At 37.4% G+C, this 72,089-nt stretch overlaps 3 protein-coding genes across 3 annotated transcripts; all 3 read left to right on the top strand.

Annotated features, from left to right (window-relative positions):
• The first annotated feature begins 17,637 nt into the window (after positions 1-17,637).
• Positions 17,638-21,500, top strand: LOC140016762 (uncharacterized). Its single transcript, XM_072070546.1, has 4 exons — positions 17,638-17,643; positions 17,881-17,979; positions 20,280-20,370; positions 20,416-21,500. Exons 1-4 carry the CDS (start codon positions 17,638-17,640, stop codon positions 21,498-21,500), a joined length of 1,281 nt encoding a protein of 426 aa, XP_071926647.1.
• A 23,761-nt stretch (positions 21,501-45,261) lies between these two features.
• LOC113693336 (acetylajmalan esterase-like) lies at positions 45,262-45,711 on the top strand. Its single transcript, XM_027211894.1, has one exon. The coding sequence runs from the start codon at positions 45,262-45,264 to the stop codon at positions 45,709-45,711; it is 450 nt and encodes a 149-aa protein (XP_027067695.1).
• Positions 45,712-45,786: 75 nt separating this feature from the next.
• On the top strand, positions 45,787-46,401 carry LOC113693331 (GDSL esterase/lipase At5g03980-like). The gene is made up of 2 exons (XM_027211887.1): positions 45,787-46,125; positions 46,168-46,401. Exons 1-2 carry the CDS (start codon positions 45,787-45,789, stop codon positions 46,399-46,401), a joined length of 573 nt encoding a protein of 190 aa, XP_027067688.1.
• The last annotated feature ends 25,688 nt before the right edge of the window (positions 46,402-72,089 follow it).

Below are 72,089 nucleotides of genomic sequence, written 5' to 3'. Positions count from 1 at the left end.
TTTTTAGTGCAGCCTTGACTTATATGAGTAGTATTTGTTCTACTCAAACTTATGAAACTATTTGTACTATGATGTTGCACTTATTTATGACATTTGAATATTTAATATATTATTTTGGCATATTCTATTGTAACGGGTGCCTACATTTGTTATTTATTAAACATTGCTGATATTTTCATTTTTTAGATATTATTGTAGTAGGAAAGTCATGTGTAAGGTGTTGTAAATGAGTAGTATTTTTCTAGGCAGGAGGTCTTTATTGACAATTGTTATTGTCACTCAATCAAAACTGTCTATTGATAAGGGATTGTTGCCACAGTTGATCAGGGGTTTATTGACAACAAAGTTGTCACTAATTCCCCTATGCCTTCACTATCGTGCCTTCATGCATCACTTGCATCACTGACAAGAGAAGGTGTTGTCACTAGATTTATAGATTTTACTGATGACATATATTGTCATAAAAAGTTTCATTCAGTGACGACTCTAAGGTCGTCACTGTATACTTTCATCTTTTACTGACGACATAGATTGTCATAAAAAAGGTTCTATTTACTGACGACTTTAAAGTCGTCACTGTATACTTTTACCGACGGAGATTCAGTGACGACCTTGCGACAACTGAAATGTTGTCAATAATGGTCATCAGTGACGACTTTTTGATTATTTGTGACGAAAAGTAGTTATCACTGATGACCAAAATTCTTGTAGTGTATGTTCCACTTGCACGATCAATAACCTTCACGAGTTGACACTCCGCCACTCGGGTAGGTTTGGTCCGTAGAATTTCACTTAACCTGTCCCCTTTCGCCTTACATACCCTTGTTTCGGGCCAGCCTGTCATTTGTTTAAGGCAATACTACTCGAGTATGCCAAGTAAGATCTCTTACTAGATCAAGCTTTTCAATTTTTTTTCCCATGGTTTACCAAGGAGCCCGACCAGGCCCATGCCGGCTCGAGTCCAAGGTTAGCCAATGAGAAGTGGGCGTCCCCCAAGCATGTTCGAGTTTTGAGGAGATTCACTCCAACGACGTATGCAGCCATAGCATACTATTTCAAGTCAAGTAAGCAAGTAACATGTGCAAGCAATTGAGATATTCGAGTATTTCAAGTGCGAGTCATTTATTTCAAGCGAGAATGGGTGCGATAAAGTACCACCCCGTCTCGAATTTTAAAATCTCAAGTATCAATAACAAGTAAATATGTATCTAGTTCACAGGAGTTCAAGTAACACACACTTGACACTCACCAAGTAAATAAGAAAAAACGGCACTCGAAGTTCAAGCGTCCACCGTGAGATCCTCTTGAAGTTCCTCTTGTGTGCCTGAGCAATTAATAAGGATTTATCACTCAAAATCCCCAATTATTACAAAGATTGTACTTAATGCACAATATAAGAAAATCCCAAAGAAAACGAATCCCAACCACTCGTAAATCGGGGTTCAAAGATGGGATTTTAAAACACAAAAGCAATTGAGATTTCATCTTGGAAATCAAGTTTAATACGTTCAAGTAACATCAAAGAAATAAGGAGAATTAAAAAATCCCCATTTCCTTAAGATTCGGAAATTTCAGTTTTGGTACGAGATCTTTGAAAAACCGTATCTCATTCTTTACAAGTCCAAAATTCTAAAACTCAATACCGTTGGAAACCTCTTTCAAAGTACTAAAAGTTCCTAGAATACACTTCTCTAAGATTCCAAATAGAAAACATTCAAAAATGAGCTCAAAGTCGCTGTTTTGGTTGATAAGGCAGATTTAAGTTGGTTTTTGGCCAACTTTGAAAATTCGACAAAATTCACTTGATTGGAACTAACCTTTGATTTGTAACTCTAGTGGTGTTATAATCCAAGTTTACAACAAAACAAGCAGAACGAGAAACGGAGTTTTGAATACCAAGATACGGTAGCTCAAAGTTATCCAAATTTCCTTGTTAAACAAGGGTTTTCCAAAATCAAGTCTTGAACTTTGGAAATTTATTTGAGCTATGAAACGGTCTCAGAATAACACCAAAATTAGCAGTATCATACCACCATATAAGGTTTGTCCCTCTAACAAATTTCATGGAAAAATACCTTCGGGAAGGTAGTCAACCAAATATCCAAAGTTTCGAAAAATCCTAAGGCAGAACTGCCTTGAGCTTTTTGTTTTCCATTCCAAACATTTGACCAGGGAAAATCCTTCAAACATGGTTCATTTGTGTAGGAAAAGCCTAAGGAACATTCATGGTACATTTGGTAAGTGTTTTAACTCCAAGAAATTCAATTGGCAAGTCCATACCAAGTCTAGCATCAATTTTGCCCAACATTTAGGGTTTTCAAGAACATGGCAGGTTTCGTATTTTGATCACAAATCACTCAATTCAACTTGGAATTAAGCATGGTTGGTGGCGTTAGAAAATACATTCATAAAATTATAATTTCACAGAAGAAATCATTTTGAAATTTAGCACAAAACTAGCTCAAATTCGAGCCTCAAGGTGTAGCTTGTGAACTTCGTTCCAGGAAAATAGAGAAACAGGACAGACATCTTTAAACGGTTGGTACGGAATACTCGGGTGGAATTAGGGGTTTCATTTTACACCATTGTAAATTTGGGAATGTGTATTTTCAAATGCCACCAACAGCACTTGATTTCGAATTCGGAGCAAAGAGTTATGGACGAAACAAGAAAGCTATCTGAGCATTACGGGAAAAATTTTCCAGGTTTACCAGCTTTGCAAGATTAATCTATTTGACCAACCAAACCTCAATATTTTTCGATGAAACTTTATACACCATCTATACAACATATAAACATCATATACAAGCCATCAAAACTTTAGAATTTCGCAAAAAGAGGCACGATCAAAACAGCGGCAGAATTGGAAACTTTTCTAGCCATGCAATCCTTGAAGTTTATACTAGTTAGGCACCATTAATCTACCAATTTGAGCACTAAACCAACATTAAATCCATCATCAAGCATCACATCAGCTATCAATCCAAGAGTGGGAATTCATAGAGTCCACCTTCAAAATTTTTAAACAATAACAAGCCACCCACATGAATAACTAAACTCATAAGTGTAAATCAACTTCTATAAACCAAGTTTCTAGGTTTAGATCATCACTTACTCTAGTTGATGTCCAAGGCAGTGATTTTTTGTCCTTTTTTCTCCAGCAAAACAGTGAATGTTAGCTCCTTTTTGCAGCTTAATAAGGTCTCCAAGTGTAGAGCTAAGTGTGTGTGAAATTTGGTGTGAGTTGGATGAAGATTGGTGAAGTTTTGTGAAGAAAATTTGAAGAACAATGGTGTTCTTTTCCCTTGAGTTGGCCGGCCAAAGAGAGATGAGGAGAGAGAGTATTTTGATCAAATTTAGCTTCCTAAGGAAGATTCATTTGTGTGGCCTATATTTGTGCAAAAGTCAACTCTCTAATAGTGCGTGTATGCGCGCATTTTGTGCTCGATTCCTTTCGAATTTATTTCACTAGTACACTAAACCTCTAATGCACTTATATTCATATAAATATTATTCACTCTTAATTGTCCCAAAATAATGGTCTAAAGTCCTTCAATTAATCACACGCATGAAAACGCGTATTTCCAATTTAGGCCCGATAGAGTGAAACTTTCGAGAAATTCTTATAACGATCGTACCACTAACTATCACTTGAGTATTTAAACCTAAAATTACCTATTTTAGAACCATTGTACATGTCTCCAATTTTTCGAGTTTATTGTACTTCCAATGGTTAAAATTTTCAAACATGTTTTCACTATTTTCCATTAATCGAGATTTCAAAAATTAATTTTTGAAACGATTCACTTTAAAACTATAATGAAGTCATAATTTCATGTATTTAAATCTAATAAGGTTAGAAAATGATAATCGGAGCAAATATTCAGATAAATAATTAAATAAACAAAAATAGGAGTCGAAAAAAATAATTTTTACGAGTCCTCACATCCTCTCCCCCTTAAGAAAATTTCGTCCTCGAAATTTACATTGATTGGTGAACAGGGCTGGATACTTTTCTCAAATTGCTTCCTCGACCTCCCAAGTTGCTTCCTCCAACCCATGGTTCTTCCAGAGGACTTTTACTAATGGTATCTGTTTATTCCCCAATTCCTTCACCTTCCTATCCATAAGCTTAACCGGTTTCTCCTCATAGGTTAAGGTCTCATCAATCTCAATATTCTCTGGTTGTAAGACATGTGAAGGGTTTGGGTGGTACTTCTTAAGCACAGACAAATGGAATACATTATGGATTCGAGATAAACTCGGCAGCAATTCCAATTTGTATGCTACAATCCCCACATGCTGAATAACCTTATAAGGCCCTACAAACCTTGGTTGTAATTTCTTTCCCTTTCCAGACAGCAAACTTGCTTTCAACGGTGTGATCTTGATAAATACTAGATCTCCAACCGCGAATTCTAAATCTTTTCTCCGATTATCGGCATAACTCTTTTGACAGCTCTGGGCAGTCTGGATTCTCTGGCATATCAACTTTACATTCTCATTAGTTTTCTCAATCCATGACACTGTGGTCGGATCTAAAATCTTCCGTTCACCTACTTCCTCCCAACAAATCGGAGATCTACACTTTCGACCATAAAGCGCTTCATACGGAGCCATTTGAATAGAAGAGTGAAAACTGTTGTTATAGGCAAATTTTACTAAAGTCAAAAACTTACTTCAACTCTCCCCAAAATCCAGAACACAAGTTCTCAACATATCTTCAAGGGTTTGAATTGTCCTTTCAGACTGTCTATCGGTTTGGGGATGATAAATAGTACTAAAGTTCAATTTAATCCCTAAAACTTCTTGCATCTTTTGCCAGAACCTCGAAACAAATCTTGGATCTCTATCTGACACGATACTGACAAGGATTCCATATAACCTAATGATCTCATCCAAATACAACGTGGCCAACTTCTCCAATGGGTACTTCATGTTAATCGGCAGAAAATGAGCCGATTTGGTCAATCTATCCACTATCACCTAGATCGCATCATAGCCTCTCTGCATTCTTGGTAATCCCGATACAAAATCCATGGTGATATTCTCCCATTTCCACTCAGGTATTTCTAGAGGTTACAAAAGTCTCGATGGTTTCTGATACTCGGATTTAACCTGTTGACAAATTAAGCATGTTTGGACAAATTGAGCAATCACCTTCTTCATGTTTTCCCACCAATACAGACTCTTTAAGTCTTGGTACATTTTATTCCCTCTTGGATGTACCGTAAACTTTGATCGGTGTGCCTCTTCTAAAATTTCCTTTTTAAGCCCTTCATCCTTTGGCACAACTACCCGATTCCGAAATCTCAATACACCATTCGATCCCAAGTTAAAGTCTGACTTGTCTCCCCATTTAACCTTTTCCAACCACTTCTACACTTCAGTGTCCTTTCCTTGAGATTCCTTGATACGTTCCATCAAAGTGGAATTCAATACAATATTCCCCAAAATTACTTTCCTCGATTCCAGTCGAGAATTCCAATAACTAATCATTTCCAACAAATGAAGTTCCTTAATCATCATCCCCGCCATTTGCATTTGACGACTCAAAGCATCGGCCACTACATTAGCCTTTCCTGGATGGTATTTAATCGTACAGTCATAGTCTTCCAAAAATTCCATCTATCTACACTGCCTCAAATTCAGCTCCTTTTAAAAAAATAAGTATTTAAGGCTTTTGTGGTCTGTAAAATCCTCAAATGTCACTCCGTACAGATAATGTCTTCATTTCTTTAAAGCAAAGACCACAGCCGCTAACTTCAAATCATGAGTCAGGTAATTCCCTTCATGCGATTTCAATTTCCTAGAGGCATATGCTATCATTTTGTCATTTTGCATTAAAACGCATCCCAATCTTTCCTTAGATGCATCTGTGAACACAACAAAACTATCCTTCCCATTAGGTAGAGCTAACACTGGGGCTTTGGTTAAACGTCTTTTCAATTTTTGGAAACTCTTTTAGCACTTAGGACTCCAAATAAACTTCCCACTCTTCTTGGTTAGCTCAGTCATTGGTCCAGCAATTCTAGAAAAATCTTGGATAAATCTCCGGTAATACCCTGCTAATCCAATAAAACTCCGAACTTTGGTAGGATTTTCTGGTCGTTTCCATTTCGAAACAGCTTCAACTTTAGCTGGATCCACTTTAATCCCCCCCTTAGAAATTATGTGTCCCAAAAAAGTCACTTCTTTTAACCAGAACTCACACTTGTTAAATTTAGCATATAATTGATGTTCCCTCAAAGTTTGCAAAATAATTCTCAAATGCTTCTCATGATCCTTCACATTCTTATAATACACCAATATGTCATCAATAAAGACCACCACAAATTGATCTAAATAAGGTTTAAAGACCCTATGCATTAAATCCATGAAAACAGCAGGTGCATTCGTTAATCCAAACGGCGTCACGGCAAATTCAAAATGCCCATATCTCGAATTAAAAGCAGTCTTGGGTATGTCCTTCTCCAAAATCCTCAACTGATAGTAATCCTGTCTCAAATCCAACTTCGAGAATACTACAGCCCCTTGCAATTGGTCAAATAATTCATCAATGTGGGGCAGTGGGTATTTATTCTTAATAGTGACCTCATTCAAACCTCTATAGTCTATACATAGACTTAAACTCCCGTCCTTTTTCTTAACGAACAAAATTGGGGCTCCCCACGGAGAATCACTCTCTTTTATAAAACCCCTTTCCAGCAAGTCTTGCAGTTGCAATTTCAACTCATTCAATTCCGCTGGAGCCATCCGATATGGTGTCTTAGAGATTGGTGTCACTCCCGGAAGTACATCAATCTTAAAAGTTATTTCCCGTTCTGGAGGTAGAGACTCTAACTCTTCGGAAAAAATATCTGGAAAGTCTTTCACTACTGGCATGTCCTTCAAATTCAGCTTATCACTAGGGGTGTTAATAAGAAAAGCCAAATACCCTTGAACTCCTTTACTTAATAATTTTCTAACCCGAATTCCTGAAATAAGTGCAGATAAAGCCAATTTACCCCTTACATCCAATTTCAGGGTTGCCTCCCCTGAAATACGCAATTCTACAATTTTCGTCGTACAATTCAACTGGGCATTGTAATGGGCTAGCCAATCCATTCCTAAAATCACATCATATCCCTTAATTGTTAAATCTACCAGGTCGGCCAATAGTTTTCGTTCCCCGACACAGACTTCACAATCTCTATACACCAAGTTAGCAATTAAACTTTGATCTCCAGTAGGTGTTTTAACTTCCAAGTCATACGGTAACTTAATTGATTTCAAGTCTATCCCACTCATAAAGTTAGGGTTTACAAAAGAATGTATTGCACCCGAATCAATGAAAACCCTAACTAAGCGATGAAAGATTGGAATTGTACCTTCAACCACTTCAGTCGCCTTAGGAACCTACTGATAGTCCAGGGCATAAACTCTAGCCGGCACTTTCGGTCGACTTTTTCCAGCACTGGTCTGTTTAGAAGTTGACTTTTCTGGCCTTTGAGTGTTACTTCCCATTTTTGGTGCCTTCAGACAATTCACGACTTGATGTTCGGCACTACCACAAAATAAGCACTTCCCCGACTTTCTCCAACAGTCATTCTCGGAGTGATTGGGTTTCCCACAGTATCCACAAATAACTTTGTAGACACCAAATTTTAAATAATTTTATCCTAATTTTTATTTTTATTTTTAGTAATAATTCTCTCAATTCCATGATTTTAAGTTCTTAGACTTTTAGCTTTTGTATAAGCATTTTAGTATTTTTTTTATTATTATTATCTATCATTTTTATTTTTAGTTTTATTTTGTATTCATTTTTACTCCTTTAGCTATTTATTTTTTTTAGCATAAATTTTGCCAAAAAAGAGAAAATTAAGGAAAAATATGTTTTATTTCTTTTTATTGAAAAAAAAGAAGAAAAAAAAGAAAAAAAGGAAAAAGAGGAAAATCTTAGCTTTTTATTTTTTATCTTTTGGGTACTAATTTTGTACATTTTACTTAAGTTTGTTTAAATTGTTATTTTGGTATTGTTGTTATTTATTTAAGTAATTTTAAAAAAAAAACCACGTTTTGTTTCGGCTGCAGCAGAAAATGATTGCAGCCGCAGTTCTCGCCCATTTTTGGCCTTGGGTTGGCTCCGTTCGATGGGGACAGTACAAACCAGTTGGCTTGATCCAAACCATCGGGGATAGGGCTCAGTTTTGGTTCCCATATAAAAGCAAAAGGGACGGCAGGAAGAGAGGGGGTAGAGCATGACGGCTAAAAGATAGAGAGTGATAGACAGGATTGGCGGCTGCATGAGTGAAAAACAGAGAGCACCTAGTAACGGCGGAAAATCTGAAAAAGGAGACGAGGGAGCTAGGCTAGTGACGGCTGAGAGGTTGGAGCGAAAAGAAACCGAGGGCTGGACAGGATAAGGAGTGTGGCGGTTAAGTAGAGAGTAAAACTTGGAAAAGGGAGAGCTTCGAAGGTAGAAAAGAGAAGGACTGAGAGTTAGGACTGAAAGTGGAAACTACGGGCTAGGATCCGAAGAGAAGAAACCAAGCAAGAGGAAGCCAAAAAAAAAGAGAGGAGCTGCTACTCAAGTCTTCTTTTCATCAGTGCTAAAAATCCATCGGAAAACAGCACTATAAGGTTCCCTTCCCTTTTCTATAGATAATTTTTATCAATAAATCATGAATCTATGCTGAATCATGAGTCGGTGAATGTGGTTAAGGGTTGCAATGTTGGTTTATGGTTATAGCTCAAAGATGGTGCCTTTTTGTTGTTATTATGTATGATGGGTATTCTAGGGTCTGAAATTCGTTTGGCGATTGATTTTCGTTCCTAGGCTGTAGTTTAGTAGCAAGATCCTAGCCTTGAAAAGAAAGGACATTTACATGGATTGTCCGTTTGAAATGCTGGATAGGTTGTGAAGAAAAAATGACTCGTTCCGTTTCCATTTTTGAATCTGTCTTGGTTTGTTCAGGTTTTGTTGCTGAAGCTTTTAATTTGATTGGAATCTGGGGTTTGTTGTCCAGTTAATACGCCATATGCATGATCAAACCAAGTTTCATCCTTTTGTATCTTCGCTGCATATCTTTAAGGTGACTGCATTTGTGAGTTTGCTGAGAAGAAGTAAATGTTTTCGAGCAAAAATTGAAGTTTCTTGCACTTATTTTCGATTTGTCGAAGTTGGTAGATTTGGCTCGAGCTTCTTCACACACAAACACATTTAGGTGAATAACTACAAGCTGTTTTGCTGAAGTTCAAACCATTAGGAAACCAGATTTCTGCTAAGAAGATGCATGAACTGTCAAACCTTTTAGCCGTTGGTTTATTGAACTTGTTACATAGCCTTATCATGTTTACTCTTGGATGTTTCTTTTGCCATTGTTTCTTTTCCCTGTCCTGTGTAACTGAGACGTTAGTTTTGAAGTGAAAACATCATATACATGATGAGTTGCTTTCTTGAATATTGTAGCTTAACGTTTTCAAACAAAAAATATATAATAAAGTTTCTTGCTGCATTTTAGTGGTTGTTCTCGATTTCTTGGCTTGGTTTCTCTCAGTTGATCAATGAGTGAGGATTATGTGGTTTGGGGCTGATGAGATAACAGGTTGTTAGAGTTTTATAAAGACCCAACCGCATGAAATGAGCTGCAAAGTTCACAGTAGAAACTCTTCTGCAGTTTGGTCTATTCGGCCAAGACCACATTTTCTTCTTGTTGCTGTTGCTTTTTGAACTACCATGGCTATGGTTTTTTAGCTTAGGAAATGTCCAGTCTTGTGCTACTTTGCATGAATACTTCTGAACTGGGTAAGGAAGAAATGAAACTGTCTGTTGCCGAAATTTTTTGTTTGTTACCCAAAATTTGCATGCTCGAATGTCGAATCTCTGTGTTTTTGATGTTTGAAACCATAGCTTTGCTGTTTGGTTAATGATGCTGGGAGATGTGTGTGGGTTTGGTAACTAAATGATGAATTAGTGTGCAATCTTTCACTTGCGTGAGTTGAGCTGCAAAGTTGCAGCAGAAAAATTGCAGAAGCTGGTTCCGCCGTTGTTGCTTGCATGAAAGGTTTCTGTGAATTGCATTTGCAAGAAACGTTAGCCATGTTTGGTTGGGATTAGTCCAAAAGGTGCTGTGCGAAATTGCCTGCCGAAAGTTTGTTTGATTGCAGAAAGCTTTCATTAGTAATGTTTTGTTGCAGAGAGTGTTTTCGGTGGCTGCATGAATTTGCATGAAAATATGTCCAAAAATTGCACTTTGACCCCTTGGCTTCTAACTCATGCTGCTATGACCCAATCAATTGAATAATCTCCTCAATTTGGACCTTGGTAGTTTTAATTTTACAACTTCATTGCTTGTTTGCTTCAATTAATTACTATGCTTTGTTTCAATTGCACTTAAGTCATGACTTTAGGGGCTTTATGATCAAGTGAGCTTTGTTTTGCACATTTCTTTTAATTTTTCTTAATTAAAGTGGTACCTTGACCTTTTTTATTGTTTTGAAGGCATTTTTCCTTCATTTGATTACCATTGCGAGGGTGGTACACTCTATCCTCTATTTTTTACTTTATTTGACCCTACGTGTGTATATGTGTCTTATGTGTGCAATTGCATGACTTTAAATGTTTATTTCATTTTCACCTTATTTATTTCTTTAGTTGCTTAGTTTTCGCTTTAATTTTAGTTCAATTTTATCATTTGGGAGGCACTCGAATGCCAAAATTGTAATAGTTAGGGATTTAATTGTTTTTATTCCTTCTTATTTCCCCATTTAGATTGTAGTAGGCCTTCCCCCCTAAAAATGTAATAGTTAGGGTCTTAATCGCCTTGTGTGTTTTGCATGTCTATGTGCTATGTGTTTAATCGCTTTCTTAGGTTTTTGCATTTAGATATGCATGCTTATGTGTTATGTGAATTACGTGCTCACATGTCTACTTGCTTTAATTATGCATATTACTTATATACGTGTATGATGGATGCAAATGCACGTAACCGTGGCTAGTCCAATGCTAGTCATGGTTGTCCACTCGATCTCTTGCAAGTCCAATGCTTGCGAGAGAGCGCAGATGTGGGCTAGTCCAACGCTAGCCCTTAGGAGCCCTTCGCGCGTTAGATCATGATTGCATGATAAAATCACTCCATCTCGTGCATGTTTTCACTTTTTAGGGCGTTACATTTTGCATGACCCTTCACTCCCTTTCCCTTACATATTTAGGATTACATTTTCATTTAGATTAGCTCATTTGTTTGTATAGGTTAGGGAGTCACTCTTTTGGTAAGGGGGATGGACGAGTTTGGTTATACATTGCCTTAGCACGCTCATTCTTTTTCTAACCAAAAGGAAAATTAAGTCATGAACATTAGTCCCCCGTACCCGTCTTGCTTGCATTCCTCTAGGGTTCATGCATTTCATTTATCCACTATCATTTTGCACTCTTACTTCATATTCTATCCATTTTTTCACATTTTCACTTCACAACTCTTATTTTGCACATTTTCACTCTACCACTCGCACTTTATGTACTATCACTTGCACACATGCACTTTATGTTATCACACATACATTTTCACATTATCACTTTACATACCTCACATTGCACACTCATTTGCACACTCCCACTTATACACCATTATCTTTTATTACTTTTTTTCACTTCACACAAGCTCATGTTTTCACATTACATACATTCATTCCACTCATTCTTACGTCATTAGCATTACTCGTGACCTCTTGGAGGGCTCATCCTTGGCTATCACAACTCATGTGATTTAGTCCAATCGAACCTCTAAGAGATATTTGTCCCATTCCATTCATCATTAGATCTAGGTTTTGCATTCATATAGTACATCCAAATGCAATAAATTTTTAGGCTAAAAAATAAGAAAATCCTTGACTAAATCACGCAACTAGCCTTGGCTAGGTTGAGAGGGTGCCTTGGACTTCGTCCTTGCCTTCCCTCTCTTCAAATGTGACTCCCGAACCTTTTTCTTTGATTTACGTAGACTTGGAGTCGTTTAAAAAGGGTTTTTTCTATTTTTTTTCTTTAAAATTCATTCTTTAGGTGACTTGGTACACCTTAACTCAATACCAAGTGGCGACTCCGATTTTTATTTCAAAACCCTTTTTTAAACTATTATTTTGGGTCAAATCGTCACATTTTCAAGTCCCATTTAGACCTATTTTTTCTTCATTTCCTTTGTAAATTAAAATTTATTTTTCAAATAAAAAATTCACTTTTTAAATCATTTATTTTTCTTATAAAAAATGGGGCGCGACAGCTGGCGACTCCACTGGGGAGTTAGAGAGTCCGAGCATTTGATTTAGTCAATTATTTTCTTCTTCTAACCTTCTTATATATTACATTTGGATGTTTAGGATTGCATCTTTTCCTTTTATTAGTATTTTTGCATTTCGTGCGTATCAACTCACTCACTCACCCATTTGGCGTACGATTGTTTTGATGGATGGATAGTTATGTATGTGATTCCGCGCTTTGCATTGCATTTGGGTGGGGGATGTCACCCTAGAGTCTCGCGTTGGTTCTTGATCCCTCCCCTCCAAAAGAGCACTAGCATACGTGCATACGCTTTATTATTTATCCCTCCTTTATTTTTCTTTTAGTGGCTTGTCACGCCACTTCACCTTGTTAGGATTTTAGGCGACCCACTTGGACGTGTGATCGCGACCCACTTGGACGTGTGATCGCGACACGACGTGTGCGTAGCACGATCCGAGGGGTCACTCAATCTTCCGCTTTAAACTTTGGGTTGATGGCCTTTAGCTTTTAGTCGAAGGTTGAGGATTTTTTATAGATTCACTCAGACATGTAGCCGTGACACGACGTGTGCGTAGCAATGTCTGGGGAATCGCTCGAGCCACCGACAAAAAACCTTGGGATTGATGACCCTTGGTTTCCAAGTCTGAAGGCTCAGGGACCTAAAACCTATCGAGTCTAGATGCATTAGTGAGCCCCAACCTCATGCATCCATGATAGTTTTACCTAGGATAGAGTCTGCCTTACCCTATTAGGGACACTATTCACGAGGGGAGGGATCCAACCCCTTTTTTCCTTTTATTGCTTTATCTCTTGGTATTATTTTGCTACAATGTGTTATGTGAATTTATCTGATTGAACTAACTTTTTTTGGTTTTGTCTCCATTGCATTCACAAACCCTAGCAAATAAGAGGTCTGGCATGACCTTCTTTTAGAACCTACCCTTGTAGAATAGGCTATTGCACGTTCAAGAAATTTCGTTCATAAATTAATAATACCATATCATTTTAGGCTTACCCTGGCAAATAAAGGGTCCCTTAGGTCATGTTGCATTTCAAATTGCATATTTTACTGCTTTAATAAACTGGTATCACGCATAAATCATAGAAAGGGAATGCCATTTAGGGGATCCCGTGTTAGGAATAAGCCACCTTGTGTCTCGGATACTTAATCCAAGGAGACTTGCACGTTTACATTTTGTACCATCCAAAGGGGTAGTGCACAAGGTCAGGTAGGATCCGATCATTTTCATAGAGCGATCTTTGGAATATGAGCGTTTAATAATCACTTTTTGGCCATTTTATCAAATTGGTAAAAATCCCTTGCAAAAAGGACATTAATTTGAAGAAATTCACAAATAATTCCTCGCTATTGAGACGATAAATAAATCGATGCTAAAATTTGATTTTAGAAGGCTCATAGACTAATGCATCGCAATAAGTTTTTTGAAATTACCAGTGGATAGATTGATTTTTAAATAAGCTGTCAATTCTATTCAATCCACTGGACTATTTTATTCACCAATTGCATCCAGTCCATTTTATCAATTTGTTCATTGTCGCGCCCCATTTTTTACAAGAAAAATAAATGTATAAATAAAGTGGATTTTGATTTGAAAAATGAATTTTGATTTACAAAGAAAATGAAGAAAAATATGGGTCTAAATGAGACTTGAAAATGCGACGATTCGACCCAAAATATAGTTTAAAAAGGGTTTTTGAAATAAAAATCGGAGTCGCCACTTGGTATAGAGTTAAGGTGTACCAAGTCACCTAAAAATGAATTTTTAAAGAAAAATAGGAGAAAACCCTTTTTAAACGACTCCAAGTCTACGTAAATCAAAGAAAAAGGTTCGGGAGTCACATTTGAAGAGAGGGAAGGCAAGGACGAAATCCAAGGCACCCTCTCAACCTAGCCAAGGCTAGTTGCGCGATTTAGTCAAAAGTTTTCTTATTTTAACCCTAAAATTTATTGCATTTGGATGCACTATATGAATGCAAAACCTAGATCTAATGATGAATCGAATGGGACGAATATCTCTTAGAGGTTTGATTGGACTAAATCACATAAATCGTGATAGCCAAGGATGAGCCCTCCAAGAGGTCACGAGTAATGCTAATGACGTAAGAAGGAGTGGAATGAATGTACGTAATGTGAAAACATGAGCTTGTGTGAGGTGAAAAAAGTAATAAAAAATAATGGTGTATAAGTGGGAGTGTGCAAATGAGTGTGCAATGTGAGGTATGTAAGGTGATAATGTGAAAATGTATGTGTGATAACATAAAGTGCATGTGTGCAAGTGATAGTATATAAAGTGCGAGTGGTAGAGTGAAAATGTGCAAAAATAAGAGTTGTGAAGTGAAAATGTGGAAAAAGGGATAGAATATGAAGTAAGAGTGCAAAATGATAGTGGATAAATGAAATGCATGAACCCTAGAGGAATGCAAGCAAGACGGGTACGGGGAGACCCTAAATCGTGACTTTTGCTTTTCCTTTTGGTTAGAAGGGAAAACTAGCGTGCTAAGGCGATGTGTAGCCATACTCGCTCGTTTCCCTTACCAGAAGGGTGACTACCTAACCTACACAAGAAAATGAGCTAATCTAAATGAAAATGTAATCCTAAACATGTAAGGGAAAGGGAGTGAAGGGTCATGTAAAAATGCAAAAACTAAAAGGAAAGAATGAATGAAGATGTAATGAAGGCATGCAAGTATGTGCTAGCGCGGGGACGGCCCTAATTGGTCTAGCATTGGACTAGCCCTTCACTAACGCTTTTTCACAAGCATTGGACTTGCGAGAGTTCGAGGGGGAAGGCCATGACTAGCATTGGACTAGCCACGGTGACGTACATTTGCATCCATCATACACATACGTAAGTAATGTGCATAATTAAAGCAAGTAGACATGTGAGCACGTAATTCACATAACACATAGCACATAAGCATGCATATCTAGATGCCAAACCTAAGAAAGCGATTAAACACATAGCACATAGACATGCAAAACACACAAGGCAATTAAGGCCCTAACTATTACATTTTTAGGGGGAAGGCCTACTACAATCTAAGAGGGAATGAATTAAATAAAATAATACCTAACTATTACAAATTTGGCAATCAAGTGCCTTTCAAATAATTACAAATTGAATAAATATACAAAAATTAAAACGAATAAAGCGAATAAATAAATAAAATGAACACATTCAAAAGGCATGCAATTAAACATGTAAAGTCACATAAGGCACGTAGGGTCAAATAAAGTGAGAAAATAAGGGATAGGGTGTACCTCCCTCGAGTCGGGGCCCCAATGAAATGAAATTACTTATTTACCCTCCAAAATACAAAGAAAAGGTCAAGGCATCGCTTTAATTAACAAATAGTCACAAAAGATAAAAATAAGCATGGAATGAATCAATTAAATCATGTAAAGGAAGGCAAACCATCCATGTTTAAGAAATTAAAACAAGCAGGGACTTAATTGCAAAGATTAACAAAGTCATGGGGTCAAAATTAAAGAAAAATAAAGTTTAGGGACCTATTTGTAATTAAATTAAGGACCCAATTGAGGGAAGTTACAAGTTGTTAGGGCCATAATATAATTAAACAAGAGGCAAGGGGTTGGAATTCAATTACTGGAAAACTTTTCATGCAACCCATGCAATCCACGAAGGACAACAAGCTTCTGCAACACTTCCTATTAAAATTTCAGCAACCGAGAAAAAAAAAAACCCAAACACACAGCTTGTTTTCAAATTCAGATTTCAAATCCAAACACACAGCTTTAAACTAGGCAGCAACCTATATAATCACTATCATCCAAACAGGCAGAAAACTTAGAAAGGTCTCATACAAAATTCTGGAAGAACATGCAAACATTTGAAGAACGAAAGCTGCTGCAATTTTCTCCATTTCTTGTTCGGGAAACTAAGACTAGCATTATCCATTTTATCATAAGTAAGGTGATTTACACAATCAAACCATTCCAGTGAAACAGGCAAATGAATCCAAACCACAACCAAAACAGGTAGCTTTACTTGGTCATAACAGAATACAAGAGACCGAGAATGAGGAACATCGAAACTACACTTTGCTTGCTAGTTTCTGGTTTGAGGAGAATCTTCTTTTGCAAAGGAAAATATGTCCATTACGCACCCATTACACCATGCTACACCCAAAGTAAGAGAAAGACCCAATGCAACCCAGGAATAGCAAACAAATCCTAAAAGTTAAGCAAACCAAAACAAACTTTAGCAACCCAAATGAAGGGAAAAAAACTATTTGCACAGCTGCAGTATGATCGAGGGGACTCTTGGCTACTCTAAACTCCAATGTAAAGACCTAAAGAAAAGACTTAATACAAATCCTAATTCACTCCAGCACAAAAACTTGGGACAAAGGGGAGAGGGAAGATTAAATAAAGTTCTCGAAACATGAAAAATGCAGCAGGGAAAGAGCAAAATTTGCGGCGAGCATAGATAGCCCATAGCAGTCAAATATCAAGCAAAATGAACCTTTCAAGTATGTCAAAAGCTTTAGTGCAACAAAGTAAAAGGAAACTATACCGTGGTATTCCAACATGGTTTGTAAATCAACACTTCAATCAAAACAATATCAGCAATTAAAGATAAAGAGGAAAAAAAAACTGCCCGAGCGTGTTGCCGCAAAAATTTTGCTCTTAGACTACAGCAAAACACTCTTTGAATGCAAGCCATGACATCAGACAAGTGTTGATTTTCAACCCTTAGCATAAAACCTTTAGATTCAAACATCCCAAAAATCAAAACACATCAACTGCCATTTCAGCTTTCTTCACAAACAGAGACATACCAAATTTCGGTTTCAATTTTAACCATTCGTAATCAGACAATGAAACCCACAGCACTCCCTCTCACACCGATCCAAGATGGAACCCAGATTCATGCCCGGGAAGGGATAAGAAACAGAGAAAAAAAAAACAGAAAAGGCACAAACACAAGCATATCGAAAATCCCTCAAAAACTGTCCATTCTGCCTTGACAAGCATTAGACTTGTCGGATATTCATTTCTTCACATGCAAAAATGCAGACAAGTCATTTTTCAAGTAGAAATTTCAATTGGGCATTTCATCGAACACCAAATGGGCACACAAAATTGTAGCTAATCTCTGCTCAAACGAATCTATAACCCGCCCAGAATTTTTACTAACAACCCAAAGCATTCAACCCAATCAATACATATAACATGTTCAATCAGAAAATCATGAACAGCCAACATGAAGATTTGCCACAACAATCCACGGCAGACATGCTCCGTAAAGGGATTGAAATGTAAAAGAAAAGGTAGACTTACCGTGGTCTATCACGGCGACAATTTTCGGGCGATAGTGGTGGATTCCAGCGCGATGGTGGTAGCAAATTCTGGTGGCAGCAGCGGCAACAACAACCCCTGGCCGATAGACTATGCTTAGTTTTTCTTTTGCTTTGAAGCCTTTCACCGTCTTGCTGCTCTGTTCGCCGCCGCGGCTTTTCCTTCCCTCTGTTTTGCTCAGCCTCAAAACCTCTCCTGTTTTTTCGTTTCCGTTTTCTTTCTCGCCCGAGACCTCTCTCCAATTTCCAATTTTTTGCTCTGCTTCTCAACTTGACAGGCTTTGAGTTTGAGGGAAGCTTTGGATTTAGCAGCAGTTTTCTCAACAGAGTCTTTTCCGTCTTCGGTGTCAGCGTCGGGGTCAAGGGTTGAAGAATCAGTATTGGGGGGAATGAACGATCATCGTCTTCCTCTTTCTGTTTTTTCCCTCACCCGAAACTTCCCCAAGTTTCCAGATTTCCTTTGCCATTTTTCTTCTTTTCTTCTCCAGCTCTCATTTTTCTGTCTTCCTCCGCCGCCTCTATTGCCTTTCTATTCCTCTGTTTTTCTCTCAGCACTCCGTCCGCCGCCCCTTTCTTACTCTCTTTTCCATTTCGCTCTCCCTCTTTTCCTTTTTCCCCCATTTTTGTTACTCCTTGCTCGATAGTTTTTCCCTTCGCTGTTTTTTCACTCCTTGCCCCTCTGCCCGTCTCTTCTGTTTTTCCTTTTGCTTGTTGCCTTTCTTTTGCTATCATCCTCCGAATCTCGGCCCTCAACTCTGTCCGAAAACCTCCCTTCTCAATTTTTCTTTCTTTCTTTCTGGACGAAGCCCCTCCTTTTTTTTTGTTGATTCCCTCGGACGAAGACCTCCTCCCCCCATTCTTGGCTTGCGGCTCCTCTCATTTTAAAGGGCACCTCTAAGGACTAAACCTAACTTGAAAGGCCAAGATTTCAAACCCCAAAGTAGGCTTATGTGTCTTATTCTTGTCCCTTCGATTGACTTTCCTTTTTCTTTTTCTTTTTTCTTTTCTTTTTCAAAAACCTAGAATCGAAACAAACAAAAATAAAAGTTAAATGATTAAATGATTAAAGTTTAATTAAATGATAAAAATGACTTAAAAATAAAAGACTAAAAGTAAATGAAATCAATCAAAAATAAAAATAATAGTAAACAAGATACCTTAAAATTTTGGTGTCTACATTCATTTTTAGGGCAAGCTAGTCGATTTTGAATTCATTTGACAAGTTTACCCATTTTAGGGCAATCTAGTCGATTTTGAATAGACCACCAATTTCATTTAATTCATTTGATTAGTTTACCCATTCTTAGGTCAATTCAATCAATTTTGAATAAATCATCTGATCCATTTGACCAGTTTACCCATTTTTAGGGCAATTCGGTCGATTTTGAATAAATCATCATTTCACTCAATCAATTGATTTCATTCACTTCATTTGATTAGTTTAATTCATTTTTAGGGTTATCCATTTAATTTTGAATAAATAATCAAATTTCATGCAATGCATTTGACCCTTTTACCCTTTTAAGATAATCTAGTCAATTTTGAATAAATTATCAATTTCATCCTATCCTCTTGATCCGCATATTCCTTTTTTAGGGTTTAAGTCTAAAATTCACTGAATAAATTAGTCGAGGCATTGCAATCCTTTCAAGAGTAAGCTCTCTTTCACATATCCTGTGTCGATCAAAGTAAGCAATCCACTTGGACTTTGTCCTCATTTTTTAGGACGAATGTTTCTTCTCACTCCAAATTGGCCAAATTTTTCAAATCATTTTTCATTCAAATAAGTTGATCGGATCCATCAGGTATGGTATAGTGCCTACCCTAGAGGATTGCATTTTCATGCTAGGCCTACCCCTGGCGCAAAAAGGGTTCCCCCCATAGGACATGCATCCGAATTTTTTGGATATTTACTAACTCTTGTCTTTTTCTTTTCCTTTTCTTTATTTTTATTGGAATAGCTAAGCGAGAGCTAAATCTAAAGGCAATTCCTTTCAAAATTCTCAGGTAACATTTAAACATAGCTTCTCGTCGACGCCCCATCATAACGCGATCCCGTAGTCGAGCCCAGAGGAGTCGTGTAAACATGAGTTCACAACCGGAACAATCGGATAGGTCTGCTACTACCGCTCAACCCGAGACTGCGAGTTTGGGGGTTCAGCTAACCGAAATGCTTACTAAATTTGGTGAGATGGCTACCGAGATGGCGGCCCAAAGGAAATTGATTGATGAGTTAATTAGCAATAGCGTTCAACCCGAGCCCGTACCCGTCAGGCAGCCTAAGCAAGAGCCATTTGTCATACCTTCGACTCAAGTCACCGTTACTCCATCCTTCTTTATTCCACCCGAAGAAACTTTCACTTACACCACCACAAATTTGCCATACACTTACCCTCCTAATCCTTCATTTTTGCCTACTCAAATGCGAGGTCCACAACCCCACGTCACTTCAAATATACCACCCGAGCCACATACCTTTTATCACACTACTGCTGAGCCATTCCTGCCAGACCATACTATTCAAACCAAGCCAGAAATGGGAGAATCTTCTGCCCCTGTTGATGTGAAGCTGCTCAAGCGCCTTGACCGTTTTGATGAATTTATGAGGAAAAGTCAGGGGTTGAACAAGTAAGGAGTCCTGGATTACGATGAGTTTTGCCTTTTTTCGAATGTACAGTTGCCTGAGAGGTTCAAAACCCCGAAGTTCAACAAGTATGATGGGACGGGTAACCCCAAGACACACCTCCGACTGTTCGCCAACAAATTGGGTAAGCCAACAGATGATGAAAATCTACCTTTAAGGCTATTCCCAGAAAGTCTGGAAGGCGACGCGCTTGATTGGTATTCAAATTTGAAGCCTGATGAGATAAAGACTTGGCTGGACCTGTCCGATGCATTTATAAGGCAATATGAATACAACTGTGAACTAGCACCAGCGCGGACCACACTAGAGGGGACAAAGAGGAAGCCATCTGAAGATCATAAAACCTATGCTAAAAGATGGAGGAAAATAGCTGCAAAGGTTGAGCCGCCAATGACTGAAGATGAAATCATTCGCACCTTCATTAAAGCACACGATCCCCCGTATTTTGAGGAAATCTTTCGCATGACTGGATGCTCATTTGCTGCTATTATCAACAAGCTTGAAGAATATGATGATTTTGTGAAGGCTGGAAAGATTGTTAACGTGTCGGCTCTGAAATCACAATTGGAAGCAATGCAAAATCAAGGCAGCAATAACAAGAAATTCCCGTTCAAAAAGAGGGAAGAGGAGGTTTCATTTGTCTCGAAACGAGGCCCTTCTTTCCGACCTCGATCCCAACAATATCCCACCTACTCACCCCATTATCCATACCGACCACGCCTTCAACCTGTTTACCATACCACTATTAACCACTCTCGACCTCGACCGAATTACCCAAACACAACCACAACACCATTTCATACTTCTCCACTTAACTTTCAAACTAAACCTCGCCCTCCTTCAACTACCAATTATACCCGAAACCTAGCCCGATTTAGAACTTTTACCAATCTAGGTCGGCCCCTTGATCAATTATATGAACAGCTCAAAGCCGCAGGGAAAATTGGTACAATACCTCTCAAAGTCTATACTAAAGGAGTTCCCTCTGGTTATGACCCCCAATCTTTTTGTGCTTATCATTCTGGAGCTCCTGGACATTCTACTGTCAATTGTTGGGTACTTAAACATAAAATCCAAGACATGATTGAGGCCGGAGACATAATTTTGAAAAGGAGAAATGAACAAGGACCAAGTGTTAGCGAAAACCCTTTTCCTGCACACAAAGACACTATAGGGGACATTATCACTGATGAGGAGTTTGAGCAGCCTGCCAAATACACTGTGGGGGAGAATGAAGTAATTAAAATAGTCTAAAATCCTGTTGTGCTCCACAGAGCCATCTAAAACTAGATTGCAAATCACATTTCCTCCCGAAAGGAATTTTGGTAAATCTAAGTGGGTTGCCTTTGGTTGTGAACTAAAAGAAATCGTTCGCATTGTTCATCCTTTGCATTTCCGTTTGTAAATAGTTTTGACTCAAATGTCTTTTTCAATGCAAATCTCATATTATGACGTTTTGTCCTTCATTTGAAATTCAATAAACTGTACAGTTATATATACTGTGTTACTTACTCATTCTTTTCAGATGGCAAAATAAAATACATTGACCTTTTGGATATCACCATGTCGGAATTCAATGACTGCAACTTCGATATCTCTCATGAGTTTTGGGATTGCAAATTCAAGACTTGAGCGATAACGAGGAAGAATCTGAGTCTTTGTTAAAGAATCTTGAACAGTATGGAGAGAGATCCAAATCGAACTCAGAAGCAGCAGAAATCATCAATATTGGCACTCGAGTCAACGTCAAGGAAATAAAATTAGCATTCATTCGAATGAAAAGCAGAAAAGATGGTACAATTAGAAGGGCAAACCATGACTACTCATAGAAGGAGATAAAGTCTTGAAATGGGTTTTGTCAATACAAGGAAAGGCTACGGGCAAGTTTGTACTCAATTGGCGGGGCTCTTTATCGTCAAAAAAGGTATTGTCTGGTGGATCATTCGTTCTCACAGAAAGTGAATAGGACAAATTTTTTTCCTCAGTCGATCAATTCGGATATGTGTAAGAAATTCTTTATTTGATAAATGAAAATTTCTTTTTAAGGTTAATGCGAAAAATGAAATGAAGTCAGGCCCTCTTCTTTTTCCATTAAAACATTTTATCCCTAGTTATCCCTTTTGAACCCGCAAAATGATCATTTCGTTTGGTAGCCCCTGAGAATAGCAAACCCCACACTGGGGCAAATTTAGTTTTGAAAAAAAAAAGAGAGAGAAAAATCCCACACTGGGGCAAATTTAGTTTTGAAAAAAGAAAAGAGAGAGAAAAACCCCACACTGGGGCAAATTCAATTTTTTTTGGAGGAAAGCCAAAAGAAAAGGAAATGAACAAAACCTCAGTTAAAAAAAAAAAAAAAACTGTGGCAAATTGTGAACATTTCAAAAGATGAATGGAATGACAGAAGAAAATGGGAAAATGAAAGAGAAGAGAATCTCAGTTGAGAATAAATTGGAGCAATTTTAGTTGATATAAAAGATGCGATCTCAGGTGATTTGAACACTTATAAAATCTGCTTTCAAGCCTCAACCTTTCCTTAGCACCTCGCCTGACCACATTACAAAAAACTGAAAGTCCTGACTTCCGTTTTTTGGATCACCTCTTTTAAAGAAATTTTTTAATCACATGGCAAATGATGTCAATACATCTTCACCCATTTTGCAAGGGAAGGATTGTCGCACTGATGCCATCATTTCTTAAAACACATTTCTGAGATTGATAAAGGCTTTTGTGAAGATCGGTTCATTAGTGAAAATCTGAAAGGGTACCTTTGAAAGGGAAAAGAAAGAAAAGTGAAAAGAAAGGGAAAAAGAAAAAAAAAAGAAGAAAAAATGAAAATGAGAATAAGAAGATAAAAAGGTGGGGGGTAACCTTAGTGAAAACCCGAAAGGGCGCTAAGGCAGGGTTTTATAAGAAAAGGTGAGCTCGGAATGGAACAACTGGGGACTCAATTCATTGGAATTTCTATTCACCTGTGGTTCGATCGCCAACATTGAATTCCGGAAGGACGATATCCAAAGGGCGCGTGTGATAATTTGCCTAAAATCACAGTGTTTTGTTTCATCCAACATAAACTGTTGAGTTCACTGGTTCATTTTTCTAAAATCAATTTTTGTGCTCGTTTTCCATGTTACTAAAATTTTCGGCATTTACTGTGTACATAAAATATTCTTGCATATGTGTCATGGTTTCATATATTTTTTTGGGTCTATCAAAAGGCAATCCCTGTGATTTATTGAAATTGCCTAGATACCAAGTGTCTTGTTGGCATTAGAAGTTAAGAAGGTGTGATTTGCAGAGCGAAGTTGAGTTCTGGCTACATCGGAAACTTATCAAGATGGCAACTCCTGTGATTGACTAGATACCAAAGATCTTGTTAATATGGGGAGTAGAGGAAACTTGACACAGTTCGAAGTAGAATTAAATTTTTACTGCATTAGGGGAAGAACGCCCAAATGCTCATGTTTACACACTTCTTGAAGGCAGGATTGATCGGATAGTGGTGGCACCGTTCGACATTCTAATTATTATTGTTTTGCAGGTTCAAATGACAAAAACACACACTGGGGCAATTAATTTTTCTAAGTCAAGATAGTTTCCTTCATTAGAATTTTCAAAATTTTACAAAAAGACATTTTGCAAAAGTTCTTTGTTCATACTTCGTTGGGACCGGGTTTAATCCCGCCAACCTTGGCAGGACCGGGTTTTATCCCGCTGACCGTTCATATTTCGGCAGGACCGGATTTTATCCCGCTGACCGTTCATACTTCATTGGGACCGGGTTTTATCCCGTCAACCTCGGCAGGACCGGGTTTCATCCCGCTGGCCGCTTATATCACGTTGGGACCGGGTTTTATCCCGCCAACCTCGGCAGGACTGGGTTTTATCCCGCTGACCGTTCATACTTCATTGGGACCGGATTTTATCCCGCCAACCTCGGCAGGACCGGGTTTCATCCCGCTGGCCGCTTATATCACGTTGGGACCGGGTTTTATCCCGCCAACCTCGGCAGGACCGGGTTTCATCCCGCTGGCCACTTATATCACGTTGGGACCGGGTTTTATCCCGCCAACCTCAGCAGGACCGGGTTTTATCCCGCTGACCGTTTATATCACGTTGGGACCGGATTTTATCCCGCCAACCTCGGCAGGACTGAGTTCAATCCCACTGGGCGATTCTTACGGCAGGCTCGGGTGCTATCCCACTGACCAATTCTCAAGACATTTCATTTTTCACTGTCACTAGCTGTTGGGTCAGTCCCACTAGTGAGCATTTCTTTTATACTGCCACTAGCCGTTGGGTCAGTCCCACTAGTGAGCATTTCATTTCATTGCCACTAGCCATTGGGTCAGTCTCACCAGTGAGCACTTCGTTTTCATTGCCGCTAAACATGGGTTAGTCCCACTAGCGTGCATTTCATTTGCATTGCCACTAAACATGGGTTAGTCCCACTAGTATGCATATCCCGATTTTAAATTCCTGTTTCGGGTCAGTCCCGATTTTAAATTTCTCGTCCGAGTCAGTCTCATCAAAGGGGCCCAGTCCTCATTTAAAAAAAAAACAACAGTCATTCGGCTAGTTTGCAGGTAAGTATTTGGTGTCTACTTCTTTATCTCAAGTTTTTCCAAAATTCAGACAAACACATGTCCTTATTGTCGAAGTTGGTAGATTTGGCTCGAGCTTCTTCACACACAAACACATTTAGGTGAATAACTACAAGCTGTTTTGCTGAAGTTCAAACCATTAGGAAACCAGATTTCTGCTAAGAAGATGCATGAACTGTCAAACCTTTTAGCCGTTGGTTTATTGAACTTGTTACATAGCCTTATCATGTTTACTCTTGGATGTTTCTTTTGCCATTGTTTCTTTTCCCTGTCCTGTGTAGCTGAGACGTTAGTTTTGAAGTGAAAACATCAGATACATGATGAGTTGCTTTCTTGAATATTGTAGCTTAACGTTTTCAAACAAAAAATATATAATAAAGTTTCTTGCTGCATTTTAGTGGTTGTTCTCGATTTCTTGGCTTGGTTTCTCTCAGTTGATCAATGAGTGAGGATTATGTGGTTTGGGGCTGATGAGATAACAGGTTGTTAGAGTTTTATAAAGACCCAACCGCATGAAATGAGCTGCAAAGTTCACAGTAGAAAGTCTTCTGCAGTTTGGTCTATTCGGCCAAGACCACATTTTCTTCTTGTTGCTGTTGCTTTTTGAACTACCATGGCTATGGTTTTTTAGCTTAGGAAATGTCCAGTCTTGTGCTACTTTGCATGAATACTTCTGAACTGGGTAAGGAAGAAATGAAACTGTCTGTTGCCGAAATTTTTTGTTTGTTACCCAAAATTTGCATGCTCGAATGTCGAATCTTTGTGTTTTTGATGTTTGAAACCATAGCTTTGCTGTTTGGTTAATGATGCTGGGAGATGTGTGTGGGTTTGGTAACTAAATGATGAATTAGTGTGCAATCTTTCACTTGCGTGAGTTGAGCTGCAAAGTTGCAGCAGAAAAATTGCAGAAGCTGGTTCCGCCGTTGTTGCTTGCATGAAAGGTTTCTGTGAATTGCATTTGCAAGAAACGTTAGCCATGTTTGGTTGGGATTAGTCCAAAAGGTGCTGTGCGAAATTGCCTGCCGAAAGTTTGTTTGATTGCAGAAAGCTTTCATTAGTAATGTTTTGTTGCAGAGAGTGTTTTCGGTGGCTGCATGAATTTGCATGAAAATATGTCCAAAAATTGCACTTTGACCCCTTGGCTTCTAACTCATGCTGCTATGACCCAATCAATTGAATAATCTCCTCAATTTGGACCTTGGTAGTTTTAATTTTACAACTTCATTGCTTGTTTGCTTCAATTAATTACTATGCTTTGTTTCAATTGCACTTAAGTCATGACTTTAGGGGCTTTATGATCAAGTGAGCTTTGTTTTGCACATTTCTTTTAATTTTTCTTAATTAAAGTGGTACCTTGACCTTTTTTATTGTTTTGAAGCCATTTTTCCTTCATTTGATTACCATTGCGAGGGAGGTACACTCTATCCTCTATTTTTTACTTTATTTGACCCTACGTGTGTATATGTGTCTTATGTGTGCAATTGCATGACTTTAAATGTTTATTTCATTTTCACCTTATTTATTTCTTTAGTTGCTTAGTTTTCGCTTTAATTTTAATTCAATTTTATCATTCGGGAGGCACTCGAATGCCAAAATTGTAATAGTTAGGGATTTAATTATTTTTATTCCTTCTTATTTCCCCATTTAGATTGTAGTAGGCCTTCCCCCCTAAAAATGTAATAGTTAGGGTCTTAATCGCCTTGTGTGTTTTGCATGTCTATGTGCTATGTGTTTAATCGCTTTCTTAGGTTTTTGCATTTAGATATGCATGCTTATGTGTTATGTGAATTACGTGCTCACATGTCTACTTGCTTTAATTATGCATATTACTTATATACGTGTATGATGGATGCAAATGCACGTAACCGTGGCTAGTCCAATGCTAGTCATGGTTGTCCACTCGAGCTCTTGCAAGTCCAATGCTTGCGAGAGAGCGTAGATGTGGGCTAGTCCAACGCTAGCCCTCTTCGCGCGTTAGATCATGATTGCATGATAAAATCACTCCATCTCGTGCATGTTTTCACTTTTTAGGGCGTTACATTTTGCATGACCCTTCACTCTCTTTCCCTTACATATTTAGGATTACATTTTCATTTAGATTAGCTCATTTGCTTGTATAGGTTAGGGAGTCACTCTTTTGGTAAGGGGGATGGACGAGTTTGGCTATACATAGCCTTAGTACGCTCATTCTTTTTCTAACTAAAAGGAAAATTAAGTCATGAACATTAGTCCCCCGTACCCGTTTTGCTTGCATTCCTCTAGGGTTCATGCATTTCATTTATCCACTATCATTTTGCACTCTTACTTCATATTCTATCCCTTTTTCCACATTTTCACTTCACAACTCTTATTTTGCACATTTTCACTCTACCACTCGCACTTTATATACTATCACTTGCACACATGCACTTTATGTTATCACACATATATTTTCACATTATCACTTTACATACCTCACATTGCACACTCATTTGCACACTCCCACTTATACACCATTATCTTTTATTACTTTTTTTCACTTCACACAAGCTCATGTTTTCACATTACATACATTCATTCCACTCATTCTTACGTCATTAGCATTACTCGTGACCTCTTGGAGGGCTCATCCTTGTCTATCACAACTCATGTGATTTAGTCCAATCGAACCTCTAAGAGATATTTGTCCCATTCGATTCATCATTAGATCTAGGTTTTGCATTCATATAGTACATCCAAATGCAATAAATTTTTAGGCTAAAAAATAAAAAAAATCCTTGACTAAATCACGCAACTAGCCTTGGCTAGGTTGAGAGGGTGCCTTGGACTTCGTCCTTGTCTTCCCTCTCTTCAAATGTGACTCTCGAACCTTTTTCTTTGATTTACGTAGACTTGGAGTCGTTTAAAAAGGGTTTTTTTCTATTTTTTTCTTTAAAATTCATTCTTTAGGTGACTTGGTACACCTTAACTCAATACCAAGTGGCGACTCCGATTTTTTTTTTCAAAACCCTTTTTTAAACTATTATTTTGGGTCAAATCGTCGCATTTTCAAGTCCTATTTAGACCCATTTTTTCTTCATTTCCTTTGTAAATTAAAATTCATTTTTCAAATAAAAAATTCACTTTTTAAACCATTTATTTTTCTTATAAAAAATGGGGCGCGACAAACCTGAGGGGTTACTGCCGAACCAGTAGAAGGCGCTCCCCTAACTTGAGTTGAGCCACCACGACCTCCTCTAGACAGAGCTCCCCTAGAAGCTCCAGCAATCCTTGTTCCTCCCGCTCCTCTTTCCATTTTGGAAGGTGGTGCACTCCTACCAGCCTGCCCGGATGCAGAGCCAGAAAAATGTCTCTTTCTATTGTGAAAGTCTCTCACTTGAAATCTTGCACTCTCAACCCTTTGTGTCTTCTCTAAAACTTCAGTAAATGTAGAGATTTGGGCTGCGGCCAAACCCTCCTGAATTTTCACATTGAGCCCTTGTACAAATCGCCTTATCCTCTTCCGTTCATTAGTTACCAATTCAGGGGCGTACTTTGAAAGTTTAGTGAATTTTTCTTCATACTCCGCTACACTAAGGGTCCCCTGTTTCAACTTGATAAATTCATCCTCCCTCTTCTCCTGGATGAAGGGTGGAAGAAACTTTTCATTAAACTCCATCGTAAAATTCTCCCAAGTCCATGGGGTTTGAACTCTTTCCCATTTTCCTTTCACCATGTCCCACCAAGCACGAGCTACTCCCTCAAACTGGAAAGCTGCAAAATTCACTCGTCTATCCTCAGTGTAGTTTAAAGCAGCGAATATGTTGGTCATCCTTTCTAACCAATTCTCCGCTACCTCAAGATCAGGTTCGCCAAGGAACTTAGGTGGGTTAAATTTTAAAAACCTCTCTAAGGCTCTATCCTCACCCCTATCATGTCCCCCAGTTTGGTTAAGCAATCAAGGACCTTGTCTATCAGCTAAGCGTTTTAGGATATCAGTCATCCTGTTAATGGCAGTAGCCACTTGATTACCCTCAATATTTTCCTGGCCCTGAGTCGGTCCAGTTGCCGATCCCTGGTTATTTCCCTGAGGTTGGGCCTGTCTATTCCCTCGCCCACGGCCTCGACCACAGTCTCGACCCCTTCTTAGCCCTTCCATAACCTAGGCGTGTTTAGTGCAAGAAATAAGTCAATTATGTGATGCAAAGTAGAAAGCAGGAACAAATCAAGAAAATATTGGAAATAACAATAATTTACATTCATTAGCATATCAAATTCATACAATTAGCAAGTTATGGGGTAGTCACAAAAATATAGCACACAGGTGCCACAAGAGTACTTTTAGTTATAGAGAACTAAAGTAAAAGCAAGTGCTTCAAAAATAAGCCACACAGTCATGCAAAATACAATGGTCTCAACACTTAGCATCACCCCTACTAACTCTAGCTGTACTAGTCAAAAGGGCCAAAAGAAAGGTCAATCAATCTAGACCTAATCCGCAGTAGGACTATCAGGAGGAACCTCCTCCTCCTCACACCCATCGCCTCATCCACTAGCCTAGTGGCATCAGCTAGGATCCCGGAAGCCCTATCACGAACCTCCTCCCTCAACCTAGTAAGGTGAGCCCTAGTACTCTGGAGCTCCCCATTAACAACAGCAGCTGTAGCTACCTCACCCTCTATCACCTCCTCAAACTCGGCGATCCTCTCGCCCTGAGCGCTAACCATCTGTCTAAACTCGTCCACCTCAGCCTATAAATCCCGATTAAGATCCACTAACTGACGACGCTCATCGTCCAAAGCAAGCACGAGGTGGTTCGGGTAGGCAAAGGTCATCCTACACGAACATCGGGGATATCTGTCAGATGGGGAGTAGCGTACTCGAGCTCCCCCACCTAGTACTCGGTAGAAAATAGGCCTAGGAGGCACTACATGACCATTCGCATGGCTATTCCCGTTAGCTGTCGGAAATCCATTTCCGTTTTCCATCCCTACAAAATAATAGCACCTTTCAGATTAGAAATTAAATCACTATCCAGTCCGGACGTCGTTTATGCATGCATAATCCAATCACTAGTATGCCTCAAATACCCCTTAAGGTATAACTTAATTATCCGGTCTCAGGTCTTAAGGGTAGAGTATCTAATATGTCTCTCATATAGATCTCTAACCTAGTGCTAACCTAGCGCTCTGATACCAACTGTGACGCCCCCACTTCTCCCTAAGGCGAACCAAAGGGTATCCGCGGGACGCCTGCCCAACTCTCGTCAGGACTCAAGCAATTTACGTTCAAACTTATAACGGTACTAGACATCACACCCAGATAATATAAATGCAATTAGTGCGGAAGCGTTCAAGTTTAACAATATTTAACAATTACCAAATCCATATAACGGGTTTCCAAATACATCCCAAAATATACAATAGCTAAAATGTCTAGCCAAAAGAATTTGAACCTTATTACAAAAGTCCACAAAATACTCAAAATGGGAATTTCCTCCGAGTCCCATTCAAGCCCAAACCTGTTAAGGAAAACAAATCTACAGGGTGAGCAAAACGCTCGTGAGGCCAAGAACACACATGCAAACACATTGTTCAAATAACAATCCCAGATTGACAAGTCGAGCAATAATATATCCAATGATTAACAATTTACAAGGTAAGTAACCACAAACAATTCAAGGATACTGGAGCTCTCAGGAGCTATGTTCCATTTGCACGATCAATAACCTCCACGAGTTGACACTCCGTCACTCGGGTAGGTTTGGTCCGTAGAATTTCACTTAACCTGTCCTCTTTCACCTTACATACCCCTGTTTTGGGCCTGCCTGTCATTTGTTTAAGGCAATACTACTCGAGTATGCCAAACAAGATCTCTTACTAGATCAAGCTTTTCAATTTTTTTTCCATGGTTTACCAAGGAGCCCGACCAGACCCATGCCGGCTCGAGTCCAAGGTTCGCCAATGAGATGTGGGCGTCCCCCAAGCATGTTCGAGTGTCGAGGAGATTCACTCCAACGACGTATGCAGCCATAAGCATACTATTTCAAGTCAAGTAAGCAAGTAACATGTGTAAGCAATTGAGACATTCGAGTATTTCAAGTGCGAGTCATTTATTTCAAGTGAGAACGGGTGCGATAAAGTACACCCCCGTCTCGAATTTTAAAATCTCAAGTATCAATAACAAGTAAACATGTATCTGGTTCACAGGAGTTCAAGTAACACACACTTGACACTCACCAAGTAAATAAGAAGAAACGGCACTCGAAGTTCAAGCGTCCACCGTGAGATCCTCTTGAAGTTCCTCTTGTGTGCCTGAGCAATTAATAAGGATTTATCACTCAAAACCCCCAATTATTACAAAGATTGTACTTAATGCACAATCTAAGAAAATCTCAAAGAAAACGAATCCCAACCACTCGTAAATCGGGGTTCAAAGATGGGATTTTAAAGCACAAAAGCAATTGAGGTTTCATCTTGAAAATCAAGTTTAATACGTTCAAGTAACATCAAAGGAATAAGGAGAATTCAAAAATCCCCATTTCCTTAAAATTCGGAAATTTCAGTTGTGGTACGAGATTTTTGAAAAATCGTATCTCATTCTTTACAAGTCCAAAATTCGAAAACTTGGTACCGTTGGAAACCTCTTTCAAAGTACTAAAAGTTCCTAGAATACACTTCTCTAAGATTCCAAATAGAAAATATTCAAAAATGAGTTCAAAGTCGTTGTTTTGGTTCATAAGGCAGATTTAAGTTGGTTTTTGGCCAAATTTGAAAATTTGGCAAAATTCAGTTGATTGGAACTAGCCTTTGAAATTTGCAACTCTAGTGGTGTTGTAATCCAAGTTTACAAGAAAACAAGCGGAACGAGAAACAGAGTTTTGAGTACCAAGATACGGTAGCTCAAAGTTATCCAAATTTCCTTCTTAAACAAGGGTTTTCCAAAATCAAATCTTGAACTTTGGAAATTTATTTGAGCCATGAAACGGTCTCAGAATAACACCAAAATTAGTAGTATAATACCACCATATAAGTTTTGTCCCTCTACCAAATTTCATGAAAAAATACCTTCGGGAAGGTAGGCAACCAAACATCCAAAGTTTCGAAAAATCCTAAGGCAGAACTGCCTTGAGCTTTTTGTTTTCCATTCCAAACATTTGACCAGGGAAAATCCTTCAAACATGATTCATTTGTGTAGGAAAAACCTAAGGAACATTCATGGTACATTTGGTAAGTGTTTTAACTCCAAGAAATTCAATTGGCAAGTCCATACCAAGTCTAGCATCAATTTTGCCCAACATTTAGGGTTTTCAAGAACAGGGCAGGTTTCGTATTTTGATCACAAATCACCCAATTCAACTAGGAATTAAGGATGGTTGGTGGCATTAGAAAAAAAATTCATAGAACTATAATTTCACAGAAGAAATCATTTTGAAATTTAGCACACTACTAGCTCAAATTCGAGTCTCAAGTTGTAGCTTCTGAACTTCATTCCAGGAAAACAGAGAAACGGGATAAACATCTTTAAACGGTTGGTACGGAATACTCGAGTGGAATTAGGGGTTGCATTTTATACCGTTGGAAAGATGGGAATGTCTAGTTTTAATTGCCACTGACGCACTTGATTTCGACATCGGAGCACAGAATTATGGACGAAACAAGAAAGCTGTCTGAGCATTACAGGAAAAATTTTCCAGGTTTACCAGCTTTGCAAGATTAATCCATTTGACCAACCAAACCTCAATATTTTTCCATGAAACTTTATACACCATCTATACAATATATAAACATCATATACAAGCCATCAAAACCTCAGAATTTCACAAAAAGAGGCACGATCAAAACAGGGGCAGAATTGGAAACTTTTCTAGCCATGCAATCCTTGAAGTTTATACTAGCTAGGCACCATTAATCTACCAATTTGAGCACTAAACCAACATTAAATCCATCATCAAGCATCACATCAGCCATCAATCCAAGTGTGGGAGTTCATAGAGCCCACCTTCAAAATTTTCCAACAATAACAAGCCACCCACATGAATAACTAAACTCATAAGTGTAAATCAACTTCTATAAATCAAGTTTCTAGGTTTAGATCATCACTTACTCTAGTTGATGTCCAAGGCAGTGATTTTCGGTCCTTTTTGCTCCAGCAAAATCGTGAATGTTAGTTCCTTTTTGCAGCTTAATAAGGTCTCCAAGTGTAGAGCTAAGTATGTGTGAAATTTGGTGTAAGTTGGATGAAAATTGGTGAAGTTTTGTGAAGAAAATTTGAAGAACAATGGTGTTCTTTTCCCTTGAGTTGGCCGGCCAAAGAGAGGTGAGGAGAGAGAGTATTTTGATCAAATTTAGCTTCCTAAGGAAGATTCATTTGTGTGGCCCATATTCGTGCAAAAGTCAACTCTCTAATAGTGCGCGTAGCGCGTTTTGTGCTCGATTCCTTTCGAGTTTATTTCACTAGTACACTGAACCTCTAATGTGCTTATATTCATATAAATATTATTCACTCTTAATTGTCCCAAAATAATGGTCTAAAGTCCCTCAATTAATCGCGCACATGAAAACACGTATTTCCAATTTAGGCGCAATAGAGTGAAACTTTCGAGAAATTCTTATAACGATCGTACCACTAACTATCACTTGAGTACTTAAACCTAAAATTACCTATTTTAGGACCATTGCACATGTCTCCAATTTTTTGAGTTTATTGTACTCCCAATGGCTAAAATTTTCAAACACGTTTTCACTATTTTCCATTAATCGAGCTTTCAAAAATTAATTTTTGAAACGGGTCACTTTAAAACTATAATGAAGTCATAATTCCATATATTTAAATCTAATAAGGTTAGAAAATAATAATCGGAGCAAATATTCTGATAAATAATTAAATAAAAAAAAATAGGAGTCGAAAATAATAATTTTTACGAGTCCTCACAGAACCTTTATTTTCAACATACTCCTCAAGAGAGGATGTGTATACATCATTCATGCTTGCCTTTTGAGGTTTAAACTTCATTCCAAAGGTATTATCATATGAAATAGGCATTTCGTTATTGGAACACAAATTAGGTTCATCATTTTTGTCAAAATACAATCCACTTTCACATTTAACATTCCCACCATTCACAGTAGTGTCAACTTGCATATTATTAGAAGATATAACTTCACACAAAGCATGCAATCGATCTTCAATTCTACCAAAGTAAGAAGCTAATTCATCTAGTCTATCTTCAACCTTATCAAAATAGTCGGAAGTCGCACTAGCTAACCTTTCAATTGCTAATTTCCAAGACAAAGGTGCATAAGCTGACCTTTCAATAGCTAACTCCCAAGTTGGTTTTGATTGAAGTTGGACAAATTCAGATTAGTAATCTTAAAACCACGGAGAAGCATTATATCCATATTGATTATGCCAACTATAAGCATAAGAATTACCCCAATTAGGAGCATATTGATTAAAACAAGGATTGCAATGTCCAAATTCATTATAATAATCTATATTTTGTACTTGCCTATATGTATGAGTAGCATAATAACCTCCATACAAGTCACAAATTACATGATTAGAATTGAAAACATTAACATTCCTCTTTCTTTCAAGTATATTTGTAATGATGTCCAATTGAACTTTTAATGTTAGAAAATCAAGTTTAGCCTTTAAACTCCTTAAGTTATCTTCAAAAGTCATACCTTCGGACATCCTTTGATTACCTCCATAGTTGTAATTTTGAAAATTATAATCCATTGTCAAATTTCCTTCTCTCAAGATTTTATCCACTCTTGTTTACTATCCTTGTTATAACCTAAAAATACTTTCAAATAATCTCAAACAGGATTAGTCAAGAAGAATAGTTTAAAAAACACAAAAAAAAAAGACACTAAACACAAAACAAAAGGCTCAACAATATACTAAACATAACAAACAAAACATTTGACACAAAAAAACAAGAAAAGCAAGTAAAACTGTCTAAACTGTCTAAACAAAACACTGGATAAATTCTTTTCCGGTAACAGTGCCAAAAACTTGATGAGGTTCTACCATGCACCAAATTATAATAAAATCTAAATACCTTTTTTTGCAAATATACAGATTGTTTATCGAGTACAGGCATATTAGATGTCAATCCATAGAAAAGATTGTCAATTAGAAATGATTTTCAAACTGCTTTATCATTTAGACCATCGCAACTACAAGAGATTAAATCTACACTATGAACATGAAATAAAAGTAATAAAAAAATAATAGACAACTCTTAGAATTATGGAATTTCTCATTACTCTTGTAAATGAAATTACCGTTTAATTGAATGTTATTATCTTAGTTAGCTATGACGTAATTTCCTAATGTATATATAAAACCTACTCTCGTAGTTAATCACCTATACCTGTATCTAAATCATACCTACTCTCGCGGTTATAAAATTAACTGCAAGATTATTTCTTCTATGAAATTACATGAAACAAGCAACTAAAGTTACAAAGGTGCATCTCTACTTTCGTGAGTAAATCCCTAGGTTTAGCATTTCCTTGAACTAGTGTCAAATCATAATTCTCATTGTAAATTTAACACCTTAAAATTATCACAATTAATGGCCAATTAACAATGATCAGAAAAGCAAAAGTGTTGAATAATTTGTTTAAAATAATATCATTAAATAACCAAGTAAATATCACAAACAAAATATAAAAAGTTCATCTATAACTCTAAACATAAACTTTAGCTAAACATAAAGAGAATGAAAGAAAAGATCATACTTGTATTATAATTAAACATGAACTCAAATAGAAAAAAGAAAGTGAAAGGAGAGAAGTCACGCTTGTCACATGAGTTCCAAACTCTCCATCTTGCTCCTTAATTCTTCATCCAAATTTAACTACAAGTACAAGATGGATAAACTACACTAACTATACTATACTAATGAACTAAGAAAAACTAGTGAAGACTATATTTTGGTAGTATCTCTAACCTTCCAAAGTTGTCAAACAAGCTCAACAAAGGCATAGAGAATTAAAACTCCAAGCAATCATATTTCAAGTTGTGCAAATTCTGTCTTGAGATTCGCAAAAGTTATTTTTCCAAATTTCCAAGATACTTCATGCACTTTCCAGCTAAAATTCATTCAGGAAATTGGTCCAAAGCAGTAGAAAAGAACTGTAAGTTGAAGTACAACTAGTTCTAACTGTAAAGCAGGCAAAATATGAATGCGCATCCTCAAAACGCGGGTTAAGGTCGTGTACGGGGTCACATATTGTCCTCCACTGCAAGTTTACACTTTTCTTATCAGTCTTCAACATTATTTTGTTTTTGCACTAAATTCAACTAATATTTTCTCAATGATGGAGGCCGAACTAACTCTTGTCGAAAGCATAAACATTGTACCTCTTTGCGTTAGCTTTCCAATACATCAATAATCATCTAATTTGGAGTTCTTTAGATTGATAAATGATAAAAATACCCTTAATTGGTCAATCCCCTGTTTCAACTTTCGACAATAAAAATAGCCGACTATATTTTGACTTTTTAACTAGGTAAACTCATGAAATGAACTTTTGTGACACCCCCACTTCTCCCTAGGGCGAACCCAAGGGTATCCGCGGAACGCCTGCCTAACTCTCGCCAGGACTTGATACAAGTCTAATTCAAACTTAAGGATAAACAACCAATTAATAAAGGTCGAAGTAAAGAAAAGTCGCTTCCTTAATGAAACATTCAAATCTTACATCATATGTTACCAAAAGTACATCAACTTTCCCCAAAATACAATCACTAGAAGTCGACTAATCAATTACATCCAAAAATTCTAATTAAAAGTAATCAGGTCAGCTTTTCCAAAATTCTTTCCAATCCGAGCTCCTATTAAGGAAAACAAACTAATGGGGTAAGCGAATGCTCAATGAGGCCAAGAAAAACATGCAAACACATAGTTCAAGTAGCAATAACATTGTACAAGAATTAAAGTTAGAATGTTCAAGTAATTCATAATTGACAATAAAACACGATTAATAAGGATACGGGAGCTCTCAAGAGCCAAATTCCACTTGCTTTGTCAAGGTTCGATCCAATATCTCCACGTGATGACACTCCGTCAACTGGGTAGGTATTAAGTCCGTAGAAGCTCCACTTACTTCCTCCAACCATCATTGTACCCTCTCGAATCCGTAACCAAACACGCACGAAAAGGGTGATACTACACGAGTATGCCAAACAAGATCTCAAAAGATCAAGTTTTGTTTTAATATTCTCATGGTTCATCGAGCTTCTCGACCAGGCCCACGCCGGCTCGAGATGCAAGGTTAGCCAATGAGATTTGGGCGTCCCCCACGAGTACACGTATAAGTCGATGAGATTAACTCCAATCGACATTGAGTCAAACATGAGTATAATTTCATGTATGAGCAAGTTAATTATTTAATCAAGTAAAAGAGAACGAGTGCGATAAATTACACACTCGACTCAACAAGTCATGTTCACATATACGAGTAAGATTAATCAAGTAAATACAACAATTCATACACTTGACACTCACCAATTCAAAAGTAATTGAACGAGTAAAGTCTTTAGTTGTCCCCTCCGAGATTCTGTTCAAGACTCGCTTGAACACCTAAAGAAACAGGGACCATACTTCACTCACGTAAACTCACGACCACTTATCATTCAAGAAAGAAAGTGCATTCGCTTAAACGTAGAACAATGCCACAAGAGGGCTTTTCTCTATTGAAATTCAAGATTCAAAAGTAAGGATTTAAAGTCACAAGAAAAACTTGTATCCTTCATGGGATCGGGTATAAAACGGACTATCAATATCAAAAGAAAGTAAAAAGTTCTTAAAAGCTCATTTCCTACGAAATCAGAAATTTTCTGCTTTACGCGACAAAATTTGAAAAATTAAATCTTGAGTTTGGTCCATCCAAAAATGGAAAACTTTATACCGTTGGAAACTAGATTAAAAGTACTAAAAGTTCTCAGAAAACACCCTTTCAAGATTCCAAATAGAAAGCATTCATTTTTCAGCTCAAAGTTGCTGATTCATGAAGACAAAACACAACCAGTCTTGGTTTTCAGCAATGTTTGGAAATTAGGAAAAATTCACAGGAAGTGAATCAGTCTCTAAAATTTATAACACGATAAGGGTCCCAAATAAAGTTTTAAATGCAACAAGCAGAACTTAATTTGGAGTTTTGAGCAACAAGATATAAAAGTTTGAAGTCGGTTGATTTTCACGACCTGATCAGTTGATTTCCAGCTTTGAAGAGCAATCTTTGGGGCATTATTTGGGTATCGAAATGGCATTGAAATTATGCCAAATTTAGTACACTTAAACTTCCATATATGGAATACCTCTCTATCAAAATTTAAGCAAAAACTCACACGGGAAGGCAGTTAACAAAACAACCCAAGTTTGTGAAATTTCTCAAAGCTAATCTGCCAACCCTATCTCTCTTTCTTTTTCGAATGTTTTGTCCAACGAAATCAGCCCCAATTCGCTCCATTTTTTAAACCAAGGTTCAAGAACATTTAATGAGCAATTTATGGGTAATTGACACTAAAATTTTCGAAATAAAACACCCCAAAACAGATTTGACTATTCAGTCAGCAGGGAAGGGAAAATGTTTCAGTTTCCAGATTTGTTGCAGTTTTGAAATCAAACCATATCTAACTCTACACAACTCCAAATTAAAAATAATTTATGGCGTTAGAAACTAGGTTCAAAATGATACAATTCATCAGAAGGCATCATTTTCAAAATCTTTGTACAAGTAAGACAAAATTGAGCCACAAGATGCAGCTTCCCAGTTGTTCTCGGACAGACAGGCAAAGCAGGACAGTCCACTTTGCCGACTCACCACAGTTTGCTCAAAAGGAACTAGTAGGGGATTCTTATACTGTTTGAAAGCTGTGAATGTCTAGTTTTGAATGCCACAAACGGCACTCAATTTCAACTTTTGTACAAAGAGTTATGTTCAGACAAAGAACCACTGTCTGGTTACCCTGCTAGCGAATTTCCAGATTTCAACTTTTCCAAAACTCAAGTATTATACAAGCAATCGACATGATCTTTGAAAGACACTTTCTACACACATAGTACAACATATATCGGTCACTTTAACAGCCAAACAAGCAACAAAATTTCTAATTAAAAGCTGGACAACATGGACAGAATTTTGGCTAGCTTTCCTTTCACAATTTTTCCAACTTTCTCTCCACTTTCTAACCATAATCATCTCATTCATCACATAAACAACAATAATCAAACAATATAGCCTCAGTCAGCTACCTAAAGGCCTCCTCAAGACATCTAGTTTAGGATTTAAAGCAAGATAAATGTTTCCTCAAGTCCACTAGCCTTAAAACTTCATTAGGGTTTCAAACCCATGAAAACTAACCATCAATCTTTGCAAAATTTGAAAGGTTAAGGAGATGAAGTGATTACCCTTTAAACCCTAGATGAAGACCAGATTTTTCCACCAAAATCACCAAGCAACACCTCAAGCTTTCACCTTTCTTCTAGTTGGAGCAAGAACCCAAGGGATTGTGAGTTGGATGGAGTGAATCAAGCAAACTTGGAGCAAGAAGTTGAAGCCTTTCTCTTTCTTTTTCTTTTCCTTTGGGTAGGCCGAGAGTGAGGAGAGAGAGAGTGAGGGTTTTGTGGTTTGATTTCTTGGAGGGAAAGAATGAAAAAGGTAGCCATAAAGTGTGCACAAAAGTCAACCCTCAAGTACGAAATAGGGTTTGGTACTACCACTTTTCTCTCTTGTTTGGTACACTTATACACTAATCCTCCAAGGTAATTCTTTTAACACTATAATTACTCACACTTATGAGTCTAATACTAATTCCTCAATCCTCCAATTAATCGGACCGACACGACTTTCGAGAAACATTCGACGCACTCGCGAAAAAATGAAATTTAAGGAAAATTCATGCAATACTAGAATAATCAAATAATGCTAGGGCAAATAATTATAAAATGACTAAATTAAGAAATAAAACATGAGTCCTCACATCCTCTCCCTCTTAAGAGAATTTCGTCCACGAAATTCATATCTTGATTCGGAAATAGATCTGGATATTTCTTTTGAATCTCCTCTTCTACTTCCCAAGTAGCTTCCTCTATTCCGTGATTCCTCCATAGGACTTTCACCAGAGGAATTCACTTATTCCTTAGTTCCTTCACCTTACGATCCAAAAGCTTCACCGGTTTCTCGTTATACATCAGTGTCTCGTCAATCTCAATATTTTTTGGTTGCAGTACATGAGAGGGATCTGGGTGGTACTTCTTGAGTATAGACACGTGAAAAATATTATGAATTCGAGACAGACTTGATGGCAGTTCCAACTTATAGGCCACGTTCCCCACAAGTTGAAGAATCTTATAAAGTCCTACAAATCTCGATTGCAACTTCTTTCCTTTTCCTGCCATCAAACTTGCTTTCAGATGCGTGATTTTAAGGAAAACTTGATCTCCAACCGAAAACTCCAAATCCTTCCTTCGATTATCTGCATAACTCTTTTGACGGCTCTGGGTTGTCTGAATCTTTTGACGTATTAATTTCACCTTTTCATACGCCTCTTCAATTCATGGTACTGTAGTTAGGTCTAAAATCTTTCTTTCACCTATTTCATCCCAACATATCGGAGATCTACACTTACGGTCATAAAGTGTTTCATACGGAGCCATTTGAATGGGTGAATGGAAGCTATTATTATATGCAAACTCCACCAATGTCAAATACTTACTCCAACTTTCTCCCAAATCCAAAATACAGGTTCTCAACATGTCATCAAGGGTCTGAATTATCCTTTCCGACTGTCCGTCAGTTTGGGGGTGGTATGTAGTGCTAAAACTCAACTTAGTTCCTAGCATTTCTTGCATTTTCTGCCAGAATCGAGAAACAAACCGAGGGTCTCGGTCAAATACAATACTTACAGGTATCCTATGTAGCCTTATAATCTCATCCAAATATAACTTTGCTAATTTCTCCAACGGGTACTTCATACTAATCGGCAGAAAATGAGCCGATTTAGTCAATCTATCTATTATTACCCAAACAGTGTCATGATCTCTTTGTGTCCTTGGTAATCCAAATACAAAATTCATGGTGATATTTTTTCATTTCCACTCGGGTATCTCTAAAGGTTGTAGTAAACCAGACGGTTTCTGATGCTCGGCTTTAACCTGCTGGGAAATCAAACAAATATGGACAAACCAAGCAATTTTCTTCTTCATGTTCTCCCACCAGTACAGACTCTTCAAATCTTGGTACATTTTATTTCCTCCAGGGTGTACCGTGTACTTAGATCGGTACGCTTATTCTAAGATTTCCCTTTTTAGCCCTTTATCCTTTGGCACCACTATGTGGTTTCGAAACCTTAGTACACCATTTATTCCTAGATTAAAATTTGACTTTTCCCTCTTATTAACTTTTTCCAACCACTTTTGCACCTCAGAATCCTTCTCTTGTGCCTCCTTGATACGATCCAACAAAATGGATTTCACGACAATGTTCCCAAGAATCACTTTTCTCGGTTTGAGACGAGGGTTCCAAATACTAATCTCTTCCAACAAGTGCAATTCTTTAATCATCAATCTTGCTACTTGCACTTGGCAACTTAAAGCATCGGCCACTACATCGGCACTTGTCTTCTAGGAGTTAAATCTATTTGGGATCACTTTATGGAACAATTTCAAATCAAATCTGTCCATACCTTCATGGAATTTGTCTTCTAGGAGTTAAATCTATTTGTGATCACTTCATGGAACAATTTCAATTCAAATCTGTCCATTCCAATGGGGAATTAATTCAAACTCACCATGAAGGGAGAATTTCAGATTTTGATTCTTATTTGCCACCTATGGTTCATTCATCATCTTTACCTTCTTTTGAGCATAATTTCCATCCTAACACTTGTATTTCTTATGCAAATTTTGAATGAAAGTGTAAAAAGCGAGCAATGCTTTCTCAAGTTGAAGGAATAATGAAGTGTCAAAGGGAGTTTTCGCATTTAAATCTTGTTCTATACCTTGTTACCATTTAGCTAATAATGTTCCATTGCTTCTTTATCCAATTTCTAATTTGTTTCAAGTTGAAGGTTATTTTATTTTTATAGGTTGTAAAGCTGCCTAAAATTTTTCAACTTTGATTAAAGACTTGCAACTAGATTTCATGCTTTTTTCAGCTAAAAATGGTGATCTTTCATGCTTATTCACACATCCAAAAGCTGGTGGCCAAGTGCTCAATTTGTCAACTTCAACTTGTGCTAGTTCAAGTAACCCTCATGAAGTGAAATTCAAATGTTTGCTGCCTCATATATTGGAAGATGAGAACTTGAGTGTCAAGCAAGATCCCAAAGCTGTCCTTCACGAGTTATTTAGTGCCTCATCCATATAACAAATTGCTCCCGTTTTGTCCATGCAAGATGATCAAAATCAATGTCAACTAGTGATGGATTTTACACCTTTGCACAATCAAAGTCCCAATGTGCAAATCCACGACCAAAGGCTAACAAGAGAGCTTTGGAGTGCAACCTGGAATTTCCACAAGTTATACACAAGTTGGTTCTTGTCTTGGCAAATGTCTTTGTTCGAAAGCAACCTGAGGCTGACCAAACAACATATGGTTTGGCTCGTGGTCCTTCATCTATTCTCAACGTTACTGTCCTCTAACCGCACCGTCGATTTGTGGACAAATCACTTTTAAGAGGAGGGGAATGATGCAAACATGAAGAACCGGCTCCCTTCGAAATCTATAAAGATTATTCAAAGCTGAATTGATGGTGTTACTTTACTACAACTTGTTGTCATTCATAAAGAGTAGAAGCAAGTTAGTTTAGTTAGTTGTTTTGTTAGTAAGTGATGTCGTTTATTGGTAGTGTCAAGTGAAGGGTTTAATTGTCAATTTAATTGCGGTTTTAGTGGTGTAATTATAGTGTTAATATTCGGCCAGCTTAGTCTTCAAAGAGGCCAAATCTTAGTTGGATTTTTAGTCCAAACCACATTAGGGTTTGAGTCATTGTAAGGCTATAAATAGCCTAGTTTTTCCAATGTTTATCATTATCGAGAATTTTTCAGAAATATGTGAGTTATCACTTTTTTCTTGCTCCAAGAGAGCCCTTCTTGAATACTTGAGAGTTCTCTTGAGTTATTCAATTCAAACTTATCAATCAAGTATCCACCTTGGTTGTGGCGTTCTTCTACCAATACGTTTGGTTCACTAAATCATTTGATTGTGGGTTGAGATTCGATTCAAGGTTCACAATCTTAGGGTTTAGAAGGGTCAAGTGTTATTTTGCAATCAACTTGATTTCTTCGTCTAGATCCTGGGCGTGTGGGATACGAGTTCATACCTTCGGGCGGGCTCGTATATTTGTGTTTGTTTATTTGTTTTTTGGTATCCATCTGTGGTTAAGTCATAGAAGAGTCGTTAAGGTTTCCAATTCCTAGCCTACTTAGGTTTAGTAAATCTGTGACTTTTCTTTTCCCATTGTGTTCAACTTTCCTTTGCTGTCCGATTCGTAGCATCTTCGGGAGTCTATTAAAGCTATTATTTCCAATCCTTAATTGCCTGGGAAAAAGGGAAATTTTCAGAAATTCTAGCTTCCAATTCCAGCCATAAGGAAATCTGCCCAACCGCAAGTTTCTTTTGGCCAAATCTCGATTCGAGGACAAATCGCTTTCGAGATGAGGGGAATGATACGAGTAGTAGGACCATCACTAGCTCGAGTCAAGATGGTTGAGAGCCTTTTCAACCCAATCCATGATATTCAAGACTCCATTGGAATACATGAAGTCGTGGAGGGGATGGAGCGCCAGCTATGTGATCTTCGAGTTTTTAATTTCTTTTGTTTTGCTTGATTTTTTCTTGTTTAGTTGATTAGTTAGTCATTATTATGAATAAATATGGCCAGCTATGTGAGTTATTTGAGCCATTTAAAAGTAGTTAGAAAAATAAGTGACTAAATTCTTGTCCAAACTGGATTAGTTTTAGTATTTTAGGTTTAGCTATAAATAAGCCTCTTCTATTTCATTGTAAGACAACTTTTTTTAGAGATGAATTAATAAAAGTGAGTTTTTCTCCTTTTATGGAGTTCCTTGATGGAACACGAAGTCCTTCTTGAACTGTATCCAGTATTTAGTTTGGTGATCAAGGCAAGATGATCACATCATCTTGTTCTTTCAAACCAATAACCAATCTACTAGGTTTCCAGAAACAGATTCTCTTTAGGCCTAGTAAGGTAGTTATTGTTCCATAACCTAGTTAAAATAGATCCTTCCACTGCCTAATCGATTCGACTTCTTCTCGAGCGGTCCTTGGAGAATCAAGTTCGTATCAGTTTAATTATTATTTGTATCCTTTTAGCCCTCTAACCCCTTCTGTCAATTTCAACTATTACTCCTAATGAAATCTTCCTTAAAATGGCATGATTTTGATTATCTTCTCCAATCACATCTAATCACCACTACAACTATGACATGCCAATCATCGGCCATTGATCGTTGTTGATCACTACTCTAGTGTTATCAAATTTAGATGAAATTACACTTTTAGACTGTTTTTTAGTAGATTCAAAATCTGGACTCAAATTTATATGAATATTGCTAGTTTTGAATAGATTTTTGCTTGTGTATTGTGCATGGTGTAGTGTTCGTTGGGTTTAATAGTTTGAATAGAAAAAATGATCAGAAGTATTTGCTTTTAGGAGTTTGAGGGTTGAAAATATACAAATAATTGCTGGAAGACTAAAAGTGTACTGACCTAATAGTTTGAAGGGCAATCAGATAATTTGCTCTAAATCAATACACCTCTTAGATTTCTGTCACTTCCAATTTTATGAGATGTCCCAAGGGACCATCTGTGGTTACCTAAACAGTATACTTCTCATTTTGTTTCAGTCACGTTCCAATTTTGTGAGATGTCCCCGAAGGGCCAGTCATGGTTTTACACCACTTTCGTTTCGGTCATTCAAGTGTCCATAAGGAAACAGCTCAACAAGGATCCGTCTACGGTGGGTAGTTTACAGAATTAGCTACATAACGAAAGGCTATTGTGTGCAATGAGAGATTGACAGCTAAGCGTGCTGTGAAATCAAGTGTATTTGTGGTGCAAAATGCAAAACAGTTGCAACAGAAGAGCCACATACGAGTTCGTCAAAGGGGTGGGGTCGAAAAACGTGAAGTAAGCAAAGAAATAATAAAGCGTGCGTTTAGATAGTAAATTATTTGAGATAATTTTACGAAAAAAATTACTGTGCTACTTTGGCTGTATTTTGTTTTGGTTTGACATATGCAGAACAAATCCAGTTAGGTTTCGCCTACGGATTCGAATTTTTTATCCAAGTTCCAACAGGTTTATAACACTTTCTCAATCCTATATAATTACATAGCAACCTTGATAGTACTACGTAGTAATATTACATGCCTCACGGATTAGTTAAAACATTTTGTTTTCTGAGCAATAATGGCTGTCAAGGGCTTGAGCATTGCTGCTATTTTCTTTGTTATTGCATCTGCTTTGCTGCTTCTTTCTCCTTCACCATCCGTTGATGCTAGTCCTCTCCTGAGTGCCTGCCATTTTGATCAAGTGTACCAACTTGGGGACTCCATATCAGACACTGGGAATTTGATCAGGGAATCTCCACTTGGAGCCGCTTTACCTTTCGCCAGAAACCCCTACGGTCAGACCTTCTCCCACCGCAAAGCCACTGGTCGTTGCTCTAATGGGCTTCTTATGATTGACTACATTGCCCAGGCGCTGGGTCTACCTCTCGTGAATTCGATCAAGGACACAAAGGAAAATTTTGAGCATGTAGCAAATTTTGCCGTAGCCGGTGCTACGGTACTATCATCAGCTGCTCTTGCCCGTCATCATGTTAGAAATCCAGTGACCAGCAGTTCCCTTGACGTATAACTTCAGTGGATGAAATATCACTTTCACAAATTTTGCCACAACGATTGTGAAAGGAAGCTTCAAAACGCTCTATTTATGGTGGGTGAAATCGGCGGCAACGATTATAATTATACATTCCTTCAATACTTTGATGAGGCTAGAGATACGCTTAGGATTCAAGACTTGGTACCTCTAGTTGTTGCCAAAATTAAGCATGCTGTTGAGAAAGTTATTAGTTTTGGAGCAAGGACAATAGTGGTTCCTGGAAACTTTCCGATGGGTTGTCTGCCAATTTATCTTACAAAGTTTGGGCTAGAAAGTGAAGTAGACGAGTTCGACCAGAATCATTGCATATGGCTGTTAAACAGCTTTGCAACTTTCCACAATGATCACCTAAAGAAGGCGATTGCCAAGCTGCAAGAAGAGTACCCACATGTAACAATCGTCTAGGGAGACTACTGCGCTGCATATGAACAGCTTCTCAAACTAGGTGAACCTAAAGGTTTCGAGCTACACAAAGCTTGTTGTGGAGTTGGATGGCTGTACAACTTCAATCAGACACGGATGTGTGGATTTCCAGGTGTTACGACTTGCCCTGATCCCGAAAGATACATCAGCTGGGATGGAATTCATTTAACACAGGAGGCTTACCGCATGACAGTGGATTGGTTGCAAGCTGATCTTTTCTGGAAATTGCGCTGCCATCATTGAACAAGTCTATAACTTTATTATGTTCTTCAAGCTCCTAGAGTGGTACTTTACTTCATGCCGAATTTGCTTTTTCAATCCAGTAGTTTAGTTTAGCTAATGGGAAGCCCTTGTGACGGACTAATTTCGTCACCAACTGTTTCAGCACTTACTTTTTGAAAGTTCAGTTTTTATCATTCTAGGTTCAAGATTATGAAAATTTTATCAAGTTCTTGGCGAAAAAAAAATATCGATTAGATTCAATTATTCACATCTAAACATATATAAAATACTCAGAAATTACATATATCATAAATACATACTTATATATAGAAACATACATGAATAATGAATCACCTCACACACACATATATATAAGGATATAAATCAATTGATAACATGCATACGTATTAAAAAAACGTCTACATTGAATCAAAGTGTAGAAAATAATCGGTAAATGAAGTTATATTATACTTGTAAAATTAATCTTATCTACAATAACATATTATCTTTTAAGCATAAGTATACGTTACCATAATTTGTTTGGTAAATTCACTAATTTGTAATTACAAATCCATTGTTTAGTTAATTTGGCAGTTTTTATTTTTTGTAATATACGCAAACTCAAATGCACCACACTATCAACTGATTCTTGTTTGTGTGGCTTTTCTTATTTATAAAATATTTAAATGTCATTTGACCTCAATTTATTGTTTCAATTCATATAAGATTTTAATTTTAAAATTTACATTTTAAATGCAGTTTGCCCTCCTTAAAAATAGCATAATCGGCCCCAAATAATTTCCATCCTCCCCACAGCCCTCCCGTGCCCCTTCTTTTCATTTCCTGAGATTTGTTTACTATGTTGGCCCCACTCATTGTAGCCTCGGCGCTTTTAGTCCTGTGAACTACCTTCTGCTTTCGGATGTCTTGTGAATTTTTTGAACCATGTACCATTGATTCCTAAACCACACAGCCAAACTTCTTTTTATTTTTTTGGTAAAAAAACATTGGGTGAGTTCGGCTCCGGTCACCACTATATGATACAATCTCTGTTGCATATGAAGCTCGTGATCAACAAACCCGGATCGTGATGGTGATATTCAAGTTTGGCAACGAAAAATCTATGATCCAATCTAACTCCCGAGATGCGAACTTCTTGATATTATCTCAACCCACAACCTAATGAGTTAGCGAACCGAGATTTTGGTAGAACGGTGTCACAATCAAGTGTGATTCTTGATTGATAAGCCAAGGTTGAACACTCAATAGAACCTCTAAAGTATTCAAAAGGAGCTCACAAAAAAGCCAAGAGACAACCTCTCAATTTGGCTGGAAAATTCGATTTATTATTGGAAAAAACGTTTTTAACTCTTTTATAGAATTTACAAGACACTTAATCAACTCCAACTAGGAAACTAGTTGACCATTCGGCCCCCTAAGTCTTCCCTAAGTTGGCCAACCCTAACAACCTCAAAAATGACTAGAAAAGTCATGAAAAATAACTCAAAACAGCAACTAAATAATTTGGCATGCATCTAAGACAAAAGCTAGCCGAATGCAATATTTAAACAACGACTAAACAAATGACTCTAGGGACTAGCTTGCTGGATCACTTGAAGTAATGTAACAATTGAATGTTCTTCTTGATTAAGATCTTCAACCATCTTTGAACCTTCAATTGATTAACGAATAACATGAACTAATGTGTTGATTTGGTTGTTAAGCTTGGTTTGCGAGTGAGCCAGTAACGGAACCAAATTGAATTGGATCATCTTGAACTTGACCGGCAACTTGCATGTCCTCATCATTCCCTCCCTCCCTCTTGAAAAGATTTGCCCTTAAATCTTGGGGAAAAATGTTAATGATAGAAAGAACATTGCACATCTTCCACCTGGATAGAAAACCACAGTAAATAAGCAAATGGAATCTACGGATCCAATGTTGAAACCCCCGATATCAGTGTGCTTAGATTGAAGCAACCATGGATAAGTCACGGCAACAACAGCGACACTTTTTGCATGCCTTTTGCATATCTTAGATTGAAATAAATGATGAGCAGCGTGCTTCCAAAATTCTTTAGAGTACCAATATTGTGGCAATTGAAACGCCTTAAAGAAAGTAGTGCAAAAACCAACATCTTGCAATTGATTGACACTGACACGTGCAATGCATCCACATGCCTTGGAAGTAAACTCCTCAATTGCCTTCACTCTTGGCAAATTAGAAGCTTTAAAACCATAGGCAGTCTTGGCGGTTATCAGCTCATCGGATATTGCAATTGCTTTCTTAACATGCATAAAACAACGAGCACTAGACAAAGCAATGTTAAGGTTGTTAGAAAGGCAATAAGTCCCCTCACTCTCATTTTTGTTAACACTCAAAGTCAGCTCACTTTCCCTCTTTTCTTCCTCTTTCTCATTCAACACTCTAGATTTTTCAATCTCTTGCTCACTCTCAAGTATTACATCATTGCTTACACACTCATGTTGTACGTCACTGGGCTCACATAAATCTTCAACTAATTCTTGATTTTGAACTAGTGTAGGTTGAAGTTCACGAGCATCAGCCTCAACACAATCCTCTTTAAGAGATTTTTGAGAATTGTAATCAACTTGCTCCTTCATTTCTTTTCTCGAAGGAGGCGTTGGTAAGTCTCCCACCACGACTCCTCCTTAGATGGCTCCACATCAACCTTAGACTTATCGGATTCTTCCACATGTGCTTTTGCCCTTAGATGATTTGGAGTGGCTTTTAGTGTTACAGGTTCTATAAAGCTCCTCTTGGATTGGTTCCAAGGCTTGGTTGAGCATCTTTCTAAACTTTACTTCCAAAGTCGAGGTAAGAAGCTCCACATCAAAAGGTTGAGATACACCTTCACCTCCACTTGACATGTTTGTCTTACCTGCAAAAATTGTTAATGACGAAAAGATTTCCTCACTTCACTCCGTCATGTGTATACTCTCACACTCGTGTATCACTTGAATAGATAATCACTCTATTGAGCTCACCAATCAAGGCCTTGTTTTCACTCCTTTGAAGAAGTTAGAACCTCCTCAAGTGTATATTGGCTTACCAAAGAAGTCACACAAGTGTAGCGCTTGACTTTAAGGGCTCAATATAAGACAAATGTGACTCAATCAGGTTTGGTGTGAAGTGAATGACGCTGGAAAATGGAACAATTAAAGCTGGAAATTTGCTGGAAGAATACTTAGATGATTGACACAAGGAACTACTAGTTACGTGACACAAACAATTAGCAAATGACCCGACACAAAACTGGAAATTTGGACACTAATTCTGGACTTTAAGGACGAGTTTTATGGCTAGAATTACTAGAAAAATAAGCTAAACAACTGACTCAAGAAAACTATAATGATTTGACTCAAGAACAATAACCTAAAGAGTTTACCGACACTTGTTCTTGTTGCACCAATTAGGAAATAATGAACAGTGGAAATTTCTGGAATAGAACCCCTTCTCCCAATAGAACAAGGACTGAGCAGGCTACAACTCACGAATGTTTAAGGTAATCTGGCAGCTTGTTTCCAAATCACATTAGCTAGTCAAATCCAAATGGAACTACGAAAGGGATAACGGCTGCTGTCTACTCTTCTTGATAGTTCAACCATTTTCAAGAGTCCCTTAACACAATACGAATCAATTTTGGAACCAATTTTGGAACTTCTAAGAATCAAGATTCGTGGCCGGTGTTGCCTCTTTTTTTTCTCTTTTTTTTTTAACTCAGCCAAGAACTTGAAGAACTAGGGTTTTCAGTGGCTGGAATTTTTGCAGCTTTGTTTTTGAGCAAGAATAAGTCCCAAAACCCAGAAAATTTCAAGATTCTTTCAAGAATGCAAGAAGTTAATTTCCAGATTTCAAGAAACACAAAATTGAAGAAGAATCCCCCCAAACAGTCCAAGATTTTCTCGGATTTGAACAAGACAGTTTTTGGGATTATCAAAGCTTCAAGAATCTTGACTAAAGCTTCAAGAACTTCAAGATTTTGTTTTAATCAGTCAAGAACTTCAAGAAACCCCTGTTTTAATTTCGATTTTCCAAGAAATTTGAAAGGTCAGCCCGCTATTTCCTTTTTTTTTTTTTTTTGCAATGCAAACAACAAGAACACAAGATGACGGCTAGATAACGACTCCAAAACCCTAGCTACAAACAAATTTCTTCTTTTTTTTTTATCTTGAACCTCAACTAATTCACAAAAACAACAACAATAAAAGTAGCTGGAACAAGAAACGCAAATAAACAAAAGGAATTAAATTCGGGCAGCAATCAACAAGAGGAAAACCTAACGACTCCATGCAACAACCCTAGAACTCGGATTTTTTTTTGAACTAGACACAAAACACAAAAAACATAACACACAAATAGATTTTTTTTCGGATGAACAGTAACGGCAAATAGTAATCAGTGAACAGTAATTTTTTTTTTTTTGGATTAGAACCGAATAGAAACAAGACACAAACACAAACTAAGAATCAAGAATATGACTCAAAAGCTAGAATTAAAAGGGATATAACCTGAATACCATCAAGCTTACTCTAATGCCAACTGATACGATCTCTGTTGCATACGAAGCTCGTGATCAACAAGCCTGGATCGTGATGGTGATATTCAAGCTTGGCAGCAGAAAATCTACGACCCAATCTAACCCCCAAGGTGTGAACTTCTTGATATTATCTAAACACATAACCTAACGAATTAGCAAACCAAGATTTTGGTAGAACGGCGCCACAATCAAGTGCGATTCTTGATTGATAAGCCAAGGTTGAACACTCAAGAGAACATCTAAAGTATTCAAAAAGAGCTCACAAAAAATCCAAGACAGAACCTCTCAATTTTGCTGGAAAATTCGATTAATTATTGAAAAAAAAAACAGTTTTAACTCTTTCTTAGAGTTTACAAGACACTTAACCAACTCCAACTAGGAAACTAGTTGACCATTCAGCCCCCTAAGTCTTCCCTAAGCTGGCCGACCCTAATAACCTCAAAAATGACTAGAAAAGCCATGAAAAATAACTCAAAACAGCAACTAAGTAATTCGGCATGCATCTAAGACAAAAGCTAGCCGAATGCAATATTTAAACAACGCCTAAACAAATGACTCTAGGGGCTAGCTTGCTGGATCACTTGAAGTAATGTAACAATTGAATGTTCTTCTTGATTAAGATCTTCAACCATCTTTGAACCTTCAATTGATTAACGAGTAACATGAACTAATGTATTGATTTGGTTGTTAAGCTTGGTTTGCGAGCGAGCCAGTAACGGAACCAAATTGAATTGGATCATCTTGAACTTGACCGGCAACTTGCATGTCCTCATCACCATAGGTCAGAGCAGGCCGCTGGGACCATAGGTCACTTAAAGAGGTACTTAAAAAATTGTCCACCAATACAACTCTCATATCCGCAGTAGAATTTAAACACACGACCTTTTGTGAAGAAGTGGTCCATCCTTATCAATTAAACTAACTTGTATTGGCACACAACCAAACTTCCGCTATCATAGATTCATAGGTAGTCAACCAACTACTACTAAAGTAGTTCGCCACCAAGAGAGGTTTAAAACTCTACTTGGATGTAGGTCAAGGGATCAAATCTCCTTGCCTATATTTTAAAATCCAGACTTTTCTGGAAATGTCGTCAATGCATTCGTTTGGATTGGTGGTGGTTCAACTCCTTCGAGTTCTCCTTGGGTCTCTTCAGATCCCTCCTCTTCCACTATTCATATAGAGTAAGTGCAGGTTTATTGTGTCCAGGAAAAAAAAAATTCGAAGGTAGTCTCAATAGTACGTACTACATACGGATCCCCTATTGTAGACGAATCCAATTGTATGATCATAACAAATGGTAACAGCCGCGTGAGTCTGTTCATATTCTATTTGGGGCTGAGTGTTGGTTTCATGGGATTCATCTACACTCAAGAGTCTCTCAGCCCATACACAATTTTCTAGTTTTGGGCAGATGTGCCAGCCCATTATTGTTAGATTTTTTTCCTTATTAAGGCCCATGTGTGTTGAATTTAAGGGACCAAGCATAGAAGGTAACCAATAATATTTTTATTTACCCAAATTTCAGTTTATCTGGATTGCTTTCTTAATTTTGAGACTTGGCTCCTTTTCTCACATGTAAAATTTTGACTATTCGGGTGAGAAACTTTGATCATGCCGTATTTGGCATATGTAATGTCAGGCAGGTACAGAATTGCTATGTCAAATCAGCTTAGCAATGTAAGAAAGCTTTCATAGCTTTATCTAAGGTGTCTTTCATTAATACTTGCCTCGATATATGCTATTACAATAAAATTTTCATAAAATAATGCTCGATAAATTAATAACCTCTATTAAATAATAATTTTTTGTAATCCCAACTTGGACTAACGAGCTAAATTAATAATTTTAATAAAATCATAAGATAATTTTTTAAAAAAACTTTATATAATCCTTTGGTCTTATTCATATAATAAGTTAATAATTCACTAAAATTACATATTATATTTTTCTAAAATCTTTCATTATTATTATTTTTAAATATTAAATGTAACTAAATCTCATCAAAAATTAACCATGACTAATCACAAATGCATAAGGTATTATGTGATTAAGTATAATAGAAAACATTCTATATGCGTATAGACATCTATCTTTTTGATATCAATCATTTAGTATTCCTAAATCTTTTGGACATCTTGATAACATAAAAATGATATCAATTACTACATAATTGAAGACATAAATAGAATTAAATTATACTTACAAATCAAGTAGATATGGATTGGTTTATATTCTTTAGACAGAATTTTAAGTACACTCAATAAATTAATAAATTATTAATTTATCAATTAATTAATATCTCTTTAAATTAATAGAATTTATATGATTCTAAGGGTATTAATTTATAAAGATTTTACTGTATACAATTTTTATTTGGTGACTCGATTATTCTTATGTAGTCCAATTTGAGATTATCATCCACTCAAGTAGCAAGTACTTTTTGTGCTTTCATGAAAAACTCACATGATATGAAGTCCATGTTAAACATGTATGGGGCCAATTTGGTATGGAGCCCATATGAAAGACTAGCATAAAAGACTTACATGATATGAAGCCCATTTTATATTCTTATATTCCTGGACAATTTAAGATTAAATAACCTATAAAAATGTGATAGTGGTCATTAATTAGTTATCACCAAAGTTATCTAATTATGATAAAGTTTATTAAATAGTTATTTATATTCATGTAAAATCATGATTATAGAACTATAATTTGTCCAAAAGTATTACATTTCTATATTTGTAAAGGAGTTGTTATATTATCCAAAGGTATATAACTTTTTGGTTAGATGTAAGTGAATAATTATCATTCGTAAATTTGTCCAACTAAATACTTAGTTTTATAAGTGAATAATTGTTTCTCACTTTTAGAGTGAATCTCTGGCATGTCGTTATTCGACCTAAAGGTAGGATACGATGATGCAATAGATTACTTATCTAATAATTCAACTATTTAGTAAATTTATTAAACAAGTTGGTTTGCTAGAAATTAAATTGGGAAGTCTTTCTATGCCCAAAGGTGAGAACTATTTCTTTAATTTATTGTTTTAGCTTTTATCTTGGATTTACTTCTCCATTAATGTTATATTGATACATAATAACATCAATATGGCTTATACAAGTATTTATGTTTTTAATTTGTATAATACTTCAACAATTTATAATTATTCCCTTATGTTGATTATATGGCTGTGTTCTCTAGATTTTGGAAGCAAAGTTAAATTAGTACGTGTGAATATGAATCTCACTTTAATGTACATGTCTAATATAACAAAGGAAAATTTGCCAAATTGATCCCTAATATTTACACAAAAAATTTTTTTAGTCCTCAACATTAAAAATCAACCAAAATAGTCCCTAACATATAAATTATGATCCATTTTGGTCATAATGCTCGTATTTGTTCATTTCTCTGACTGAAAATAGCACGTCTCTCTCACGTGAGCATATTTTCAAGGGCAAAACTGGAAAACACATTTGTCTTCAGTGTAAATGTGGAATTGAAGCTTCTGTTATTGTTGTTGTTACTGCTGCTGCTGCTTATTCTTTCGGACACCTCCGAATACAAGGATGCAAACTGTGGCAACACCAAAAGAACAAATAGCACCTATTTTGTTTGGTTAAGCTTCACTTCAGTATATTCAACCCACCATGATTTTCTTCCCGCTTAACCTCTTTTTGATTGTCAGCGCCATCCATGTTGTTGCTATTTTTCTTGATCATCTTTCCTTTTGGATCAATTTTTTTGTCTTGGTAAGGAAATCTTGGTTGTTTCCAGAACCTCACCAGTAGCCTTATAGGCCTCTACTTTCTTCTCAAATTGAAAAGCACCCGTGTCAATTTGAGACTTGATCCCCCTAGCGATGTGCCTGTTGTTGTTGTTGTTGTTGTTGGGCTTGGGCGAGTCCAATTTCATGTCGGCAAATAATTCAGTTTCCTTCATTTCCTTGAAGAAAACTTGCGAGACCAGATCTTGATCAGCTTCCCCTGTTAGTGTCCAGGAACTTCTGATGGATGTGTCAAATGGGGCCTTAATCACTTGTTTCAACCCTTGATCATCAATTTCGGGGATCTGATTCTTTAGTGCTGGCTCCAACTGAATTGGGATAGGCACGAATTGATTAGGCACTCTGGCTGCTGTCTCTGCAGTAGTTTCGACAAATTTTGATGATTTTGGGGATGGGCATATTTTCTTGTGGCTGTAATTTGAGGGGAAAAGGTAAAAAGGGGGTGCTGGTTCGATGTACTTTTGCTTTAGGAGGGAAATCAAGTGTGTTTTCTGATTTTGCCCTTGAAAATATGCCCACATGAGAAAGGCGAATTATTTTCAGTTGGAAAAAATGAGCAAATACGAGCATTAGGACCAAAATGAATCATAATTTATATGTTAGGGACTATTCTAGCTGATTTTAAATGTTAGAGACTAAAAAAGTTTTTTGTGCAAATGTTAGGGACCAATTTAGCAAATTTCCCTATAACAAATGGATACAGGTAGTTAGAATGATTAATATTATTAATAGGCTCATTAAATATTATGTTCACATAGGGTTATCGCCTTTAAAGCGATTAATGTCAAAATCTATAAATGCGATTGTGGAATTATAGCATAATTTTGACTAAGCACGTCTCTTAAACATTGTTTGTTTTGACTCTTAGATTGTGTGAATTAATTCTTGATTTAATGTATGTGTTGCTGATTAATTATGGTAAATTCCATAGATTGAACTTTTGATAATTTCTTCAGCATTTCATTTCAAATTCTCTCTTTTTGAACTATACAAATTTCTCACAATACAAATTCAAGCATATAGTTATTATTGACATTTATGATTTAACCATGTGTATCTAAAAAATAAAAGTAGTGTAAATTTGAGAGATGAGACATTTAAAATTAATATTGTATCTCATTAATGTAGAAATACAAACAGAAGAAATGATGTTTTCATAAATGATGTTATCCGTATCTAGCCAGAAAATATTGAAAGATTTCCTTTATAATTAGAAATTATTTTTAAAAAAATTTAATGAAATGTCTCATTTTGTATGCTATGACTATGACTGACACTAAGATGAATTGTCTTATATAACACAATTTGCATTGCGAATATACATATTTTCTTAATGGAAAACCCTGTACACAGCGAGGAACGCCGCCTCTAACTTTTATTAATATTTAAAATGGAGGGGACATAAATCTGATAGGCTGCAATTTTATCATTAAATTTACAATTATTTCCTTATTTTATTTTATCAAATATTGCGTTAATTGATGGACTCTACTTATTTTTGGTAATTATCGTTGGTTGTAGGGATTTAGAGTAAAAATAGATTAAAGACGTGATTTTCATTGAATTTTTATGCTAATCAACGTGGTCACACCAAATTCAAAACTTAACACGTCCGAGAGCTAGGGAGTTGAAATGCGATATCTAGCTACGAAGTGAACTCTCAAGAATGGGGTCACATTGTTTTACCAGAGGATTGTTTTTGGTTTTTCCTTTTTGGATAGGTTGGAATTTGTTGGACAATTCGATTTGAAGTAGTAGTAGTAATTTAGTAGTAATAGGAGACTAGTCAATAGGGTAATTTCCTTTCTTTTCGGCTAGAGAGACTAGTCAATTAGTCATTAGGTTTTTTTATCTTTTCTTGGTCCGTCATACAGGACTAGGAGTCATTAGATATCTTTTCTTAGGAGCCACATGTCTTTGGCACTTTTGCAGAACATCACATTGGGAATTTTCTCAACAATGGGGACCTAATTTCCTTTTCTAGTCGAAGGTTGACTAGAAGATGCGATCTCAAACATGTGTGAGATCAAATTATTTTACTTATTTGTTTTATTCATTAGTATTCGTACTTTTTCTGGTTTAATTACTTTTGATTGTTTTGTTATTTGAATTTCAAATTCGAATTAACCTAATAATCTATTGTCAGATTAATTGATTGAATCCGTAATTGTTTGATTGATTAATACTAGTGTCAACTAGCATGATTAGTCCTATATTAGGGAAACGTATGATCTAAGTTAAATGAACCCTCGTAACGTGTTTGTTGGTTAGGATTGGGTTTTTCTAATACTTAATGCAATCAGGGAATTAAATCCTATGGTCGTACCTAGGGTTGTTTCTTGGTTAGGAAAATAGTCAACGATCGTACATTGGCTATCAATAAAGTAAGGAAAAGTTGGCCGTCAAAACTTATTGATGGCTATAACTAATCCATTAGTGAGTAATTAAATTATCCTTACATCAATGATCAATTGAGTGGTCCGCATCTGAAAAGTTGTACTTTTGACTAGAGTCATATTTATTATTGATTTAATTCCTATTTATTTTCGTTAGTTATTTTATTAGTTGGTTAATTTTTGTATTTTTCAAAAATCCTCCTTACTCTGAACTCTAAAAAAAATGAATTGTCCCTAGTCCCTGTGGATTCGACCCTACTCACCGCTATATATAAAAATTATATTTTTTCTTGACTAGGTATTTATTATTGTATAGGCTGGACAACCTGTCAATTTTTGGCACGTTGTCGGGAACTGGCGCCTAATGAATTTGTTTCTTTTTCAGTTCATCTTTTTTTTTATTTATTTTTTATTTTTTTACTAGTTTATTGCTGCTAACATTCCGTATTTTGATGATAGACTGGATTTTATTTCTAAAAGGGGTAATGAGGCTCGTGTTTTTTTCTAATAATCAATGGGATGTTGCAACTTGTGAAATTTATTATGCTTCAGATCAGTCAACCAACATATGCCCCGCATTTCAAAATGACTTGAGCGCTCCAATCCATAGTCTTGGAGATTTTTCACCCCAATCTCAAACGTGGTATAACCCTTATTCAAATGAGTATGATCAAGTGGGACAACTCCAACTTCAATTATGCAACAGAGCTAATCGATGTTCAGCATCAATATCAACAGCAAGAGTCTCAAGAACCATCATCTATGTCAGGTATGTCTCTTGAAAAAATGATAAAATTACTAACTAGTAATACATATCAATTTGAATAAGAGACACAAATGAGAAGTAGAGGGACTAAGGATGGAATACGTCAACAACCATTATTTACATCGTATATGTCTCTTGAAAAATGATATATCATTTTCAACAGGAGACACAAATGAGAATTAGAAGGATGGAGGATCAAACGAGTCTGTTTGAATCTACAATAAGCATTCGTGACCTAACAGATCAAATACGTCTATTGACATCTTGAATAATGCAATTGACTTCGCAAATTTGTGAAGCATGACCCTCACAAACTATTATCAATCTTGAGGAAGATGAGAGTGCAATTACCCTAACATTGACGAGAAGCTGCAAGAGTCCCAAAGAGAAGGATCTAAAGATGCGGTTGAAAAGAAAGTTGGGAATGAAGAAATAAAACCCCAATCTCTAATCATTCAAGTGAATGAATCCAGTGAACAATTCTCAAATATGGTGACACCTCCTCCATTCTCTAACCAACATTACCCTGACTCTTATTCTATAATTTTTGCTAGTACGATTGATTTTGTTATACCAGAAATTTTTAAATCTAATGGAAGGAATAAGTTAGGAGCTGTTATGGCCAAATATCTTGAACTGGTAAGTGCTCATGATGAAGGAGCAAGTGAAGAATTAAGGTCACTGTTTAACTATTTAGCACCATCTACTAGTCAATGGAAGAACGTAACTCATGTGCTTAAGGAACACTCTATTGATGAAGGTTATCCGAATTACATAGAAGATGAAGCATTGAAACGAACTACATGATTTTATCCTCGTTGAACAAATATGACAATGTCTAGTCAAAAACATTAAAGAAAGGCGCTGCTTAGGGGGCAATCCATGAATTTTTAAGTTTCATTTTAGTCATTCCATATTTCTTGTTTAATTTTTAAGTACAATTTAAGTGATTTTGTTTCTTTGTGCCAGAAAGTAGTTTGCTAGAAGATGTGCGCAAGTCATAATTGATTGTTGAATATTGTTGTGTCCATCACTATTTTCAAGAAGACTTCAGGGGCAGATCATGCACCGGCGCTGGTAAGGTACGCTTCATTTCGAGAAATCCAAAAATGATGGTCAGAAGACTACTCCACTTTATGATATGCCCACGCTTTTTGATCGCATACAAGGAAAAAAATTTCATGATGCAAGGTCAAAAGACTCCCAGTCTTTATGACGTGCCCACGCCGTCTAGTCATGTGCTAGGAAGAAATTTTCCAAAGTTATGATCAAAAGACTCTTCCACATTTTGACATGCCCGCATCTTATTTCAATGAGAAGGGACGCAGAATCTAGCTGCATTCTTTCATCACATAGGATTCAACCTATCTTTTACTCCTAACCTGTAGTTGTAACGACCCCACCTCCCCCTAAGGCGTACCAGAGGGTTCGGCGGGCCGCCTGCCCAGCTCTCGCCGGGACTCAGTCGTTCGCTACAGTCCTCAATTAAAAATTGAAATAAATCACAAGAATAAATAGGGCATTGATCCAAACTTAAAGCGGAACTTATATACATTGCCAACCCAAAAGAGAATATAAACATCAAATATACAAGGGTTCTCAATCCTTCATACGTCCAGCCCGTGCCAAGCACTAGGCGAGAACCACTACAAAAGAAACAAAAGAAACAAAACTAGATTGGCTAGTCTATCTCAAGCTCACGTCCTCGCTCGCCTTCCCCTGTAAGGAAAATAAAACTAAAGGAATGAGCTAAAAGCCCAGTGAGGTTCCGAACACATAATCAGATAATCAATCCAATACATTAAACATGGAGTATCAATAAGTCAAGAAACATTTACAATGGAAAGCGATAGTAACACATTCATTAAAAGGATACGGCTCACAAGGAGCAATTCGTTATTTCGTTCATTCGTTCTCCTGACATTTCCCCTTATTCCTCCAATCATTTGAAACTGCATTTTTCGTTTATCAATAACCCTCGTTCGATCGTTCGTTCATTCATTCATTCATTCACCCCCGTCCTGGCCGTTGGCCAGTCTCCACCAACCTACAGGGTAATACTCGAGTATACCAAACGTTCACCCAAGTCCCTAATCGTCCGACCGAGTCCGCTTCTGGCTCGAGACGACCGGTAACAAGGGGCAATGGCCAGTTCAGCCCAAAAGGCTTACATTCATGCGCAAGTAACATTTCAATCATTAAATCCTTGAAAATTGCACAGTTATTTAGGTCGAGTGCGATAAAGTACACACTCGCCTAGGAAGCTCGTTTGGAAATCATTAAAAGCACTTAACACATTAGCAAATGATAACAACAAGCCATAGAATCAAATAAGGAACACTCACCTAGAAATGCAAAATATCGTGCAAAATATCCTTCTGGATATTACCCTTAATCACCAATGAAACCTAAGGTTGAACAAGAGAACATATTACAGTTTATCGAGCAAAACATTTAAGGGAAACAAAGAAACCCGACTAATTAGGAGTAAAACGTGTAAAGATGACTTTCAAGTAAGAAGAGGGTTGTTTGAACCCAAGGATGAGAAATCATGTTTTAAAATGGAAAATCGGTCATGGTATTGGCCAAACAAAAGTATACAAGTTCAAATAGAAACCTAGCCCTCGGGCGAAAATTTGGGCAGCACGCCCTTTGTGTTTACCTAATTTTCCAGCCATTTTGGCTTCATTATTTTTCCTCAGCCACAACCCAACATCACACATAAGCAATTCAAGTCAAGAGCCGTTCCATAGGCTCACAATATCATAAGAATAAGAAATACAGTAATAACAAGTGCAGAAATTCAATTTAGCAAAAGACAGATTTGACGTGCGAATGCGGAAATAACTTATCCGAGGTTACGCTTATCGGATTAAGACGCAACCTATGCCGTTTCGAAGCTAAGACTCAGGGCTACAATGTTCATGAAGGTCACTTAGTCCAGTTTCTAATATAACTTGGTCAAATTCTCAAATTACTAAACCAGAAACCAATTCATCGGCTGTTTAAACGCAGAACACTGTAATGGTCATAACTCAGTCTACAAAAGTCCAATGCAGGTGTTCTTAGAGGCATTTGAAAGCAAATTCAGAACACTACAACTTTCATGTTTTGGCCAAGAGCTAAATCAGAATGGATCCTGGTCAAAAAACGGGATAAACTGGACTTAACTGATCACACGGACTGCTTAGGAAATACTTAAAACAGTAAGGGTATTTTGGACTTTTCACGTCCTACGTTGCTCCGATTGAGCTGAAATTTTGTAGGAACCTATAAAATACCATTATCTCCAACTTTTATTCTTTGACCTAAGGTCAAATCAGCCTCTAACATACAGATACAAATTCGGACAGAATGTTGGGAAAATTTTCCAGATTCTGGAATTTTGAGTTTCTAGTGCAACTTTCCTTAATTTCTTGGTCTAATCACTACCACAACACCTTATAAAACCTCAATTGCAACATATAAACATCATACAACAAATTGGGCAGAATTTCCCCAAACCCTAGTTCATGAAATAAAAAGGGGAAAACTTCTAAAACATGATAATCATCCATGATCCCACCACAAAATCAAGTTGCTAAGCTTAATTTCACAAGATTGAAAGTAAAATTTGGAGAGATAAGCTTTCTTACCTTGACTAGAGGTCACTAAGAGTAGCCCAAGCTTTCTCCTTCAAAAAACTCACCACAACTCACTAACTAGTCACTCAAGAACAAGTTTAATCGGTTTATTTTGTTTGATTTCTTCCTAAGTTGTTGAATTGAAGATGAAATGAAATGTTTTCCCTTGTTGTTTTTCTCCTTGTTCCTCTCGGCCAGCAGCAACAAAATGAAGAAGAAATTTGCTAAGTTTTGGAGTTAAATGGATGGTATTAGTCTTGGGTTAAGAAGCCATGAGGTGGTGACACTTGTCACCACCACCACCTTTCTTTCTTTTCTCTTTCTCTTGTTATTTCCTAGCCTCACATTCGGTCAAGCTTGTTGTCAAGAGAGAAGATATTTTGCTCAATTAGTGATAAACTTGTATGGTAAGAAAATGGTGGTCAAGTGGTGCGTTCAATCGGTAGTGCGCGGGACCCGCCGTTTTTCTTAAAAACACACGTACTAGGGTTTTTAATTTCTTTTCACTAACTTTTATTCATTGCTTCTAATCACATATTATTTCTCACTTAAAAGTCACTTTTAATTACCAAATTTAATCCTTACTCTGTACCGAAAATTCATCCGGCGAAAAATCGTGAAAACCCTAATTTGGCTCCAAACTTGAAACCGCAGCGTAAAACCCTATTTTCTAGGTTTACTTACACTTATTGTGAAATAATTGGGTAGTGGGCTTTGATAAATAATAATTTTCAAATAAAAGGGTATTTTTGAGAAACATACAAGAAATTTGCGAGTCCTCACATTCTCTCCCCCTTAAAAAAATTTAGTCCTCGAAATTTTACCTTCAGTTGCCTCAGACGAGTCCGGAACTTGTCGGTTGTCTAAAGCATAAACCTTTGCCGGTCCGCTAGTTCGTTTCCCTCCTTCATTCACTTGTGATTTAGCTCCATCCAGTTGCAGAGTATTGCTTTCACGTGACTGTCTCCTCGGACAGTTGCTAACTTGATGATCGCCACTTCCGCAGATTAAACATTTCCGCCCCTTTCTCCAACAATCGCTTTCGACATGATTTGCCTTTCCACAGTACCCACAGACCACGTGAGAAGCCATCTTTTGGCTTTCTTGAAAACTTTTCCCAAATCTGATTTGGCTTTCTTTTGTAGATCCTTCACCTATCGCCCCTAATGTCCATGGTGGGTGGGACAAAAAGTTCACTTTTTGCACTTTGGAAGGGACTCTCGCTTCACTTAATTCCTCCACTACACTACTCGATGCACTCCTTTTCTGGGTCTGGGAAGCTTTTATCTGTGCCTTTGCAGTCTCGATTCTTTGAGCTCTCTCAAGGGCCTCCGTAAACGTATTCACTTGTACTGCCGCTAATGCTTCTTGGAGTTCCAAATTTAATCCTTGTATAAACCGTCTTACTCTTCGCCGTTCTGTGGCCACCAATTCAGAAGCAAACTTGGATAATTTCATAAATTTCATTTCATATTCGGCCACACTTAACGTTCCCTGGCGTAGTCCAATAAACTCTTCCTCTCTCCTCTCTTGAACTAAAGGAGGGAGGTATTTCTCGTTAAATTCCCTTATGAAATTCGTCCATGTCCATACGGTCTGTTCTCTTTCCCATTTTGCTTTAATAACGTTCCACCACGCTCGGGCCGATCCTTCAAATTGGAACACCGCAAAGTTTACTTGTCTTTGCTCGGTGTAGTTCAAGACGGTGAAAATATTAATCATGGCCTCTAACCATTGTTCGGCTATATCCGGATCAGATCCTCCAAGGAATTTCGGAGGAGTAAATTTCTGGAACCTCTCAAGAGCCTTATCTTCTCCGATTTCAGGGTTCCGGGGTTGATTCACGGCCATTTGGCCTTGTTGATCCACCAGTCTTGCCAAGATATCTGTCATTTGTTGCATTACCGTTGCCATTTGGTCTTCGGCTTCAACCCTCGTTCCTTGCTCTTGTGCAGCTGTTGTTTCTCTTTCCTCTCTTGGCTCTTGAGCTCGTTCATTCCCACGGCCACGTCCACGTCCACGGCTACGTCTCCCGTCCATATATATGTTTTTCCTCTCTTTTCTTTTCCCCCAAAAAGGTAATTTAGTAAATAAACACGATAAGGTTACTAAAGTAACTATTGAGGGCACCAAATATTCAAATAAACATATACCCACATAACACGCCATACCAAGAAGATGGATAAGCAAATACACAAATACATATCAAGTTGGACAGATAACCATGTACATACATGTATACTAACGTCATGTAGTAACAATATACAGGTAAATCAAAGGAAAAGGTGAAGTCGCCCCAGTATCAGCCCGTCTGGTCTCTCACGTCACTTACTATCCAAACTAGATGTCCCTGACCTCTTGTGCTCATTCTAGTCAGACAAAGCCTGTTCATGTTCCCAAAATACAAGTCTCAAGTATTTAGCAGCACCTCAACTATAGAGTACTCAGGCACAAGAATCCGAAATAAGATAATTCGCATCTTGAGCTGCAGTCTCAAGAGTAAACTATCTACAATCGGAATTCCTACCTGACATACCTATCTATGGTCTTCAGATACCATGAGAAAGATTTAAGGCCTATAACATTCGCAATTCATAGCTTCACTTAGTCCCTCATACTTTTTCACCACTTAGTCCAGGGTCACTCCACGTAGAAACCATGCGAAGCAGCTATAAGTTTTATCCCTCAATTGCTTAACTTTCAAATCAACTCAAATCCCACAGTCCGGCATCCTAAATTTTAGCCTAGGATACACTACAGAGATTTGAAGCCTAAGCTCTGATACCAATTGTAACAGTTCTCAGGGTCACATTACAGGGTACCTATCAGCTTGCCACCCGCACGTGGGCATCCCCTACGGAGAGTTTCGCTTCGTGACTCTTCACGAACGAGAGGCTCGGGGCTTTTCCAGACGAAGGACGTAAAGTCCCAACTGTCGGCATATGGCTCTGATACCACTTGTAACGACCCCACCTCCCCCTAAGGCGTACCAGAGGGTTCGGCGGGCCGCCTGCCCAACTCTCGCCGGGACTCAGTCGTTCGCTACAGTCCTCAATTAAAAATTGAAATAAATCACAAGAATAAATAGGGCATTGATCCAAACTTAAAGCGGAACTTATATACATTGCCAACCCAAAAGAGAATATAAACATTGTCGCGCCCCACTTTTCGATTCGAATGTGTGTTGTGTGTAGTGTGCAATGTGTGAACGTGTGCGAAATGAAAAGTAAAAAGGCCATGGGACTTAAGAATGCGACGATTTGGCCAAGTGAAGTTCAAAAAGGGTTTTTTTTTTTTTAATGAAAATGGAGTCGCCACTTGGTATCGAGTTAGGGTGTACCAAATCACCCAAAAATGATTTTTTGTTTTTGAATGAAAAAAGTAAATAAACCCTTTTAAAGAACTTTTTGGGTCTACGTAACCAAAAGAGGGATCGGGGGTCACATTTGACGAAGGGGAAGGCAAGGATAAAAATCCAAGGCACCCCTTCGACCTAGCCAAGGCTAGTTGCGTGACTTAAACCAATTTTTCCTAATTTTTCTACCCAAGGTATGTATCGCGTGTTGGATATGTCTATATGAATGCAAAAGCCTAGACCTAGGGGAATTGGGGGAAATTTCTCTTCAAAGGTTGAGTGGTGCCAATCACATTAATTGTGAAGCCCAATAATGATCCTTTTGGAGAGGTCACACCTAGACCTAAATGACGTGAAAAATGAGTGGAATGCATGCCATGTGAAAGTGTGAGTTTGTGTGAAGTGATAAAAATGATAAAAGTAATAAGATAAGAGTGAAGGTGTGCAAATGTCTTTGAATGCAAATATATACTCCAAGTGCAAGTGGGCAAAAATGCATGTATGCAATTTAAAGAAAAGTGCGAAAGTGTCGGTGTGCAAATGAAGATGAAAGTACTCGTGTGCGAGTGAAGATAAAAGTGTTCGTGTGCAAGTGAAAAAAGTGTTCGTGTGCAAGTGAAAGTGATAAAAAGGTGCATGTGTGCAAATGAGACAAAAGTGAAAGTGTGATGATAGAGTGGATTGAGAATGCATGAGCCTAGGGAATTCATGCATATTGGGTACAGGGAGACCTAAGTCGTGACTCAATTTACCCTTTTATAGAGAGGATACAAGCGTGCTAAGGCTTAGAAAAAGCCACACTCGTCTATATCCCATATTTAAGGGGACTTTCAAGCAAATGAACCCTATAACTAGTATGAGATGTAAAAATCCTAAAATGAGGGGAAAGGGGGTTCGAGGAGCATGCCAAGTGATAAAACTAAGAAAAATGCATGATATGTAGTGAACAGGCAAATAATGCATTAATGAAAAAACAAAAGAAAAAATCCTATTGGGTCTAGCGTTGGACTAGCCCTTTCTATGAATTCCTAATGAAAAAATGAGCCACAACTAGCATTAGGCTAGTGTGGTGACGTACATTCATCCATTCCATTCCTTCATGGTTATGAAAGCAAGTAGACATGCCAAAACGCTCGTAAACACGTAGCACGTAGCACTTAGCATGCTCGACTAGATGCAAGAGCCTACTAAAGCAATTTAACATGTAACAACAAAAGCAAGCAACCAAGGGGAAGGGGAAATGGACCAGATGCTCTCCGAGCGCTATCTATTACAAGCCAAGAGGTGTACACATACCCCATAAAAGCATAAAAGGGAAAGGGTGAATGGACCAGATGCTCTCCGAGCACTATCTATTACAAGCAAAGAGGTGTACACATACCCCATAAAAACTTAAATAAAAGTAAAAAGCAAGTAAATGCACGCAGGGAGGTAAGGAAAGCGAAGTAGACATGCATGTTCACATAACACGTAGGAGCACATAAGGTCAAATGTAGTGCAAATGAGGGATAGAGTGTACCTCCCTTGAATTGACGCCCCAATGAAGTGAAATTATTCAATTACCCTCCAAAATAATAAAAAGGTCAAGGCACCACTTTATTTAAGAAAAATTAAAAGAAAGGGGCAAAACAAAGCTCACTTAGCCATAAAGTCCCTAAAGTCATAACTTCAGCGCAATTGAAACAAAGCATGGTAGTTAATTGACGCAAATCAGCAATGAAGTTGCACAAATTAACATGACCAAGGACCAAATGGATGAAATTATTTAATTGGTTGGGTCATAGTGAAATGAAGGGAGACTTGGGGGTCAAAGTGTAATTTTGGAAATTATTTTCATGCAAAACATGCAACTACGTGAAGCTTAAATTTCTGCAACTTCCAACTAAATATCTCTGCTGTAATTTTTCTGCACACAAACTTCGGTACTCGATGCAACTTTCAGCAAACAAAGGTTCACACCAACTGAAGTTAACTTCACACAACTCAACATTTACTAACAAATGCAATCTTGGAGGCATGTCACGCAAGCTACAAAAATTAACAAGATTCTGCAGCCAGACTTCGGCAATTGATGAAACTCTTGGCAAGACAGTGCAGCAAAATAAACTCAAGGTCTGCTAAACTATGACCTGAAATTTCCAGCAAAACACACCCATTGCACCATGTGATACCCAAAGCAAAAGAAAGAACCAATGCGACCCAGGAACAACAAATGAATCTTTAAAAGTAAGCTAACAGGACCACTTCGGCAACTCAAAAAGAAGGAAAAAAAAAATCTATTTGCGCGGCTGAAACATGATCAAGAAGAATGCTCGGTTATACTAATCTAGCACTGACTCAGTACAAAATCCTCATATATTCCAGAAGGAAGACTCCACAAGACTCCTAATTATGAAATGTTACCAGGCCATGGAATAGATTCAACCAATATGATGATGCCATCACTATCCGGATGAAGATTAACAAAACAAAATGTGCGTGGGTCTGATAGGTTGCTGTGCAAGTCGTGGTGCAGCATTTTAACAAATGATTGTTCTAGCTAACATGGAGCTTATGGTTTTATACAATGGAAGGGAAAACCTTAAGATACTAAAAACAAAATCAGGTCACCACAGCGAGATCACAGGCAAAGGAAACAAAACAGGCGTGTGAACATGCAAATTGGGAGGAAGCGTATGCAATTTCTGATATTTCGAAATCTAGCAACTTCATGCGGCAACAACAAGTTTCAAACAGCAACAAAGATTCAACCATTCTCGAATAAAAAAAATCAAATCTTTGTGATATCAGTCATTATCCAAGATAAAACCGCGGGCCATGTCCATTAGATTTTGGGACAGAAAATGTAAGCTGATGGCTTTTTCTTAGATTCACAAACTTTCCACAATATAAATTCAAAACACGACCCACACACATTCACAAGACTTGGTTTTTCTCTCATAAACAAAGAAACGGAATCTTGGGGAACATGCTACAGGAAAGGCAGAAGGGTAGACAGAAAACAAAAATTTCCATGAGCAAAGTCCCGAAAACTCACGCAGTACTTGTATTTCTTGATGAATCGAAGATGATGAAGGTGACGTTGGGGCTCCTCCTCCTTGCTGCGCCGTCCCTCTCTAGTTCTCCCTTGGCTCTCCAACCTCGCGGTTTCTCCCTTTTCTATTGCCGTCCCCCAAAAGAAAACCTCTCCTCTATTCTCTTATCTTCCCCACCATCAGCCGTCACCTCTCCTTCCTTTTCTTTTTTGCCCAGAACCCCCTTTCTAAAACCCTCGCTTAGTTTTTTCTGTTTGCCCGTCGATGCTCTCTCCCCCTTGCTCACCGAAAACTCTTTTTTGCGGCTGTGGTTTTCTTTGCTCTTTTATATTCACTTCCCAATCTCCTAAACCTGCTCTCAATGGTGAGGATGAAGGCTTGTCCTTCCCTTTCCATCCAGCCATCCGATGGCTATTGAAATTGTACCTTTGCATGCTGCAAAAAATTGCAGCGTGCATGCTGGGATAACAATTTTTTTTTTTTTTTTTTTAACTTTCAACTTAATAAATACAGAAATGATAAAATATAAATAATAATAATAAAAAATTGACAAAAACCAAGTAATAATAATGAAAATAATAATAATGAAAATAATTTAAACAACTAAACAACTAAAAACAACAAAAATGGCCATTTTTCCATCTTTTTTTGTTTCATTTTTCATTTTTTCATTTTTTTCAAGAAAGCATTGAATTTAAATTACAAACGACTAAATCATATTTTTTTGAATGCTTTTTCTTTTCCTTTTTTCCTTTTTCAACAAATTCTATGATAAAACTTAAAAATAAAAATAAAACTGGAAACTAAAAACTAAAAATGAACACGACAAATAAAAAAACTAAAAAATGAAATTACACCAAAAATTTGGTGTCTACAGTTTGCCCCTCTTTGTCTGAGTTTTGGAAAAACTTGAGACAAAGAAGTAGACACCAAATACTTACCTGTGTTATTGGGCTGCAAAAGACTCCAACGAACAGGAATTCTAACACGGGACTGACACGAATAAGAATTTAAAATTGGGATAGACCCACGGAATAGACCCGGACAGAAATGTAAAATTGGGATAGACCCGGACAGAAATGTAAAATTGGGATAGACCCACGGGATAGACCCGGACTAAAATTTAAAATTGGGATAGACCCACGGGATAGACCCGGACAGAAATTTAAAATTGGGATAGACCCACGGGATAGAATAGACCCACGGGATAGACCCGGACTAAAATTTAAAATTGGGATAGACCCACGGGATAGACCCGAACAGAAATTTAAAATTGGGATAGACCCACGGGATAGACCCACGGGATAGACCCGGACAGAAATTTAAAATTGGGATAGACCCACGGGATAGACCCGGACTGGAATGTAAATTTGGGATAGACCCACGGGATAGACCCGGACAGAAATTTAAAATTGGGATAGACCCACGGGATAGACCCGAACAGAAATGTAAATTTGGGATAGACCCACGGGATAGACCCGGACAGAAATCTAAATTTGGGATAGACCCACGGGATAGACCCGGACTGAAATTTAAATGGGATAGACCCACGGGATAGACCCGGACAGAAATGTAAAGTTGGGATAGACCCACCGGAATTTTAAACAATGAATTGAGTTCTTACCTGAGAGTAGTTCAAACTTTTGTACCAAGAGGGAGATTTGGATCTTTATGGCTGGAACGATAGCTGATGTTGTTCCTTATGACCCAACCTTTGCCAAATTATCATTTCGTCTTTGCTTACTGGAGAGCTTTTTCTGACGTCGATTCAGGTGCGAAAAGAAGTGTGGTTGTTTGTGTTTGTAAATGCAACGTTCCTGAAAAAAAAAAGAAGAAATAATGGACTTGCCACCATCATTCGATCCGGCTTGCCTTGAGAATCGTGTAAACATGAGTCTTTTGATGCCTTTGCCAACTTTTGCTGCGGCATCTGCCTTAGTTGAATTTGTAATTTTGAAACCTTTCGATTCCGGAGACCAATAAAGTGCGCATTTACCATGTCACCAAATCCATGTAGCAGCTTGGTTGCATTTTACTCACTTTAAAAGATGATTGAATCCCATATTCTTGCACAAACCTTAGGGTTTATCATTCATCCGAATCCAATGGTAAAAGAAAAAATCAATGCAAAATTATGCAGGAATGCCAAAGAATGTAAAACACCACCAACTGTGCTTAATCCTACAAAATGCCATGAATACAAGCAAATGAGGAAAGATGAATTTCATAAGAATGTATTTAGAAAAGAATATTTTTACAAAGCGACACGGTTTTGGCCAACAGATGTCATATTCAAATCTCTGGATATCTTTGTTCTGGAATTTAATATTGGCAGAAGTATGACAAAAATGAGAAGAAATCCAAATGAACCAAGTCACCAGCTGTTCCTCCTCGTGCTTGCTCGTTGCAAAAAACTTGCCTTGGCGCCCTTTCGGGTTTTCACCAAGGTTGCCCCCACCCTTTTTGTTTTTATTTTTTTGTTTCGTTTGTTTTTTTGTTTTTTGTTTTTTGTTTTTTTTTTGTTTTTTTTTTGTTTTTTTTGTTTTTTGTTTTTTTTGAGGTGCCCTTTCGGGCTTTCACCTAAGTAAGCAATGGAAGAGCTCGTCCATAATCGACTCAGAAATGTAAGTTGAAGATTGCTGGCATCAGCAAAATGCACTTCCCTTGTAAGATTAGGCGAAGGCATTATGGACATCACTTGCCAGTTGATTAGCAAACTTTCCAATAGAAATACAACAAGTGACGAAAGCCAGGACTTTGGGCTTTTGTAATGAGGTCAGGTGGGGTGTTTTCAAGAAAAGTTGAGGCTTGAAAGCAAATTTGATGAAAGGTGTGAAATAACCTGAGATTGCATCATTTTGAGATCATTTCCAATTTTGAACGAAACTGAGGAAATTTTTGCCCCAGTTTGATTGGATTTTCTTCGTTGCATTTTCTTCATTGCATTTTTCACTTTTGCATTTTTCTTCAAAAACTAAATTTGCCCCAGTGTGGGGTTCTCTTTTTCTTTCTGATCATCTCTTTTCATAATGAATTTGCCCCAGTGTAGGGTTTTCCTTTTCTTTCCGATCATCTCTTTTCATAATGAATTTGCCCCAGTGTGGGGTTGGCAATTCTCAGGGGCTGCCAAACGAAAATTTGTCAATTCTGATGGCTCAAAGGGGACAAGTAGGGATAAAATGCTTTAAATGTAAAAGAAGAGGGCCTGACTTGCATTTCGCCATTTGCATGAATTTCTAAGGAAAATTTACATGATCAAATGAAAATCTTCTTGCACATATCTGATTTGATGGGTTGAGGGAATGTTTGACCATCCATTTCCGCCAAAATGAGTATTCCGCCAGGTAATACCTTTTGGACAACGAACAGCCCTTTTTGATTTTGGGCGAATTTGTCTCTGCCTTCGTCTTGTATTGGCAAAGTTCGCTTGAGTGCTTTGTCGCCTTCCTCAAAATGTATGCTGATGAAACTTCTTGTCGTAGGCTCAGGCCAGGCGTGTTTGTAACATTTCATGACAAACGGCATTCTTGGCTGAACTCCCATTAGAGTGTGCAAAGATTGAATTTCTGCTACTGCAAACGAGACTGCCTCCAACCATCTGTACACCTTGACACATGGTCAAACTCTTAATCATCTCCTTTTCTACTTTTGTCCAAACGAATGCTGATTTATGTCCTTTTGACCTTATTCTCAGTGCCAATGTGAACAATTGCTAGGGCTTCTAGGTTTGGTTCGAATTTCTCCTCGTTTTGTTCAAGATTTTTTGAAAAGAATCAAATACTTTCTCATTATCACTCTCGCTTTGAAATTTGGGTTCCAAAATTCTCAAGTCGTGAGTGAGATAGAGATTGCCATTATTGAATTCCAGAAAAGTGATATCCAAAGGGTCAAATAATTTTATCTTTGGTCATTTGAAAGAATTAACGAATTTGGAATAATAAGCAAACAAACATACAACAAACAAATGAACAAGCAATATGACCGAAATATAAACAAACGAATAAACAAAATAACCTGACAAGAATGACTTGTGCATTTTCATAAAACCTTTGATTGAAAGCAAATGAAATAAAACTTAAAAAAATATTTACATGCGCAAATTTTAGTCAAAAGTAAAGATGTTTTCATTACAGATGCAAAAGTTTTTTCCTCATGAATTCGCATGAATGACAAACCCCCT

This window comes from Coffea arabica, chromosome 1e (assembly GCF_036785885.1).
Source record: "Coffea arabica cultivar ET-39 chromosome 1e, Coffea Arabica ET-39 HiFi, whole genome shotgun sequence".
Classification (NCBI taxonomy): Eukaryota; Viridiplantae; Streptophyta; class Magnoliopsida; order Gentianales; family Rubiaceae; genus Coffea; species Coffea arabica.
Note: the sequence above shows the minus strand (reverse complement) of the source record. Positions and strands in the feature narration are given on the sequence as shown.

Bases quoted from the DNA above. Each gene is read 5' to 3' on its own strand.
- LOC113693336 (XM_027211894.1), top strand. From the start codon at position 45,262: ATGGCTGTCAAGGGCTTGAGCATTGCTGCTATTTTCTTTGTTATTGCA.
- LOC113693331 (XM_027211887.1), top strand. From the start codon at position 45,787: ATGGTGGGTGAAATCGGCGGCAACGATTATAATTATACATTCCTTCAA. The intron at 46,126-46,167 runs GTAACAATCGTC...GCATATGAACAG, and splicing joins TGCAAGAAGAGTACCCACAT to CTTCTCAAACTAGGTGAACC.
- LOC140016762 (XM_072070546.1), top strand. The intron at 17,980-20,279 runs GTATTGGGGGGA...TCGAATGTACAG, and splicing joins GGTCAAGGGTTGAAGAATCA to TTGCCTGAGAGGTTCAAAAC. The intron at 20,371-20,415 runs GTAAGCCAACAG...GGCTATTCCCAG, and splicing joins ACTGTTCGCCAACAAATTGG to AAAGTCTGGAAGGCGACGCG.